The sequence below is a fragment of the Oreochromis aureus genome, linkage group 12 (assembly GCF_013358895.1).
Source record: "Oreochromis aureus strain Israel breed Guangdong linkage group 12, ZZ_aureus, whole genome shotgun sequence".
In the NCBI taxonomy this organism is placed as follows: Eukaryota; Metazoa; Chordata; class Actinopteri; order Cichliformes; family Cichlidae; genus Oreochromis; species Oreochromis aureus.
The window spans coordinates 38753007-38825095 of record NC_052953.1 but is presented as its reverse complement, the minus strand read 5'-3'; the positions used below and the strand labels follow the sequence as shown (position 1 = coordinate 38825095).

General features: G+C 39.6%; 3 protein-coding genes and 1 long non-coding RNA gene across 5 annotated transcripts; 3 read left to right on the top strand and 1 right to left on the bottom strand.

Annotated features, from left to right (window-relative positions):
• Positions 1–3338: 3338 nt before the first annotated feature.
• ccn1l2 (cellular communication network factor 1, like 2) lies at positions 3339–7208 on the top strand. Its single transcript, XM_031749804.2, has 5 exons — positions 3339–3656; positions 3793–4006; positions 5279–5626; positions 5812–6014; positions 6109–7208. Exons 1-5 carry the CDS (start codon positions 3588–3590, stop codon positions 6403–6405), a joined length of 1131 nt encoding a protein of 376 aa, XP_031605664.1. The 5' UTR covers positions 3339–3587; the 3' UTR covers positions 6406–7208.
• Positions 7209–39523: 32315 nt separating this feature from the next.
• LOC120443152 lies at positions 39524–41161 on the top strand. Its single transcript, XR_005615193.1, has 3 exons — positions 39524–39541; positions 39635–39674; positions 39963–41161. It is a non-coding gene; the product is annotated as an uncharacterized LOC120443152 (long non-coding RNA).
• Positions 41162–43493: 2332 nt separating this feature from the next.
• Positions 43494–47379, top strand: si:dkey-90l8.3 (LIM domain transcription factor LMO4-B). 2 transcript variants are annotated; one of them, XM_031746633.2, is made up of 5 exons: positions 43494–43919; positions 44583–44820; positions 44927–45023; positions 45296–45454; positions 46188–47379. In XM_031746633.2, the coding sequence occupies exons 2-5, from the start codon at positions 44606–44608 to the stop codon at positions 46194–46196; spliced, it is 480 nt and encodes a 159-aa protein (XP_031602493.1). In that variant the 5' UTR covers positions 43494–43919; positions 44583–44605; the 3' UTR covers positions 46197–47379. The 2 variants fall into 2 exon arrangements, with proteins under 2 accessions (XP_031602493.1, XP_031602492.1); XM_031746632.2 differs by having other exon boundaries at positions 43495–43919; positions 44532–44820.
• Positions 47380–61176: 13797 nt separating this feature from the next.
• LOC120443190 (E3 SUMO-protein ligase ZBED1-like) lies at positions 61177–62643 on the bottom strand. The gene is made up of 2 exons (XM_039621306.1): positions 62014–62643; positions 61177–61852 (listed from the first exon to the last, which is right to left on the bottom strand). The coding sequence occupies exons 1-2, from the start codon at positions 62568–62570 to the stop codon at positions 61177–61179; spliced, it is 1233 nt and encodes a 410-aa protein (XP_039477240.1). The 5' UTR covers positions 62571–62643.
• Between the last annotated feature and the right edge of the window lie 9446 nt (positions 62644–72089).

The window sequence follows — 72089 nt, the reverse complement described above, 5'->3', positions numbered from 1 at the left end:
CAGACATTGTCTCTAGTCTCCTTCAGCCACTTACTAGTTACCACATGTTGAAGGAAAGTGTAAAATTCATGTGTGCTCTTTTCTTAGCATTTTCATGTTGTAGCACAAAATGTGAACGGTTACGTTCGCCAAGACACCTGAAAAAAAGGAGTGGGAACAACAGTGAAAACCCATTTTCAGGAATCATTGTAAATATTCTATTTAATGGTGAAGTTATGTGGCATAAAAAGGAGAAACTTTAAAAAAAAAAGTGTAAGACAGAGGTCACCACCTGAAGTCCAGCACCCTGAGGCTGAGGCTTTTATGTGTGGGTTTTTTAAAAATATTTTTTGGTTGATATTCTGTCATGCTCAATTAAAATGAAATTATCAGAAAACTGAGACCATATATATATCACCCCTCACCAGGTGAGAGGGGCATAGTTTTCATATATATAAATTCTATCTAATCCACTCACTGCTGTGGGTCCTGTCTGGGTTCCTGTTGTGTCTTTCTTCTTTCTCTGTGGTCGACACAGAAGTAACAGTACCTCCACCCGTATCCTGCAAATACTTCCTGTTTGCTTCGAAATTGTGATCCCGACTCTTTCTGTGCCATTTTTTGGTTGCCAGATTTCCAGGAAGTCTCACATTGAAAGAATCTAAAAATGACAGCTGTCTGAAGGAAACACTGGACATGGATTCATTCGTGCTGCCTTGTTAGAATCATGCGGGAAAACTGACTTGTTGGAGGAGCTGATAGGAAGTTTAGGCTGGTGGTTGGTGTCAGATATTGAACTGAGAAAACAAACAAATCCCTGATGACTCCTGACCTCCATGTGGTCTGGAAAAGTTTGTCTGGCTGACAAACAATGGTTGGCACACAGTCAGGGCAGCAGGCTGCCAAACTGGCAACCTCTCCACCCTCAACTCCTCCTGCTCCTGCATCAGTGTCCGATGCACATTGTGGCCAGTGCACACATCCTGGCTTTGTGGGCCAGGAATGCCAAAAATCCAGACTACTGCTCACCTCCCTGCTGCTGCCCAGCAAGGTGCTTTCCCCCCTCCTCTTTCCCATTGCTGCTCATCGTTCCAGTGGTTTTACAAGCCAGCTGGCCAAGCTGTCTGGGTGGCTGCTTGCATAAGTCGGGACACTGTGTTTGACTTGATGTTGCACACAGTAACATGACTGCTTCAGTCTGAAGCTGCAATGCTTGCTGTTAGGACGAGAGCTGAAGGCCACAGGCTGGCTCACTGCAGCATGCTCAGATTTGATGAAGTTCTCAGGGTAGGCTATGGGAGGCTTGGGTGAGTCTTCAAATCACGTCTGAATGTGAAATCTTTGACACCTTGAAGTGTGGAAATGTCTTGGTCATTTTGGTAAACAGAATTACAAGATAAGTAAAGCAGTAAAATATATTTGCATGTATAAATATAATATAGGAGCTGCAATTGGCTGTGCTCATGGAATTGTTAAGTTTAAGAATGTAAGCATTCTCCAAAGATGACATAAACTTCATAGGAATGTGAGTATTAGCAGATGGATAAGTAATAACTGCCAGCAAGCAACTGCACTGAGAGACAATTCATGGCTGTTTCATGTGGATGTGATCAGGCTGGGTCACAGTTCAGGTGTCTGGCACCAGGGTCAAAACTGGTCCTGAGACACCTGGATCTCCTTCCTGAGAGCAGGAGTGAAAATAGTCCTCTGCAGGAATGAAAAGAGTCTTTGTGGATGTTTCATCAGCCTTTCTTCTCCATGTTAAATATTGCAAGTAGACCGGGTCTAATGATGCTCAGCGAGCTTTACACGCTGGGAGTGATAGATGTGTTATGTCTCATTCACCCATTCATCCATGTTCTATGTCTCAGGACTGAATTAGAGTTCTGTGGGGAACCCTTGTAGAGCCTAGAACGCAACCTACAAAAGTGGCTGATGTTGCTCACATTTATGCTCTTGTGTGGTCAATTACAATGTGGTGCCTACAAATAGAAAAAAATAAAATGCTGGGACATTTTTCTTCTTTCGTTCCCACTGTGGTCATTTTTTTTTTTTTTTTCATTTTGGGAAGCAAACATTATGGTCCTTCGTGTTTTTCCACTTTTTTGTACGTTCCTTCATGCCCATTCTGATCATGTCAGCAATCTCCATCCAGGAATCTGATCATATTGATACTATGATTATTCTTTGTGTTCAGGTAATGATTGTTTTTCTCTCACTGATAAATTAAAAAAACAACAACACTGTAGCTATAAATGCACGACACAAATCAATAAAACAGCCTAATCACAATAGTTGTGGGCTCTTTCAAAGATTTAAAGTTTTTGTTATAGCATTCCTTTTTAGCTGCTTCTTCTTTTGTCCTCCACGTGTCGAGTTTCCTCAAATTTCGTAAGGACACACACTGCACACCCTGCCAAGATATGCATAAGCTATTTGAGAATTGTGTTATCCTTGTCATGTTTTTTGTAGACGTGCTTTTGTCAAAGGCTCCTAGTAACAAAGCATAGATACAATTTTAAAATGTCTGTTATGTGTAGACACAACACCGGTTCATCCCTTGAGTTAAGTGTCTTTGTAAGGCTTGAAAGATTCATAGCTCAGTGTTAAGTGGCTTCACAAACTAAACCGTGAGGTGCAAAATGTAAAGAGTTAAGGGGACGATCATGGACTTTTGCACAGTGCGCTTTTAAGGAACAGGCCAGAGACCTTCAGCAGCCTTATCGAAAGCCAAATTAAGTTTCCCATGTTTCTTGACAGCCTAGGCCAACTTAATGCGAAGACTTTCCTGCTCTCCAGCAAAACACTCTTTACGTGCCACCACGGTGACAATGGGAATGCAGAGTTTTTCCTGCCAATCATGGGAACATGAGGATAAGCCTGTGTTTCCTGGAATGCTGCCCATTAGGAAAGAGACTGAGGGAACACAGGATGTTCTGAGCACATTGTCCTTCAGTGTAGAAGAGAGCTGTTTACAGGGAGTTTCTCCATTCTCACAGTTAATCATTCTGAGCCTCTCCGAGCGGGATTCCCTCCTTAAGTTTTCCATTACACCTGTCCAACCACTGGCTTCTTTTTTTCATGTGCTAAGTATATCCTCTGCTGTTTCCTTTATAGCGTGTTCATGCATAGAAAACTAAAGATTTTTACACACACTGAAAAATACAAGCAGTTTAACCAGGATTTAGTAGCTCTTGTAAACCAGGGTTTTCTTGGTGACACCTTTAATGACACCTTGACTCATCCATAATTACGCTGTGACGTTAACACATCTGTAAGTGTTTCACACCTCCTCCTCCTCTCTCTGGACACTCTGCTGAGAGGTGCGGCAATGATGTCACAGGGCAGGGGCATGTGTGTCTATAAGTGCAGAGAGAAACCTCTGACTGAAGTAGAGCTGAGCCACGCTTAGACCAAGACGCTGCTGGAGAGCAAAGAGGCACAGGCAGATTTACCTCTGGGTGCCCACACTCACCTCTGGATACTTTTCATCCTGGAGCTGCAAAAAATAACTTCTTTCCACTTGGGAATCTGGATGTGAAAGCCTACTTCTCCATTTCTTTGGGGCTGGAATTTTTTGTTTGCTTGCTTTATTTGCTGAGATCAGGATGCTTTGTCCTGTTGCTTTGCAGCAGATCTTCTTCACCCTGTTTATGCTGGGCAGAGCTGCAGTAATGGTGAGTTTCTGTGGCTTTAAATGCTTTTTCTTTCTATGATTTTCCATACGGTTATTTTAGATAACATTTTGATTACCATTTAAAAAAATAAATAAATAAAAATCAGTCTGAGCTGACCCTTGACCCTGGTTTTTAGGTAGACAGTGCATGCCCAGCCGAGTGTTCCTGTCCCCCCTCGCCTCCGCTGTGCCTGCCCGGCGTCAGTCATGTAACTGACGACTGTGGCTGCTGCAAAGTTTGTGCTCGGCAGTTTAATGAGGACTGCAGCGCGACAGAACCTTGTGATCATATCAAGGGGCTGCACTGCCATCTGGGGGCTGGAGGAAACCCAGAGAGAGGACTGTGTCAAGGTGAGCAAGCAGTTTATTGAAAGCTCACAGCTTCAAATCATTAAAGGAATAATTATTCTGATGTTGGAACAACAGCTACAAACAAAAACACAACTCCTGTACCAAGAATTAGATCAATGGTTCCAGTGTATAAATATATGATGTGTGTACTTACAGCAAGGGTAGATGCACACTGTTGAAATTACAGGGCAACTAACCAACAAACACTCTGCAGATGCATTTTAGAGGAACTCTGGACACTCTTATGTAATGACTTTAATTTCTCTGTAGGAGCTGCTTAAGGTCTAGCTTAAAAATAAATAAATTAAAAAGCAGGAATGCAAACATTTATTTATAATAAAAGGTGCTATGAATCTGTTCTGTTGGATGAGTACAAGGGAACATTAAAATGTTTAAAAAGCATGAAATCTCCCTTTTAGGAAATCCATTTGATTTCTTAGTGTATTTTTCTAGAGTATGATGTCTTAGCTGAAGGGCCAATATTAGGCTCACTTACAGGTTAGTCAGGTTAACTTTACTAGATAATGTTTACATGTTTATTTAATATTATTTTTTGCAATACATTGCTTCAGCACCTCTTTTGACCTCCAGTCAGAAACGTTTTGTTTTAGCTCGTCCTCCATAAGAAACCTTTTCGTTGGCTGCTGAGCTGGCCTGGTGTGAAAAAAGTAAAAGAAGGTTGAGCAGATTTGACAGATTTTACGAGTACGGCCATAGTTGTTTGTGTAATTCCAGGGATCTTGACCGTTTATTCTTCACACATGTACATTCAGGGAAACAAAAAGTCAGTTTGGTTCGCACTAAAGCATAAAAAGTGACACAGCAGCACAGTAACCCACAGCCACTGCTTGATTATTGGTTGATTGTTAGCATCAAAGCTGCAGACGTGATAACACTAACAGTTTTCCTGCTGTGAAGCTGCTGCCACTCACAAAGCAACACACTGAGTCTTCAGCTAGAAAAGTGGCTTTAGCATGGAAATGAAAATGGTGCACTGCAAGGTAGCTGACTGTATCTAGATTTAATTTGAGAGGATGGCCTCAACACATGTTACATAGATAAACAACAGAAGGAAAGCCTGGAAAAGCCAAAATGGTAGTTCATCAGCATTATTTTCTGCGAGCTAGACGTGAAAAGCTACATAACATACTATGTGAGAGGTAAAAAAACAAAATCGCAGCATACAGACTCATTATGTTTTTGCTGCATCCGTCCATGAAGTTCAAAAGTGTCAGCTCACAGCTCAGTTTCCTGTTTTCTATGTATTGTCAGCTGAAGCTCATGGCTTACCCTGTGCATTCAATGGGCGAGTGTACCAGCATGGTGAGGACTTCCAGCCCGTTTGCCAGCACCAGTGCACCTGCATGAATGGTGTGGTGGGCTGCATGCCCCTTTGTCCCTACCAAGTGCCCCTGCCTCGGTGGCGATGCTCAAAGCCCCGGCTGGCACAGCCCGAGGGTGGCTGCTGTGAAGAATGGGTGTGTGATGATGACAACAGCATCAGCGAGGAGCTGAGTGAGCCAACAGAGAGCCAGCTCCACCCAAACCACATCAGTCCTTTGCTGCCAATCCAGCAGCAGAATCACCTCCCAGCTGCCAGCGGACCAGATACATTCAGAGGTAACGTTGAAAATACTGTAAATTTGAGAATAGTCCATCATTAGAGCAACACTCTCAAATAATTTAATGACTATATTGATGTAAAATATTCACAAAACCCTCAAGAATTTCAAGAAGTCACTCACAAGGTAACTAATTGTCTGCTGGGATCCATGACTTCATTGGTGTGTTGTGCTCTCACACAGAGATCGCATCGTTCCCCCTCTCTGAGGCATTACGTGAGCCCCAGTGTTTCCCACAGACCACTCAGTGGACCCAGTGCTCTGCCACATGTGGGATGGGCATTTCAAGTCGTGTGACCAATAACAACCCAGACTGTCAGCTAGTCAGAGAAACTAGGCTCTGCCAGATCCAGCACTGTGACCTGCAGCTTCCCAAAACTATGAAGGTAGTGTATATTCAAATGGAGATGGACGTAGAATACAGATAGGAACATCTGAGAATTGTTATTTAACTGTGGCTCTGTCTCTGTCATCCTGAAGTGGAAGAAATGTCAGCGAACCTTCCGCCCACATGAGCCAGTCAGCATCACCTTTGGTGGATGCTCTACAGCTCAGCGATATCGCCCTCGTACCTGTGGGACTTGCACTGACGGCCGCTGCTGCGCCCCGTCTCTCTCTCGCACCGTGCAGCTCCGCTTCCACTGCCCCAGTGGAGACATCCTCTACAATGTACTGTGGATCCAGCGCTGCAGCTGCAGTACAAGCTGTGGTAAACACACCTATCACTCCAGCACTTCCGTCAGCCTCTACAATGACATCCACACTTTCAGAGACTGAGGCTGACATATCAGCAGACTCTGCACCTCCCCCTCGCTAAACTCACTGCCTCAATGTCTGTCCGCTGGGTGGGAAAGCAGTCCACTCGCTAGCACTTTAAGCTTGCTGCCATGATGATGTCAGTTTGTCCACGCTACAGGCGGTGCCTCTCCAGTGTCCTATGCAGTCTCGAGGACGACACAAAACAGTGTGTCTGCTATGCCACAGTGTAGGCCAAGAGCTTTAACTGAAATTTTAATTTATTTTCAACTTTGTGTTCTTTTCCACAGAGGGTGACACAACAATTTGTCAAACATAAAGAAGGCTTTATATCAGGCATATTAACAGGAAGTAATGGTTATCAAAGATATGCATTTTTGTTCTTCACCACATTTTAAATTGTTGAGGAGCAGTGACATTGATTGTTGGTTCGCATGGATTGTGCTTTGTATGTTACAGTCCACCTGTTTCCGGTGCAAGTACTGATGGTGAAATGTGTGAGATGTGTCTGTTTTACAGTGACAGACTTTCAGAAAGGAGTTTGCAGACTGTGCTTATTATGCTACTATGGTATATTGACTAAAATCCTACAGGCTATACAGACTTCACTCTTAGTTGTGGAGTGAGAATATTCGAGGATCACTTCATTTTTCGAGGTGTGATACCATTGTGTTTTTTAACATGTGTCTATCACTGTGTACATATAATAAATACATGTTTGTTTCAGAGGGATTCTTAAAGCTTCATATTTGACACGTGTCACTTGTGTATTGGAAGTTTATGGTTGTAAACTCCCGTATGTCAAATAAAAACTTAACCTGCAATGTGTCTTTTCTGCTAAACAAAAGTTTGAGGTGATGTTATGCTGGGTGAAGGTTCAACAGCATAAAAGAAAGCAATATGCATGAAAATGTTTCTAATTATTCCATTAGTGTTGTGAAAAATGCAATGTGGTCAAGTAAGCAAACATTTCCAAGCTAAGGTTAAAGGTTATTCTGCAAATTTCAACCATTCTTCATCTCTCGTGGCTTTGCGGGATTCCCAGTTGAAAATAATGATAAATATGTATATGTACATTACTTCCCACCTCACCGGAAGTCCTTATACAAGGTTCTAGTTGACTCTTCGGCACAAACATTGCAGTGGACTACCACATTCCTCACCTGGCCTACGCCTTTTTCTGAGAGGAGAGAGGAACATGGTGACTTATTGACTGCTATCATCAGAACTACTGGTGAGCTCGATCTTGGTCACTCACTCAATCTACAAACATTCTGTCTCAGAGTAGCTCTGTAAAACTAGCTTGTGCATTTATTTCTTCTAGGCTGGACTACTGTAATGTTATTTTCACGTTCTTCTAAAAGCTTCCTTCTGTTGATCCAAAGTGCAGCGGTGAGTACTGACACAGACAAGAAAGAGACACCATATGTCTCCCATATCGACGTCTCTTCACTGGCTCCATGTAAAATCCAGAATAGAATTTAAAGTCCTTCTCCTCATTAAAAGGTCTTCAAAAATCAGGCCCCATCTTTTCTTAAAGACCTCATACTATCAGCCAAATAGAGCACTTTAATAAATATTTAAGTAAAGTACAGACACCTGAAGATTCTACTTAAAGTAGAAAGTATTATATACTTATAGTGTATATACCTTGTTATGTCCCACCTCTGCTCATGTCCTCATGCAGTGTTGTAGTTGGCTCTTTAGCACAAACATTACGGTGGACTACTACATTCCTCACCCCAGCCTGTGCCTTATTCTGAGGGGAAGGTGGAACACAGTGATCTATTGGCTATCATCATAACTGCTGGTGAGTTACATGTTGGCCAACTCTGTAGTCCTGACCATGATCAACTGAACTAGAAAATGTTTTATTTTTTATTTTTTGTCTTAACTTAATTCGGCTGCATGTGCTGCACATCAATACCGAGTGTGGGTCTAGTGCAAATTTGTCCTAATGGGAATACCACTGGTCCTAATGCTGTAGGTATTAAAGGCACCATGCTGGTTTGAATCATATCTAATAGATGTAAATCTATAAATATAGATATTCATAAAAATGGGGAGCCCTCTTCACACAGTAAGGTTGATTATGGAGTTCCACAGGGTTCCGTGTTAGCACCAATTCTGTTTACATTATATATGCTTGCCTTAGGCAGTACAATTATTATTACAATTATTAATTATTGTTTAAGTAGGCATATCTGTGTTGTGTAGATATAATAATGTAAAATTACCAATGACAAATAAGAAAAAATTTGAGCTGCAGAAAGAATCATAGGTTACATAAAGGCCTTCTCACCATGGAGACTTCTTTACCATCCACTTCGCTGTTCACTGCCTCTAGATGACGACAATTGTCTAACCGCACTGTTTGTTTGGCGTAAATTCAGGTAAATGATCCGAGTTGTTGTACACTAAAGCTGGTGGCCCCTGACAACAATTGACTGCTACTTTGTTTAAGAGTCATTCTAGTGTTTGAGTGAATTTTACACCCCCAAAAGAAGCAGCCCAGGTAGATATAAGGGAATATTCCCGAGACGGTTTGCCATCAGTGCTGATATGTCTCTGTAATGTAATGTCTCTAATAAGATTATGTTGTTACATTAGTTACAATGCTCAGTATGCTGCCTCTGTGTTTACCTCGGGCCCTGAGAGCATCTTGCAAACAGGAAAGAAGATCTGAGGAAAGGAGGATTACTTACAAGAGCAGTTTGAAATATACAACATTCTTTTTCATAATCACTGTATTATTGTAGGGTCTTTACTTTACCTCTGATTTGGTGCTATATAAATCAAATTGAATTGAATTGAATTGAACTCTATCATTGAGATTGCTTCTTTAAGGGTGAGTGACATCACTGATGTAGTCTGAAGCTTCTCTATTTATGAAACTGGCTCAAGTGTTGGCGTGATTTATGAACATGTATAAAGTGCAACAGAGTACCACAAAATATGCATTTTAGTGGTCATGTTGGAGTTTCACCTGTGACAGAGGAGCTTGATTTTACAAAGCCCGCTGAAAGACGAAGGGGTTTCCCCCATATGGCTACACTTTGAGCTCATCTCTCTCAGTAAAGGATTACACATCATAAGCCTGTAAATAATAAAATGTGTTACTACTAAAATACTCACTATTCTTTTTTTCCATTCCAAGGTATAGTGTTTGTTGTTTGCAAAGCAACTGAAGTATTACACCACCTGATTTATGGGTATCATCTAGAGGTCCATATATCCAAGCCTTTACAGGCCTGCTTGTACACCCCTGCGTTTTTAACACCATGTGATTGGTTTTCTCCAAAGCTGGAGAGGTTAATACCAAAAAGAGAAACTGGTTGAGTCAAGATCAAGAAATGAATAAAGTCATTTTCACCCCAGTATTCATAAGTACAATCACTGTCCAATCATTTGAAAATACAACAAAAGTCTAAACATAAATATTTCATTTCCTGCTGGATTTATTTAAGCGCTCAGCTCATACTGACAAGTTGTTTTTTTGTTTGTTTTTTTAAACAGGCATTTATAAACATTTATTGGCTCCCGTTGCCATTAGCCACACATTCATCAAAAGCAAATTAGATGAACAAATGAATGAACCCCCAAAAAAAAAAAAAAAATGTTTAAGGTGTTTCTACTTCTATTTTTGGTAGTAATAATTCCCACGCTGACACAGTAGTAAGAAAGGGCCATCACAGGTGACCTCTTATGCCCGGCTCACCACCTGTTTGACCCGCTGCCCTCTGGTCAGCGCCTCAGGTCAATCAGGGCCCACACCTCCAGACTCACAGTTTCTTCCCCTGGGCTATTCAGACTGTCAATAAACACTATCCCACACACACCCCACCAATCTGAGCCATGTTGTGAGTAACCCTCATTACTCAGGCCATTCACACAGATTTTATTCTTTGCACCACTTCTAAGTAGGGATGCAACGATACCAATTTTTTCAAACCGATCCGATACCGATACTTGGATCTGAGTACTTGCCGATACCGAGTACAAAAACCGATACTTCTACCACACACAAGTTAAACTTAACCAGTAGTAAAGAAACGACCCCAGACAACTCTTTAACCCAAACGAAACGTTTACTGAACGTAAGGGCAGAGACAAATATTGTACAACACATCCCTTTTTTAAACTCAAATGATATTCCAATTCCTTAACCAAATGAAATACACTGTATAAATGACATAATTCCCTTTCAAATTATATTAAACAACCCAACTTATGTTATCACCTTTTGGTAAGTGACTCACTAATATACACTCCAAAACACGTTATATAAATCCACTAAACACACAATATTCACACATGGGCTCCACACACACATTCACACTTGTTGCAGGCCTGTTTGCTGCTCACGCCGGACGATGGAGAAAAATCCTCTTCTCCCCAGTTAGAGCACAGAAGTCTGACTTACAGTTCCGTTGCCCGGTAGATCGCCGTTCACCAGTCCCACAATAAATCCACTCCTTGCGGACCCGATGCTGTCTCTGCTACAGCACGTTAGCGAGTCACTGTCCAGCTCTCCGACAGTTCATAGCGGCTGCCTCCTTGGCGAAGCCAAGCAGTCCGGGCTAGCCTTTAGCCTCGGCGGTCGTAGCTGGAAACACAGCACGGTGGTGCGACCATTGAAACAAAAAGTCACTTCACCCACACTCTGTTGTGAAGCTCTCACACGGTCAGCTTTCTAGTCACACACTCTTTTGTGCTGGTTAACCTCAGTAAAACTAGCCGGGTCTCTCACTTTGGTTCAGCTAACCTCGTTCATCTCTCCATGCCGTTCTCTTCTCCTCCTCCATTGCAACAGATACACAGGCAGTGTTGCCAACTCCTCAGTAAGGAAAATCGCTATTGGTTGTCCTAAAAGTCGCTAGAAGTCGCTAAATGACGTCATCACCTAATTTGCATAATTTGTCATGCTAATATAATTGTAACCTATGTTGTTGGAGAGAGAAATAACATCGTGGAAGAGACATAAAGTGAGTAAAAAACGTCCTAAATGCATTTAGAGTTTATTTAGAACTACAAATTAAATTTCTTTTAGCAATTATTGTTTTTTTTTTAATGTCACAATTCCAACCCTGCTCCTTCACCCGGGCTTGGACCGCAAAAGTGACCGAAATAGGCACTCTGGCGGAGTTACTTTGTGTGTGTGTGTTTATAAGTAGTTTTAAACCTTGTGATCCACAAAACAGCATAAGAGTAAAAGAGTAAAAGAAGAACTGACTGTGTTACAGCACCCGCTGCTTGTTGAGAGTAAAAGCGATCTGGCGCTTTCACGTCTTTTAGCGACTTTTTAAAGAAAAAAAGTCGCTAGGGGGTCTGAAAACTCGCTAAATATAGCGACAAAGTCGCTAAGTTGGCAACACTGTACACAGGTCCGGTTTTATGCTACCTTCACGGGCCTCCAGAAAATGAGAACTCTGAAAAATATTTTAACTCCCTTCAGAGTTACATACCATAAAATAATACTTTTATGATTAACATAACAGTTTGATTGCTCTAATTACCTGTATTTACCTTGCGACATATTACAGGGCAAATTACATTCAGGGTAGAGTTACATCACATAACATCAACTGTGAACACCTTATGTTACCGTGGCGTTTAAGTCCATGGGAATTATGAGTATCCACTCCCAAATTCCCATCCGGGCTACATTAATATCGGTTCATGGTATCGGTTAACTTTTACGAGTACGAGTACGCACACATTTTACAGTATCGGCCCCGATACCCGATACCAGTATCGGTATTGGTGCATCCCTACTTCTAAGCAAATTGCAACTTGTTTTCCAATATGTGCCTTTCTCTTAATTGTGTATATATTCCTCTTGATTGTTTATATTTCTCCTGCTTGTTATTTATTTCTGTTGTCTCTATTTATATTTTATTCTGGCACAGTTGGCGTGACGCACAATTTGTACGCACACGTACAATGGCAATAGAGGTCACTATTCTAATCTAAAAAAAACTCAGACAAGATAGGAACTAGAAACTAAGGTACTTGGAAACAAACAGAAGACGTGGAAGTCACCTATAGAGGAGGGTGACTTGGGATAGGTTCACACTGCAGGTCTTAATGCTCAATTCCGATTTTTTGATCAAATCCGATTTTTTTGTCTGGTTGTTCACACTATAGAAAAAAGAAGACGTCACACACAACGCACTCTGTTTACGGAAGTAAAAATGGCGGTTACAGAGCTAGTAGGTGTTGTTGCAGCAGTCTATCAATTTCTGCACAGTCGTAACCAACAGAATTTTGACAAATTAATTAGAGAAAGAAGGACACTGAGAAAACAGAGAGCCCGTGCTTTCACAATGGCCTTGTTTGGAGCATTGGCTGCTACCTCCGTGCAGAGGTTTGTCTTCTCCGGGGCTGATAATTGGCGTCTGTCTTGTGTCAGTGACGTAAAAGACGGCTTTAATGCGACATGACCATTCAAACAGCAGTCGCTTTCTTTAAAACATCAGATATGTATCGGATTCAGTACCACATACGAAAGTGACCCAGATCGGATTTGAAAATATCGTATTTGTGCTGTTCAAACTGTCATACCATGATCGGATATGGGCCACATAGGGTAAAAAAAAAGTCGGATTTGATGCGCTTTCGCCTGCAGTGTGAACGTAGCCTAAGAGAAGTTGAGACAGTTGGGAACGCAGCAGGGACAAATCAAGAGAAACAAGGAGGAAACTGGATTAGCTTAGAAGACCATACTGATTAGCAACTATGAAAAGTTTCTGTTCCATCTCAAATGTATTTGGCCTGTATGGAATGTCAAAATACCATAAAACACACTAATCCTCAGAAATGAAGTTAAAATCTTTCAAAATCATAGCTACAATATAAATGTGTAGGGTACATTATCTGGGACAGAATCATGTTTGTGTGTTTGATATTATTCAGAACAAAACTGAACAGTAGGAACAAAATAAAGAAAAAGCAATTTTACCACTAAATAATCCTAATCCTAACCCACAGAACACACTGTGACTCCAGCACATGTGTACTCATGAAACATCAAGGTTTATTTAGAGTGGATAATTTCTGAACAAATACTACAAAACTCACATGACACTGAGGAGCTTACCCTCAAGATAAACAGAAAATAGAGCCTCAGATGGAAGGATGTCTCACAGAGCGTGCTGCATAAATGTGTTTATATTGGCTGGAAACTCAGACTGGAAGCTACAGGTGTTGTCCAGCCTTGCAGCGAGCTGTGACTTTCAGCATGGCCTTGACAGAGGAACAGGAAATATGTCGGAAATAAACAGGGGCCTCAGGGAATATGGAAGTCGGCTCAGGTTGCCACACTTGTCCATAGCAAAAAAACGAATCCCCTAAAAAACCCTCTGCTCCCACCGCTACCATGCACTCTAAAGAAGGATGTATTGAAGTGGAATAATGAGGAATAACATCATATGTCTCTATATAAATTATTGTTAATATTCTTGCTGTGCTGAAAAAGAACGTGTGGAACCTGACTCATTTCCATGAGAGTGTCACAGCAACATTTTTTATGGAACTAAAGTCAACTTTTCCACAGAGCCTTCTGATTAGACCGAGAGGTCACAGTCAAGGAAGCACTGTGACGTCAATCACTGATTTATAGGATATCCTTCTAAAATTGCTACTACAGTGTTTCCAGTAGTACTACTACTGCTGATCCTTTTGATAATAAGGCAACTTTATGTATTACAAGGAACCTAAATAACTACTAGTGCTAGTTCTAGTTTTCTAATATAGTGGGTAAAACAAATGTTGAACACATGACCAATTTTCTAAGTAAATATATTTCCAAAGGTGCTATTGACATGAAATTTTCACCAGGTGCCAGTAAAAACCCATGTAATCCACACATGCAAAGAAATCAAACCATAAATTAAGTTGTGTGTAACAATGACAAATGTTACAGAAAAAAAGAATTGAATACATGAAGGTGGGGTGGGGGGCAAAAAAGCATGAAAACTCATGATGCCAGCTTCTTCTTCTTTTTTATTATTTATTGGCAGTTGGCAAACAGCCAAATGGTACATTAACACCACCAACTGGTGTGGACTGAAATACAAAAAAAAATCCTCCCAAACAAATTAATCTGTCTTAAAAAACAAAATATGGCCTGATAACTTTCACTTCTCGCGTTAAATAAATCAACCAAGTCCAGTTTCACTTTCATATCGCTGAGCTTTTGGATCAGCTGTCTTCTTTCAGCATCATATTTCTGACAGTGCACTAAAACATTTTCTATGGTTTCATCTTCTCTATTGCAGTCAGATTTTCTTGTATGTTTTTTTCCTGTTAAAAATAACGTGCTATTTAAACCAGTGTGCCCAAATCCAAGTCGAGCTATAACTGTCTCCTCTCTCCTGTTCCTTTCCGTGCTTCTCATTTCTCCTGTTTTCCTTTGGATTTTGTAAAACCATCACCCTTTCCAATTTCAATTTCACCCATTGCTTTTGCTACCTTTCTTCAATTTTCTGCCATATTCTACTCTACTGTATACTGATAATCCATCACTGATCCTTTTCCTTACTTTGACACGAAATTCAGGAACAATAAATACTATCCCGCTGTGGTTGGCTGTATTAGTAGATGCATCTATGTAGATTTTGACATAACTGTAATACTGATCCATATATGCCTGCACTGTATGTGAGTTTAAAATTCAACTTTTTGTCCATTAGTGTGAAATCTACTATAGCATGAGGGGACAATGCTGTAGTGGATTTACCACCATATATCCATTATATGGTATTATTTGGCTAATGCTGATCTTGTCCAGATTAAATTCAGCTGCTTTGTGATTAACTGTCCACCCAAGATTCTTCATTATGTGTGCCTATGCCAAGAGGCACACATATTACTATTCGTCGGATTTATTATTCTTATTATTATGTGTGCCTATGCCAAGAGGCACACATATTACTATTCGTCGGATTTATTATGTGTGCCTATGCCAAGAGGCACACATATTACTATTCCTCGGATTTATTATTATTATGTGTGCCTATGCCAAGAGGCACACATATTACTATTCGTCGGATTTATTATTATTATTATTATTATTATTATTATTATTATTATTATTATTCTCCAGTTTCCGCCTCTCGCCCCGCAGTTTTGAGAAAAGCTTCATATATGTTACCTCATTTTGTGCGGCCGGATCTGGAATGGTGTGCTATGACTTTTGGTGTTTATGAATTTTATAGTTTTTTAAATATTAATATTTTAGTGAAAATTTTCCCGCGCTCCTCTGCCGAACAGTTTTGACATTAGGGTTACATATGTTAGATCATTTTGTGCGGCTGGAGCTGGACTATTATGTCATGACTTTTGGTGTTTATAACTTTTATAGTTTTTTAAATATTAATATTTTAGTGCAAATTTAGGCCAATTCATCTTTTGGCGCCAAATAAACAGACTTCATTTGTGGTGTGTTGGCGCCATCTTTTGGTCCCATTGAAACAAATTTCAAACTTCATTTGTGGTGTGTTGGCTCTCTCTAGTGGTATGCCGGGAGTGGTACAGCCTGTCTACCCTTGTTTGGATACCGTAATGACGACAATATCAATGGCGCGCACAGCCTCGCTGCTTTCAGGAACCATTGGAGGTTTTAAGGTTGCGCGAACCATTGAATAGTTACGGTAAACACAATGGCTTCTATGCTTGGTGGAAAACTCCATATCCCACAATTCATAGCACACCTCTGCCGAGTTAAACAATGGCGGCCACCACTTCGTTTTATATGTCTTTTATTAGTGTTTCTAGGTCACAAAATAAACTTTTAAGATATTTTCAGGCGAGAATGTAGGTATGTAAACTTCAAATATCTGCTTGTTTTATCAAGACATCCCATATTAGCGACAATGCTCTGACGACCTCGGTCCTGCCTGACAGCTAGCCGGCTACCTAGCTAGCTGCCGCGCCTTGGCTGCAAATGGACAGCGAGGGACTCTCTCTCCTTTCACCTCCCGGTCTCTCGCAAATGCTCGCACAGAATCGGAGTTACAGCTGGATGTGGAAAAAATAACTGAGTTGTTTGGTGGTGCTATAATGCGGAGCTACAACAGTGGGCAGCTATCCACGGTGTATGACAGAAAGGACATGCCGCGACCGCCGATCGACCGGTGTTTCCTAACGCGGAGGTCAATCGTGGATCAGGGAAAGCGAAGGCAGGAGCGTGAGGTGAACTGAATTTCAGGTAAGAAGTTATGACCTGCACTCTATTTGGGTCAGATATAAACCGAGTTTAGGTGTAGTTTGTTTTCATTGTGCTGACTTTTTACAATCGTACTGCGTGCTAGCTAGCACGACGGGAGTTTGTATACAGCTGTGTGCGCTAAGTTACTGACGTTGAACTTTATTTTATTCATAAGGGTTAGTTCAGAGTTGCCGTACAAACGGAATCGTGCCACATGCAGAGAAAATATTACGATTTATTCTGTCGTTACGAAGCCTCCCCTGTCATTCTCTGCCTGTTGCAACTTCAATCATGAAACTGATCAATGATCGGCTTTTCGCTCTTGTTTGTTTATCGCACTAAACAACAGCTGCACGTTTAAGCTTGATCAGCTGTTGTTAGAATTCATTTGCTTTTAATTTCTAGTATCAGCTGATGTTTGCTGGAGCCACAGCTGTAAAAAACGGCTGTTCCAAACCAGATGTCCTTACTGAATCATCAGAGGTGAACAGGTGATGGAGAAACAGGTTTACCCTTTAGGTGACATGAATGAGTTGAAGGGAAGTTATGAACCGTTTCTGAGAGACAAATACAGGGAGTGCAGAATTATTAGGCAAGTTATATTTTTGAGGAATAATTTTATTATTGAACAACAACCATGTTCTCATTGAACCCAAAAAACTCATTAATATCAAAGCTGAATGTTTTTGGAAGTAGTTTTTAGTTTCAGCTATTTTAGGGGGATATCTGTGTGTGCAGGTGACTATTACTGTGCATAATTATTAGGCAACTTAACAAAAAACAAATATATACCCATTTCAATTATTTATTTTTACCAGTGAAACCAATATAACATCTCCACATTCACAAATATACATTTCTGACATTCAAAAACAAAACAAAAACAAATCAGCGACCAATATAGCCACCTTTCTTTGCAAGGACACTCAAAAGCCTGCCATCCATGGATTCTGTCAGTGTTTTGATCTGTTCACCATCAACATTGCGTGCAGCAGCAACAACCACAGCCTCCCAGACACTGTTCAGAGAGGTGTACTGTTTTCCCTCCTTGTAAATCTCACATTTGATGATGGACCACAGGTTCTCAATGGGGTTCAGATCAGGTGAACAAGGAGGCCATGTCATTAGTTTTTCTTCTTTTATACCCTTTCTTGCCAGCCACGCTGTGGAGTACTTGGACGCTGCGTGTGATGGAGCATTGTCCTGCATGAAAATCATGTTTTTCTTGAAGGATGCAGACTTCTTCCTGTACCACTGCTTGAAGAAGGTGTCTTCCAGAAACTGGCAGTAGGACTGGGAGTTGAGCTTGACTCCATCCTCAACCCGAAAAGGCCCCACAAGCTCATCTTTGATGATACCAGCCCAAACCAGTACTCCACCTCCACCTTGCTGGCGCCTGAGTCGGACTGGAGCTCTCTGCCCTTTACCAATCCAGCCACGGGCCCATCCATCTGGCCCATCAAGACTCACTCTCATTTCATCAGTCCATAAAACCTTAGAAAAATCAGTCTTGAGATATTTCTTGGCCCAGTCTTGACGTTTCAGCTTGTGTGTCTTGTTCAGTGGTGGTCATCTTTCAGCCTTTCTTACCTTGGCCATGTCTCTGAGTATTGCACACCTTGTGCTTTTGGGCACTCCAGTGATGTTGCAGCTCTGAAATATGGCCAAACTGGTGGCAAGTGGCATCTTGGCAGCTGCACGCTTGACTTTTCTCAGTTCATGGGCAGTTATTTTGCGCCTTGGTTTTTCCACACGCTTCTTGCGACCCTGTTGACTATTTGGAATGAAACGCTTGATTGTTCGATGATCACGCTTCAGAAGCTTTGCAATTTTAAGACTGCTGCATCCCTCTGCAAGATATCTCACTATTTTTGACTTTTCTGAGCCTGTCAAGTCCTTCTTTTGACCCATTTTGCCAAAGGAAAGGAGGTTGCCTAATAATTATGCACACCTGATATAGGGTGTTGATGTCATTAGACCACACCCCTTCTCATTACAGAGATGCACATCACCTAATATGCTTAATTGGTAGTAGGCTTTCGAGCCTATACAGCTTGGAGTAAGACAACATGCATGAAGAGGATGATGTGGACAAAATACTCATTTGCCTAATAATTCTGCACTCCTGTAAACACCAAGCTCCTTTTTTTGTGTAGCTGACAGCTGGTAACTGTGCAGGGGCGGATCTAGCAAAGCTTTTGCCAGGGGCCAGGTAGGGCATTAACAGAGAAAGGTGGACATAAAGATATACTTTTCTTTCTTACTCTCATATAAAATATTTAGCTTTTATTAAATGCTTATCCGAATCTTACAACCAAAGTTTGTATAATAATACACAAGATTGGCTGTAGACCATTGTTCATCATTCAGAACACTGTGTAAAAATAACAAAAACAAAAAGTGAATGCAAAAGTGCATATATATTTATTTTATGTGTTTGATGTGTGTGTCGGGCGTGGTCTGCAGTGCCGCTGCAGGGAGGTGGACCCACGGGTGTAAAGTCTGTGCTCTCTTGGCTGTTTTTTGGGTGTGTGTTGGGCTATGAGTTGAAAAGCTACAGCTGCCTGTGTGGGTACACCAACCATGTGTGAAAAGTGGTCCATAACATAATGCTTCAAAGCGTGTTCATGCAAACATTGTTGGGTCTGCCGTGGTACAATGGGACTTCTGCTCATGAACCTGTGTGCACAGCGTCTGCAAATCGGGGCTGTACAAAGTCACTTCATCTTTACCCAAAACTGTAAGCTGTCATCTGTGAGGCGCGAGCGGTGTTTGTTTTTATCATAATTCATGGTGGAGAATGGCTGCTCTGCTGAGTTTTGCTCTCTGTAGCCGTATGAATGGCAAACTACACTGATTACCAGCGGCATAGGCACACATAAAATTTCTTCTGAAATTTTCCCTTTCTAGTTGTGTGGATGCCCTAAAAGGGCTTCCACACTATTGTTTTCCTGTTTCTCTTTATTGTGTGGATGCCCTAAAAGGGCTTCCACACTATTGAGTTCCTGTTTCTCTTTATTGTGTGGATGCCCTAAAGGGCTTCCACACTATTGAGTTCCTGTTTCTCTTTATTGTGTGGATGCCCTCAAAGGGCTTCCACACTATTGAGTTCCTGTTTCTCTTTATTCTTTATTGTGTGGATGCCCTAAAAGGGCTTCCACACTATTGAGTTCCTGTTTCTCTTTATTCTTTATTGTGTGGATGCCCTCAAAGGGCTTCCACACTATTGAGTTCCTGTTTCTCTTTATTCTTTATCTTTCTACTTTATTCTTCTAGTTGCTCCGTATTTCGCCGATTAACTACTCCTTCAGTTTTCAGCCGATTTTCTCCGTTCAAACTCTAAACTGTTCTGCTCTTTCTGCTAACGACTGCTATGACTTTTAGTGTTTATTACTGTTATACTTTTTAAAATATTACACTTTTTTCCTTTAATTTGTCCCATTGAAATGAATGGAAAACTTCCACAATTCTGCTAAAACTTGCTTGTTTTTGAAACTTAACTACTTTGTCATACTTTCACCTAGAAACTCCATTCAAACTTTAAAATGTTCTCAGATTATTGGGCTATTCCTGAGTGATTCAGCTTTTCAGATCTTCTACCGTTTTAATTTTATACCTCTTTAAGTTTTCAGTTGCAAAATTGTGATTTTTCAGAAAATACATGCGTTGCTATGGTTGCTATGCAATTAAGTCAGAGTGAGTGCTGGTCCGTTCTGAATTTTCTCTTCATGTCTAAACAACTTCTTGCTACTCACTCAATTTCCACTCAATCCCCACAAATTATACATCAAAACGTAGGTATTTTTGCTGGCTTTCAGAAAATGTCACTATCTTTCTTGTGGGACTTACAGATTTTTGCAAATCTCCTCAGAGCAACACAAAGTCTCAAAACTCTCCATAGAAACTCAATGGAGAGTTTCTTCAAAATCAGCGCTGGAATTCTCTAATGAGAGGCATTTTCAAATCATCATATCTCCTTAACGAAACAAAGTTGAGACATGAGGCTTGTGCAAATATATCTTCAGACACTCCTGATGCTCACAATTCTAGAAGTTTTTTCTCACCTATTACCGTTCTGAGATGAGTTACACTTGTTTGAGGGTAGGAAATTCGTCATTCGCTCAGATTTCTTCAGATTTCAAACTCTGGAAATGAACCACTTTTTTCTCTCTCGTCATATCTTTTGATGGATTTCCACAGAGACCTGAAAATTTCCATGACTGTTCACCAAAGCCTGCTGTTTCTTCACGGTGAAAGAAGGATTTTGATGCTCCATATAGATTTAGAGTTACAAAACGTTGTTTGAGGGCAAGTCAAGGCAGTTTTGCTTTGCCTCTACTCAGTTACAGTGTATTACAAGTCATATATCTTCAATAATTTATATTTTATCTCTGAATTATGAAGACCTGCAGATTCCCCATCTCTTCTGAACAAAACGGTGTCAGAATGAGCATTCTAGCCCCTACGGTTAGGAAATTATGGCCATTTGTTCGAGGGGAGTCCTGAATGTGAGAAATACACTGAAGAAGACTCATACTTCTCTCTGTGTCTGTGTGTGTGTAGGGCTGATTACAGCAGGTGCAGCCAATTTAACTGACCTAGATATACCAAGCCCAGACTCTTAACAGCCACTGTTCCCTTTAGGCTCTGTGTATGTGTGTGTGTATCAATATTTCTCCCATGTTAAAGTATTACTCCTCCATAATAGTATTTCTGCTAAATCAAAGTACTTCTACTACATCTTAGTACTTCTGCTCAATCATAGTAATTCTGGGTAATCATAGTATTTTTGCCAAATCATGGTATTTGTGCCAAATCATGGTTTTTGTGTCAAATCATGACATTTCTGATATGTTATACTATTACTAGTAGGTGGAGGTATTTCTGTTATGTTATAGTATATGTGCTGAATATAGTACATCTGCCAAATCATAGTATTTATCCCAAATCATAGTATTTGTGCAAAATTACAGTATTTCTGCTAAAAAGCAGAAATAGTACCTTTAGCAGAAATTTCTGTCAAAAGATATTATTTATGTTAAAACATAGTATTTCTGCTAAATCATAGTATTTGTGCCAAATCATAGTATTTCTACTGAGTCATAGTACTTGTGCCAAATCATAGTATTTGTACCCAATCATAGTATTTCTGCCATATCATTGTATTTGTGCCAAATCATGGTATTTTTTTTGCCAAATCATGTTATTTGTGCCCAATTAAAATTTCTGTTATGTTATAGTATTACTACTAAGTCGTAGAATTTCTGTTATGTTATAGTATATCTGCTGATTATAGTATATGTGCCAAATCATAATATTTATAGCAAATCATAGTATTTGTGCCCAAACATAGTATTTCTTGCCAAATTGTAGTATTTGTGCAAAAACATACTATGTCTGCTAAATCACAGTATATCTGTTATGTTATAGTATTACTACTAAGGCCTAGTATTTCTACCAAATCATAGTATTCCTTCAAAATCATAGTATTACTGCAGCTTCATAGTATTTGAGCAAAATCGTAGTATTTGTGCAACAACATACTGTGTCTGCAAAATCAGCATATCTGTTTTGTTATAGTATTACTACTAAGGCATAGTATTTCTACCACATGATAGTATTCCTTCAAAATCATAGTATTACTGCAATTTCATAGTATTTGAGCAAAATCGTAGTATTGGTGCAAAACATACTATGTCTGCAAAATCACAGTATATCTGTTATATTATAGTATTACTACTAAGGCATAGTATTTCTACCAAATCATAGTATTCCTTCAACATCATAGTATTACTGCAGTTTCATAGTATTTGAGCAAAATCGTAGTATTTGTGCAAAAACATACTGTGTCTGCAAAATCAGCATATCTGTTTTGTTATAGTATTACTACTAAGGCATAGTATTCCTACCACATGATAGTATTCCTTCAAAATCATAGTATTACTGCAATTTCATAGTATTTGAGCAAAATCGTAGTATTTGTGCAAAACATACTGTGTCTGAAATCACAGTATATCTGTTATGTTATAGTATTACTATTAAGGCATAGTATTTCTACCAAATCATAGTATTCCTTCAAAATCATAGTATTACTGCAGTTTCATAGTATTTGAGCGAAATCGTACTATTCGTGCAAAAACATAGTATGTCTGCAAAATCACATTTTATCTTCTATGTTATAGTATTACTACTAAGGCATAGTATTTCTGCCAATAACAGTATTTGTACTAAATCATAGTACTTGTGCCAAATCATAGTATTTCTGCCATATTGTGCTAGTTGTTCAAAAACATAGACTGTCTGCAAAATCATAGTATATGTATTATGTTATAGTATTACTACTAAGTCGTAGACATTCTGTTTTGTTATAGTATATCAACAGAAATCTATTTTTTAGCAGAAATTCTGTTGATTTACCTGTTTTCAGTGCAACGTTCTACTTCTTTACCTTTTTTCAGTAGAAATTCTGCTGATTCACCCATTTTAAGCAGAATTTTCAGCCTTTCACCTCTTATCAGTATAAATCTCAGTATGTTCTGCTCATTTCAGAAGGAACCTTTTCACCTCTTTTCAGTACTAATTTGAACTTCTGTACCCCTTTGAAGCAGAATTTTGCCTTTTCACCTCTTTTCAAATTCAAATTCAAATTCAAATTCAAATTTTATTTGTCACACACACACAACCATACACAGTATGACATAGGGGTGAAATGCTTGTAGCTGTACAATGCCCGCCATTAAATGACAGAAAAAAGTTTTACAGTATTTACAATTTACAGGTTACTACAAAATTTACAAATTAACTTAGAAATTTACAGTAAAACATGTGCAAATAGCAGAAAGAGATTATAAAGATTATAAATTATAGGAAATGTGTGGTGGTGCGTGTGTTAATGTGATGTGTGTGAGAGTCCAGTCTTATAGCGATGTGATGTGTGTGGGAGAGTCCAGTCCTACACCTGGTTCAGGGCCCGAATAGCCTGGGGGAAGAAGCTCCTCCTCATTCTCTCTGTTTTGGCCTTAAGGGAGAGGAAGCGCTTCCCAGACCTCAACAGTGAGAAGAGTCCATTGTTGGGATGGGAGAGGTCCATCATAATCTTCCTAGCTTTGGACTTGCACCGCTTGGTGTAGATGGACAGCAGGTCAGGGAGCTCTGATTGAATGATGCGTTCGGCCGAGCGCACCACTCTTTGCAGATCTCGTCTGTCCTGCTTGGTGCTGTTCCCAAACCAGGTGCAGATGTTTCCCGTCAGGATGCTCTCGATGGTGCAGGAGTAAAAGTTCTTGAGCACCTTCAGTGGCAGATGGAAGTCTCTAAGTCTTCTGAGGAAGAAGAGACGCTGACGGGCTTTCTTAACCAGGGTGTTGATGTGACAGGACCATGACAGGTCCTGAGTGATGTGGACACCCAGGTATCGGAAACTGTCCACTCTCTCCACTGGCGTGCCACTGATGATGAGGGGTTTGTAATTCCTCACCTGCTTTGTAGTGAAGTCCACGATCAGCTCCTTAGTCTTGCTGACGTTTAGGAGGAGGTTATTCTCCTGGCACCAGGTCTCCAGGTTCCTAATCTCCTCCAGGTAGGCCGTCTCGATATTGTCGGAGATCAGGCCTACAACAACAGTGTCGTCAGCAAACTTGACAATGGAGGTGGTGTCTGATGTGGCTACACAGTCGTAAGTGTACAGTGAGTACAGCAGGGGGCTTAAAACACAGCCCTGAGGCACTCCAGTACTCAGTGAGATGGAGGGGGAGACTTGTTTTCCCACCCTCACTGATTGGGGTCTGTCTGTGAGGAAGTTGAGGATCCACTGACACAGTGCTGAGCTGAGTCCTAGATCCGTCAACTTGGTGAAAAGCTTAGAGGGAATTATTGTGTTGAATGCTGAACTGTAGTCCACGAACAGCATCCTAACATAATTCCCTCTGCCAGTGTCCAGGTGACTCAGGGATGTGTGGAGCAGGTATTTTCAGCAAAATATTCTGCTTCTTCACTTGTTTTCAGCATAATTTTTCAGTTTCTTTACCGCCATACAATTTTTGCAGCTTTTCATCTTTTTCAGTCATTTTCAGCAGACAGCTTCAGCTTTCCGGCATCCACACAGCATTTTCGCAGGAAATGCAAACTTTTTCTAGTTCTTTATTATTCTTGGGGTTTCCGTACGTTTTTTGCCGCTTAACTACTGCCTCAGTTTTCAGCCGATTTTCTCAGTTCAAACTTTAAAAAATTCTGCTGTTTCTGCTAATGTGTGCTATGACTTTTGGTGCTCATAACTTCTATACTTTTTGAGATATTGAATTTTTTTTGCAATATTTTTTGCCCATTTCTGCCATATTATCAGTGGCCTCACTGATTTTCCTTGCCGGGATGACCTGTGTTTTAGCTCAGTGAGATGAGCTTCCGTTCTCAGACTGGGAGGCCGGGGTTCAAATCCCGCTTATGGCAACATTTCTTTCAGTTAACAGTTAAACTTTTTTAACTCAATTTCAGCTTTTTCACCCCTTTTCAGCAAAATTTTCAGTTTTTTCACCACTTTTCAGCACAAATCCCAGCTTTTTCTGCTGTTTTCAGCAAAAACCTCTTTTCAGCAGAATTTCTGCTCTTTTCAGCAGAAATTCTGCTGATTGAACTCTTTTCAGCAGAATTTTCACCTCTTTTAAGGCCAAATTCTGCTTATTCACCTCTTCTGCAAAATTTTCAGCCTTTTCACCTCTTATTAGCACAAATCTCAGCTGTTTTCAAAAAACACTTTTGAGCAAAAATTCTGCTGATTCATGTCTTTTCAGCGCAACTTTCTGCTTCTTTACCTCTTTTCAGCAGAAATTCTGCTGATTCACCTCTTTTCTGCAAAATTTTCAGCCTTTTCTCCTCTTATCAGCACAATTCTCAGCAGCTTCTGCTCATTTCAGCAGAATTGTCCGTCTCTCCACCTCTTCTTTGTCAGAGTGAGTTTAGCTCAGTGAGATGAGTGGCTGCCTTGAGACCAGGAGGGCCAGGTTCGAATCCTGCTCAGGGCAATTTTTTTTTTTTTTTTTTTTTCACCATACAACTTTTTGCAAGTTTTCATCTTTTTCAGTTTTTGAGCAGACAGCTTCAGCATTAAGGCATCCACACAGCATTTTCCCAGGAAATGCAAATTTTTCTAGTTATTATTATTCTCCATCTTCCGCCTAAATTTCGGCATGTATCACGCCCCGCAGTTTTGAGAAAAGCTTCATATATGTTACCTCATTTTGTGCGGCTGGATCTGGAATGGTGTGCTATGACTTTTGGTGTTTATGAATATTATAGTTTTTTAAATATTAATATTTTAGTGAAAATTTTCCCGCGCTCCTCTGCCAAACAGTTTTGACAATAGGGGTACATATGTTACATCATTTTGTGCGGCTGGAGCTGGGCTAGTATGGTGTGACTTTTGGTGTTTATGACTTTTATAGTTTTTGAAATATTTAGATTTTAGTGCAAATTTAGGCCAATTTCTAGGCTCCTGAGAAAGATTCTGCTTTTGGCACCATAGAAACAGACTTCATTTGTGGTGTGTTGGCTCTCTCTAGTGGTATACTGGGAGTAGTACAGCCTAAAGGGTGCCATGCTTGGTGAAAACTACATATCCCACAATTCATAGCATGCCTCTACCGAGTCAAACAATGGCGGACACCACTTCGTTTTATGTCTTTTATTCGTGTTTCTAGGTCACAAAATACACTTTTAAGATATTTTCAGGTGAGAATGTAGGTGTGTAAACTTCAAATATCTGCTCGTTTTATCAAGACATCCCATATTAGCGACAATTCTCTTAAGTGTTGCTGATAGCCGGCTAGCTAGCTAGCGCCGCTAGCTTAGCTAGCTAGCGCCGCTAGCGACCCTTCGTGAAAAACCACCCAGGCTTGGCTGATAGTGAGGTGGCTAAAATTTGTTTAATCGCCCGATCGCCGGCAAGGGTCTGTGTCTTAGCTGGACTTATTTTTCGCTTATATGGGCCGATGATGCTGGTCGATGTGGAAAAAATAACTGAGTTGTTTGGTGGTGGAGCTACAACAGAGGGCAGCTATCCACCGGTGTGTGACAGAAAGGACATGCCGCGAACGAGACATACAAGGCGGTGAGGCTACCGCCGATCGACCGGTGTTTGATAACGCGGAGGTTAATCGTGGATCAGGGAAAGCGAAGGCAGGAGCGTGAGGTGAACTGAATTTCAGGTAAGAAGTTATGACCTGCACTCTATTTGGGTCAGATATAAACCGAGTTTAGGTGTAGTTTATTTTCGTTTTGCTGACTTTTTCAATCACTTACAATAACTCGTACTGCGTGCTAGCTAGCACGTCAATGATCGGCTTTTCTCTCTTGTTTGTTTATCGCGCTAAACAACAGCAGCACGTTTAAGCTTGATCAGCTGTTGTTAGAATTCTTTTGATTTTAATTTCTAGTATCAGCTGATGTTTGCTGGAGCATGAAGATGAAATCAGGAGATGTCCTTACTGAATCATCAGAGCTGATCTGGTGATGGAGAAACAGGTTTACCCTTAGGTGACATGAATGAGTTGAAGGGAAGTTATGAACTGTTTCTGACAGACAAATATACACCAAGCTCCTTTTTTGTGTAGCTGACAGCTGGTAACTGTGCAGGGGCGGATCTAGCAAAGCTTTTGCCAGGGGCCAGGTAGGGCATTAACAGAGAAAGGTGGACACAAAGATATACTTTTCTTTCTTACTCTCATATAAAATATTTAGCTTTTATTAAATAGTTATCTGAATCTTACAACCAAAGTTTGTATAATAATACACAAGATTGGCTGTAGACCATTGTTCATCATTCAGAACACTGTGTAAAAATAACAAAAAACAAAAAGTGAATGCAAAAGTGCATAAATATTTATTTTATGTGTTTGATGTGTGTGGCGGGCGTGGTCTGCAGTGCCGCTGCAGGGGAGGTGGACCCACCTGAGCGGCACCTGCAATCACGCCCCTCGGGCGTAGTCTGTGCTCTCGGCTGTTTTTGGGTGTGTCGGGCTGTGAGTTGAAAAGCTACAGCCGGCTGTTTGGGTACACCAACCATGTGTGAAAAGTGGTCCATAACGTAATGCTTCAAAGCGTGTTCATGCAAACATTGTCGGATCTGCCGTGGTACAATGGGACTTCTGCTCATGAACCTGTGCACAGCGTCTGCAAATCGGCGCTGTACGAAGTAACTTCATCTTTACACAAAACTGTAAGCTGTTATCTGTGAAGCGTGAGCGGTGTTTGTTTTTACCATAGTTCATGGTGGAGAATGGCTGCTCTTCTGAGTTTTGCTCTCTGTAGCTGTATGAATGGCAAACTACACTGAATAGCAGCGGCATAGGCACACATAAAATTTCTTCTGAAATTTTCGCTTTCTAGTTTCTCTTTACTCTTTTTCCCAGCAGGTTGGAAAATAGTTCTTGTTGGATGATCTTGACCATGTCTTTGTAGACTTGCACAGTAGTTCAGTGTTAGCTGCTCTCTTCTGATTTCTCCCATTTCTACCTGTACTGCTGCTGTTGGGGTTGTTTTAAATGCACCTGTGCAGAGTCTTAGCACCTGATAATGGATACTATCTAACTTATGAAGACTTGCTCTGGCAGCAGAATTATATACTATACACCCAGAATCCAATACTGATCTAATTTACCAAATATATAGGGCTTTCAAAGATTTCCTATCAGCTCCCCAGTCAATTCCCACTGAGCACCTCATTATATTTAACACTTTCTAGCTTTTGTCTATTATTTTTTTTAATATGTACAGTTAGTGCTGGGCGATATAAGACTTTTTCATATCACGATATGTTTTTTTCATTTCAGGCGATAACGATATATATCATGATATAAGCCAAATAACTATATTTGTAAGATTTAAATGTGCCGTTGCTCACAAGTAAAATGTGAAATAATCAGCAGCTTGTTTTGATTTAAATATTTATTTCCCATAATAAGTTCAATAGGGCAGATGTACTTAAGGAACATGAGACTTCAGTTTCAGATAAATAAAGGCAAATATTGCAAACTACACAAAAGGCAGCCGCTAAAGCGTTTAAGTTTCAAAATAGAACAAACAAAACAGACCACTAAATTGTCAATTCCACTTAGAAACAAAATATTAATTCTAAAAATAAATCTTAGGTCGTTTTACAGAAGAACAGACAAAATTGACTAACTTTTGTCAATATCAAATAAACTGAGAACTAAAAGGAAATTCTCAATCTCTCCTTGTCGTATAGCTTAGCTTTTCAAACAGTTTTAACAGTTACTTTAGTCTGACAAAAGCCGAATGACGAATTAGCGCTTTCAGTCAGAGATTGAGCATGCACCGCTTTATTGTATTTCCAGACTTGCTTTCGGCACAATTTACAGTGCGCGCTACTCTGTTTTTGTCAGACTTGAAATAGCGAAATACCTTCACACTACGTAACTTCTGTGGCCCTTCCGTTCGACAATCTCTCCGGCATTGGAACCATCATCTGTTTTTTCTTCGGTAACCTTCGCTCACGCTCTCGGTTGATTTTTCTCTTGTCGGCAAACTCATTTCCTTCATTACCCGGGCTGCACGGCTGCAAAAACAAATACACATGTGCGCCTTGGCGCTTGTGCTGTACGTAACAAGTCATGTGACGTGACGCTGCGGCTGTGATTGGTTCGGCTCTGCGCTACTTAATTTGGATTGGCTGTTCTTTTTTTTTTTTTAAGAGGACACGAGAGATGAGGCCTATCGCAATAGTTTAATTTTTCTATCGAGAAAAAGTTATTTCGCAACACATATCGTTATCGTTTTATCGCCCAGCTCTATGTACAGTCCATGTCACCCTTTCATCAAACCACAACCCCAGAAACGTAATTGTTTTACCCTTTCCAACTCTTGTCCATATAATTTGACCTTGATTTCATCCCCAATTCTTTTCCTTGTAAAAACCATAATTTTAGTCTAATCAACTGAGAATTTAAACCTCGTAGTATAAATTTAAACATTTATACGACCACTCTCTGTGGAAGTGTGGTCGTAAACCTTAACGTTATTCGTCTTCCTACCAAAAAATCCTTAATCCATTAGAACGTTTGATCATTTATACCCATCCATCCATCTTCTTCCGCTTATCCAGGGCCAGGACACGGGAGCAGCAGCCTAATTAGAGAAGCCCAGACCTCCCTCTCCCCTGTGTCCGCCCTGGGGCCTCCTCCTGGTAGGAGCAGCGGCTCTACTCTGAATCCCTCCCAGATGGCCAAACTTCTCACCCTATCTCTAAGGGAGTGGCCAGCCACCCTTCGGAGGAAGTTCATTTGTGCTGTTTGTATCCGCGATCTCGTTCTTTTGGTCACTACCCACAGAACATGACTAAAGGTGAGGGTAGGGACGTAGATCAATCGGTAAAGCTTTGCTTTTACACTCAGCTGATCCAAAACCCCATTTCTGCATTCTATTCTCCGAGTACTCTATACTGAACTACTTGTTTCATAAAACTGAGGTTATTGTACTCGGCCCTGAAAATCTTAGAAATATGGTATCTAAGCAGATTCTTACTCTGGATGGCATTACCTTGGCCTCCAGTAACACTGTGAGAAACCTTGGAGTCATTTTTGACCAGGACTTGTCCTTCAATGCACATATTAAACAAATATGTAAGACTGCTTTCTTCCATTTGCGCAATATCTCTAAAATTAGAAATATCCTGTCTCAGAGTGATGCTGAAAAACTAGTTCATGCATTTATTACTTCCAGGCTGGACTACTGTAATTCACTATTATCAGGAAGTCCTAAAACTCGCTGAGAAGCCTTCAGCTAATCCAAAATGCTGCAGCAAGAGTACTGACAGGGACTAGAAAGAGAGAGCATATTTCTCCTGTTTTGGCTTCCTTCATTGGCTTCCTGTTAAATCCAGAATTGATTTCAAAATCCTGCTCCTCACATACAAGGTCTTAAATAATCAGGCCCCATCTTATCTTAATGACCTTGTAGTACCATATCACCCTATTAGAGCACTTCGCTCTTGCACTGCAGGCCTACTTGTTGTTCCTAGAGTATTTAAAAGTAGAATGGGAGGCAGAGCCTTCAGTTTTCAGGCCCCTCTTCTGTGGAACCAACTTCCAGTTTGGATTCGGGAGACAGACACTATCTCTACTTTCAAGATTAGGCTTAAAACTTTCCTTTTTGCTAAAGCATATAGTTAGGGCTGGACCAGGTGACCCTGAATCCTCCCTTAGTTATGCTGCAATAGACGTAGGCTGCCGGGATTCCCATGATGCATTGAGTTTTTCCTTCCAGTCACCTTTCTCACTCACTATGTGTTAATAGACCTCTCTGCATCGAATCATATCTGTTATTAATCTCTGTCTCTCTTCCACAGCATGTCTTTCATCCTGTTTTCCTTCTTTCACCCCAACCGGTCGCAGCAGATGGCCCCCTCCCTGAGCCTGGTTCTGCCGGAGGTTTCTTCCTGTTAAAGGGAGTTTTTCCTTCCCACTGTCGCCAAAGTGCTTGCTCATAGGGGGTCATATGATTGTTGGGTTTTTCTCTGTATTTATTATTGTGCTATCTACTGTACAATATAAAGCGCCTTGAGGCGACTTTTGTTGTGATTTGGCGCTATATAAATAAAATTGAATTGAATTGAATTGAATTGAATTGAATATAACACACCCTCCCTTGTACCCTCTCTTCTATCTCTACAAACACTCTCATACTCTTTAATAACAAAATCCAAACTTGGTCTAAGTCAGGTTTCCTGAATACAGATAATATCCGGTTTCTTTCTAAGATCCCTAATGAATCCACAATTATTTTAATCTTCTTTGTTTTGTGTTTTACTTGGTCTGTACAGTTTATTGCACACGCAATGAACAAAATCATCTTCTCCACTGTAATTGCTGGATGGGTTTCTTCAGTCTGTCATTAGTCTGCTGTTGAAAATTGTTGAAATTTGGGAATTTTTCTCCTTTTGCCTTTTGCACTTTCCCCTTGCACACTGCAGCGACGTGCCCATACCTCTGACATTTATAACACCTGAGAGGCAGAGGTATATATGGCCTTACTGGAAAACTCATGCATTAACTCTACCTGGAAGAACCAGTTCTTGGAATTCCAGCATTACAGACACACTGTCAACTCTTTCCCCATTGACTGTTCTCGCCAGTCTTTTAATCCTGCTGACTACACTGCAAGATATACTTGCGGTACTGGGATACCTGTGATTACTCCCCGCATCACTTAAAACTCCCCCAATATTTTCCTCTCTCTCACACACCTTTTGCAGATACTTTCCATATTTAACACTTTATTTTTCTGCTCTTCCATTTTAACGGCTATCAACAGACTTCCATCTCTGAGTACTTTAGCTAGTGTTACATCTTCAAACTTCTTTTTCAGCTCTCTTGACTAAATTATCAGGCCTAATTGCACCCCTTCATCCTCAGTATTATTTTGAACTCTTCTCTGATAATCTTATTGTGTGGATGCTGGTTAAGCATCGACACTATTGAGTTCCTCTTGGGACTTCCGTACACTTTTTGGCACTTAACTACTTCCACAATTTTCAGCCGATTTTCACCGTTCAAATTTTAAACTATTCTGCTATTTCTGCTAATGTGTGCTATGTCTTTTGGTATTTTTCACTATTATACTTTTTAAAATATTAAGCTTAATTTGTCCCATTGAAATGAATGGAAAACTTCCAAAATTCTGCTAAAACTTAACTACTTCGTCATATTTTCATGTAGAACAACCATTTAAACTTTAAAATGTTCACAAATTATTGGGCTATTCAGGTATAAATCAGCTTTTTCAAATGTTTTACCATTTTACTTTTATGCCTCTTAAAGCTTTCAGTTGCAAAATTGTGATTTTTCAGAAAATACATGCGTTGTTATGGTTGCTATGCACTTGGCTTCCAGTGTGCCACTGAAGGTTTTGCAGTCTTCTCTTCATGTCCAAACAACTTCTTGCTACTTGCTCAATTTTCACTCAACTTCCACAAATTATATATCAAAACGTAGGTATTTTTGCTGGCTTTCCGAAAATGTCACTATCATTGTTGTGGGATTTATAGAATTTTGGCAAATCTCCTCAGACCAACACAAAGTCGGAAAACTCTCCATAGAAAGTCAATGGAGAGTTTGTTCAAAATCATCGCTTGATTTCTGTAATGAGAGGCATATTCGAATCGTCATATCTCCTTAACGAAGCGAAGTTAAAACATGAGGCTTGTCCCCGTATATCTTCAGACACTCCTGACGCTCACAATTCAAGAATTTTTTTCTCACCTATTACCGTTCTGAAATGAGTTAGACTTGTTTGAGGGTAGGAAATTCGTCCTTCGCTCAGATTTCTTCAGATTTCAAACTCTGGAAATGAACAACTTTTTTCTCTTGTCATATCGTTTTTTTGGATTTCCACAGAGATCTGAAAATTTCCATGATTGTTCACCAAAGCCTGCTGTCTCTTACGGTGAAAGAATGATATTGATACTTCAAATAGATTTAGAGTTAGAAAGCATTGTTTGAGGGCAAGTCAAGGCAGTTTTTGCTTTGCTCTACTCAGTTATGGTGCATTAGAAGTCAAATATCTTTAATAATTCATATTTTCAAGATAAATTGTCAACACCTTAAGATTCCCCCATCTCTTCTGAACAAAACGGTGTAAGAATGACTGTTCTAGCCCCTACGGTTAGGAAATTATAGCCATTTGTTTGAGGGGAATCCTCACTATGAAGAATAGACAGCACAAATCCTGTCTCTGTGCTGCATGTGTGTAAAAACAGGTGCACCTGTTTTGGCGGGAAAAAGTACACAGCCTCTCTGATTGGTGGATTCAAATTCAGCAGCTCCCAGGCTGTTTGGCTGCTGCTGCTGCTAGTGTGTGTGTGTGTGTGTGTGTGTGTGTGTGTGTGTGTGTACAGAGAGAGAAAAAGAGAGGGCGAGAGAGAGTTTTTATGGGAGCATCTTATTGTATGATTTAAATTCAATATATTTAGACTGGTTGACTGAATTTGATCCTGTGTGTCTCTCTGTGCTTGTGTGTTTCCATATGTGTCCATATTTTGATTGTGTGACTGTTATACTTTTTTTTTGCCAATTTTTTTTCATTTAACAATTACATTTGAGGGACCCTTAGAATGTTCAGCATTTTTCAGCTGTTCATTTTGCTTTTCCAATTTTTCTGTTTAAGTTATTACTATTGTGCTAAGTCATAGCATTTCTGCTGCTTTTCAGTATTTGTGCTAAATACAGCATTTCTGCTAAATCATACTATTTCTGCCATTTTATAGTATTTGTGCTAAAACATAATATTTCTACTAAACGCAGTATTTCTGGGTAATCATAGTATTTCTATATATTCCTGCCAGCTCCTCAGGGAGCCAATCCTCTGTGAGGACTGTAATTTTCAAATTGACATATCAAGTCATGCACGACTTCCCAACCAGCCAATCATATCTAAGGGCTGAGACATTCAAATTTGCATATTGAGGCCTTCATGCCTTCCCAGCCAGCCAATCACATCTGAGGGCTTACACATTCAGATTTGCATATTGAGGCCTTCATGCCTTCCCAGCCAGCCAATCATATCTGAGGGCTGAGACATTCAAATTTGCATATTGGGGCTTTCGTGGCTTCTAAGACAACCAATCATCTATGTCATATATCTATAATTATTCATATTTTCTTTTAAAAAGACAACACTTGATGATTCCCCCATGTCTTCTGAACAATAGAATGTTAGACCTGAGACCTGAAAATTTCCATGACTGTTCACCAAAGCCTGCTGTGTCTTACGGTGAAACAATGGTATCGATACTCCATATAGATTTAGAGTTACAAAGCATTGTTTGAGCGCAAGTCAAGGCAGTTTTTGCTTTGCCTCTACTCAGTTATGGTGCATTAGAAGTCAAATATCTTCAATAATTCATATTTTCAAGATAAATTGTCAACACCTTAAGATTCCCCCATCTCTTCTGAACAAAACGGTGTAAGAATGACTGTTCTAGCCCCTACGGTTAGGAAATTATAGCCATTTGTTTGAGGGGAATCCTCACTATGAAGAATAGACAGCACAAATCCTGTCTCTGTGCTGCATGTGTGTAAAAACAGGTGCACCTGTTTTGGCGGAAAAAAAAAGTACACAGCCTCTCTGATTGGTGGATTCAAATTCAGCAGCTCCCAGGCTGTTTGGCTGCTGCTGCTGCTAGTGTGTGTGTGTGTGTGTGTGTGTGTGTGTGTGTGTGTGTGTGTGTGTTACAGAGAGAGAGAAAAAGAGAGGGCGAGAGAGAGTTTTTATGGGAGCATCTTATTGTATGATTTAAATTCAACATATTTAGACTGGTTGACTGAATTTGATCCTGTGTGTCTCTCTGTGCTTGTGTGTTTCCATATGTGTCCATATTTTTGATTGTGTGACTGTTATACTTTTTTTTGCCAATTTTTTTTTCATTTAACAATTATATTTGAGGGACCCTTAGAATGTTCAGCATTTTTTCAGCTGTTCATTTTGCTTTTCCAATTTTTCTGTTTAAGTTATTACTATTGTGCTAAGTCATAGCATTTCTGCTGCTTTTCAGTATTTGTGCTAAATACAGCATTTCTGCTAAATCATACTATTTCTGCCATTTTATAGTATTTGTGCTAAAACATAATATTTCTACTAAACGCAGTATTTCTGGGTAATCATAGTATTTCTATATATTCCTGCCAGCTCCTCAGGGAGCCAATCCTCTGTGAGGACTGTAATTTTCAAATTGACATATCAAGTCATGCACGACTTCCCAACCAGCCAATCATATCTAAGGGCTGAGACATTCAAATTTGCATATTGAGGCCTTCATGCCTTCCCAGCCAGCCAATCACATCTGAGGGCTTACACATTCAGATTTGCATATTGAGGCCTTCATGCCTTCCCAGCCAGCCAATCATATCTGAGGGCTGAGACATTCAAATTTGCATATTGGGGCTTTCGTGGCTTCTAAGACAACCAATCATCTATGTCATATATCTATAATTATTCATATTTTCTTTTAAAAAGACAACACTTGATGATTCCCCCATGTCTTCTGAACAATAGAATGTTAGACCTGAGACCTGAAAATTTCCATGACTGTTCACCAAAGCCTGCTGTGTCTTACGGTGAAACAATGGTATCGATACTCCATATAGATTTAGAGTTACAAAGCATTGTTTGAGCGCAAGTCAAGGCAGTTTTTGCTTTGCCTCTACTCAGTTATGGTGCATTAGAAGTCAAATATCTTCAATAATTCATATTTTAATGATAAATTGTCAACACTTTAAGATTCCCCCATCTCTTCTGAACAAAACGGTGTGAGAATGAGTAGACAGCACAAATCCTGTCTCTGTGGTGCATGTATGTAAAAACAGGTGCACCTGTTTTGGCGGGAAAAAGTACACAGTCTCTCTGATTGGTGGATTCAAATTTAGCAGCTCCCAGGCTGCTTGACTGACCTAGAAACTTGCTTGTCTCTCCCTATATGTGTGTGTGTGTGTGTGTGTGTGTGTGTGTGTGAGACAGAGAGAGAGAGAAAGAGAGGGCGAGAGAGAGTTTTTATGGGAGCATCTTATTGTATGATTTAAATTCAATATATTTAGACTGGTTGACTGAATTTGATCCTGTGTGTGTCTCTCTGTGCTTGTGTGTTTCAATATGTGTCCATATTTGTGATTGTGTGACTGTTATACTTTTTTTTTCTGATTTTTTTTTTCATTTAACAATTACATTTGAGGGAACCTTAGCATGTTCAGCATTTTTTCAGCTGTCCATTTTGCTTTTCCAATTTTTCTATTTAAGTTATTACTATTGTGCTAAGTCATAGCATTTCTGCTGCTTTTCAGTATTTGTGCTAAATACAGCATTTCTGCTAAATCATACTATTTCTGCTATTTTATGAGATTTGTGCTAAATACAGCATTTGTGCTAAACCAGCCAATCATATCTGGGGGCTGGCACATTCAAATTTGCATATTGTTGCCTTCATGGCTTCCCAGCCAGCCAATCATATGTGAGGGCTGTTACATTCAAATTTGCATATTGTTGCCTTCATGGCTTCCCAGCCAGCCAACCATCTATGTCATATATCTATAATATTTCATATTTTTATTTTAAATGGTCAACATTTCAAGATTCCCCCATGTCTTCTGAACAAAACGGCCTTAGAATGACCGTTTTAGCCCCTACGGTTAGGAATTTATGGCTGTTTGTTTGAGGGGAGTCCTGACTATGAGAAATAGACTACAAAAATCCTGTCTCACTCTGTGCTGCGTGTGTAAGAGCCTGCACTTGGTGCACAAGTTTTATGCGGAAAAAGCACACAGCCTCTCTGATTGGTGGATCCAAATTGAGAAGCTCACAGCTGTTTGACTTACCTAGAAACATGCTGTTAACAGCCCCTGTTCACTTGCTGCTGCTGCTGCTTTGTGTGTGTGTGTGTGTGTGTGTGTGTGTGTGTGTGTGTGAGAGAGAGAGAGAGAGAGAGAGAGAGAGAGTGAATTTTTCGGGCAGCATGTCATTGTTGGATAAAAATATAATATATTCAGACTGGCTGACTGGCATAGACCCTGTTTGTGTCTCTCTCTCTGTACATTTGTGTATCCATATTTGATTTTGTGTGTATCTGTTGATTTGTGTATCCATATTTGATTTTTTGTAACTACTTAATAACTTAAGTTATTACTATTCTGCTCAATCATAGTATCTCTTCTAAATCATTTTTATTAAGCTATATTGTAGGATTTCTGCTAAATCATAGTATTTCTACTATATTATATTTTTCTTTCTAAATATAGCATTTCTGCTATAGAATAGTATTTCTGCTATGTTATAATACTTGTGCTAAACTGGAGTATTTTTGCTAAAACAGTATTTATATAAAATTACAATATTCATAGTATATTACAGTGTCTGTGGTAAATCACAGCTTTTCTGCTATGTTGTACTGTTTTTCTAAATCATAGTATTTCTGTAATGTTTAAGAATGTTTGGCTAAATATATTCTTTCTGTTATCTTATACTATTTCTCCTAAATTCTTGTATTTTTGAGAGGTTATCGTGTTCTGGTAAGTTACAATGTTTCTGCTAAGTTCTGCTATGCTATTATATTTCTGACAAGTATTATGTTTCCTCTAAGATATTGCAGTTCTGCTAAGTTACTACATTTTAGCAAAGTTCCTTTGCTTCTGCAAATTTTTAAAATTTCTGCAACTTTTCAGCTTTTTCAGCTATTTTTAGCAGACAGCTTCAGCATTACAGCATCCACACTGCATTTTCGCAGGAAATGCAAATTTTTCTAGTTTTCAAACTACATTACCGTTATCCAAACTATTCCCCTCTAAACTTCTTTTGCTCCTCCAAGTTCCTAACATACTTCCATCCTCTCTTCTTCTTCTTCTTCTCCCTCTCCCCAACCCACGGTATAAATAAAATTGAATTGAACTGAATGCCAACCTCCAAAGTCTGTGATCCAAATCCATATTCCACAGCCAAAACCGAACAATCCACTCAGAAAGTCTCCCGATCATCCCCCTACCATGACACCAGCTGAAAAATACCATTAATTAGAAAGCAATCCTGCCACTTAGTGCAAATCAATATTAGCTGGTTCAGTCCCAACGGATGCCCTATAAAAAGCTTTCCCTGAAGAGCTGAAGCTGTTATAGCTGCAAAGGGTCGGCTGATATATTAAATCCTATGTATTAAGAATGTGATGTCACTTAGGTTCATATGGATGAGAAAACAGATGAGAAAATACTTTTGGCAATATAGTGTATCTCTATATAAAAGTAAAAAAAATGAATTCATTATCCTTTATAGATGTGAGCATGTTGTTTCAAGTTCCCGTTCACAGAAAAAGAAAATCAGAGCCAGAAATTGTCGTTATCCAGCCTAGAGGCTTCTCAGCTGAGGAAACAACAGGAAACAAACTCCATTCCAAATGGCACACCAGGTCTTTTAGACTATATATTTTTAGATAGATGGAAAAGAATTTAAATGCATTGTCATTAAGTCTAGTCTAAATTTAAATACTGAGTTTGAAAAAACAAAGAAACAAACATATTGCACATATTGCACTCATATGATTAGCCACTGCTAAAGGAATTGTTGCATTGCATTAGCTAAATGTTTTCCACAGAGAACTCAGGAGTTTCAACCAGAAATGCAGGGGTAGTACTATGGATCACAGAGGAAGTATATGTGTCTGCACTCCTCCGGTCAACAGTAAAGCTGACCTGAACATTTGAACAAGTCAAGTGGCTTTTATTGTCATTTCAACCATGTACAGTGGTACAGTACAGATTGAAATGAGACAGCGTTCCTCCGAGACCCTGGTGCTACATATGACATATAACCGACAAACACAGGACTACGTAAAGTGCAATGTGCAAAAAATTTGCAAAAATAAACAAGACACGACAGTGCACTGGAAATGTACAAAATGCTGAGTATTGTAAACGGCACCATTTGGTCCGGAGTGGCTGCTGCGTGCTGCTCCGCGAATTACTAAATGGCTTGAACATAAGTGGCTTTAACTATTCAAAGGTTACACCCACAATAAAAATAAATCATGGCTTGGATTTTGAGCAGTATGTTACAAAAAACATAACAAAATAGACACAAACAACAAAAAAACTTCACAATTACAATTTGGCAAATATTCTTCACATTGCTCCTCTAACTCCCATTGGTTACAAACATTTGCATCATCCCATAATCATCCATAATCGTACAAGAAAAAAAAGAGCTGCATCTATAACTAAACCGAAATCTTAAATTCTAATCGGAGCGTGTCCGTGAAGGCATCGCGATGCGTCATGACGCACGCCACGCCGCGAGTCTGCACGTGCCTGTCGTGACCAATCACATTCGCGAGGCACTAATATATGCCTTCCGGGTTGTCGCCTCGAAAAGATGCGGGGGAGAGGCATTAGCGGATGGAAGCAACAGGTACGTGGGGCGAGCGCTCTTCGCTGTTTACTATCTTGGCTTTGAATTAATTGTGGATTGCGTTCAACAGTACTCTGATACCGCCGCGGGTAGATGCGTGGGGGCTCGTATGTGACATCGCACGTAGTGAATGGTGAGTTGAGTCTGAATATTTGTTTGTATTTGTAACCTGTATCAGTATGCCAGTGCTATTAGCTGATGGGATAGCTAAGGCTGAGGCCTACTACAGTACTACTACTCTCACTTTATGTGGTTGTAGTTTTGTTATTAGAGATTGTCATTTATTTTGATTTATTATAATGGTTGGATATGTATTTGTTGTATAGTGGTATTTTCTCATGAACCTTATTGTGTACACTGGAACTAAAGTTAGCTTGGGAAATTTAGATGAATTTTGCTAATAGTGGTCCTGTGATTATAGTGCAGGCTAGTGGTGCCTTGGGGAGACCACAGCGACACCACTACTTTGGATGGCGAGCTAGGCCCAACGAGCCAGAACCCCAGCTACAACTTCCTGCGGTCTGGTAGGAGGCTGCTGTGGCCTACACTCTCCCCCCCCTGGTTTTCAGTCCTCTGAATCTCACTTCTGGGATCTCAGTCTTGGAATCTCAGTTCTGATCATCACACTTCCAAGTTCAATCTGTTGCAGACTGTCATGCGCATTGGATTTATATCAATCATGAAATAGCAATTTTATGGACATTGTCTGCCGGGGGTTGGAGGAGGTTGCTGCACCATTGTGCAGCTGATATTTTACAAGCTTGAATTATGTTTTATCTTTTCCTGTCTGCAGACTTTGTAAATATTGGTATTTGGTAATTGCACTTTATTTTCACTGTAAATAATAACCGTAATCACAATACCTGTTGTGGTTGTACGTTTATTATACTTCACTCACCTCCCAGAGCCGAATCTGATATCTTCTAAATTAGGTCAACTACTCATAACTAACTCAATTTATCTTAGCTTATGTACTTGTTACAATAAACTATAGCAGTTTTTTTTTATTATGATTATTTATTATGGCATTTAAATAATTGACAGATACTAAAACAACTTAAAGAAGGAACTCACTGCTTGTTTCTATCTGAAAGTGTTGATGCTGATGGATTTGAATAGTGAGTGTTCACTGCCCTCTAGTGGATACAATGAGAAAGTGTATTGCCCCATTGAAACAACTTGGACAGCGTTTTGGGACTGTCACCAGAGCAGTCTAACCTGTTCATTGCTGGTTCATCACAGCACAGGAATGGTGTATGTCTGAAAGCAGCTTTAGATTAAATGTAATAGTCTAAATTCAGAAAAGCAAAAAAGGAACCAACTGGTATCATTATCAGTGACTACACTCAACCATTTGCAAAACTGGTTCAGTGTAGCATATTAAATATGTATTATATTGACATATTATTGTAAAAAGCAACCAACCAAACAAACAAAGCTTTAAATGTAAATCTGAAAAAAAAAAACTGATTCCATTATTTCTCTAAGCTCACCTCCAAATTCAGAACATTGTAGGACACTATCCTCTACTGGAACTCAGCTGGAAGCACACTCCCATGAATGAAAATCTCTGACCTACTGAGATTGCTCTGCTGAAGTGCTGCTGATCACCGACAAATAAAACAGGGTGGGTAGCACACACTTCCTTTCATCACTGTATGCAAGTATGCTTAAACTGGCTCACTTTCACTATTGAACCATGCCATACCATGTTCCAAAAATAAACAAACAACAGGATGAGAGAGATTTTGGTCCTTAGTGACATGATATCATCATGCAGTTGCTTTCTGACATCCAGCGTTAACTTGCTGGAAGTAGCCATTAGAGGATGGCACACTGTGGTCATAAAGGACTGGATATGCTCAGCAACAATATTCAGGTTCGGCTGTGGCATTTAAACCATGCACAGGTTGTACTAAAGTGCCCAGAGTGTGCCAAGAAAACATCCCTACATCATTACACCACCCTTAATTGTTGTTTCTGTTGCCCCATTTTGATGAGCGCAGTTGGTGTGGTCTTCTGCTGCTTTGGCCCATCTGCTTCACAGTTCCATGTGTTGTGCATTCAGAGGTGTTCTTCTGCATACCTTGGTTTTAATGCGCAACATCTCTAAAATTAGAAATATCCTGTCTCAGCGTGATGCTGAAAAACTAGTTCATGCATTTATTACTTCCAGGCTGGACTACTGTAATTCTTTATTATCAGGATGTCCTAAAAACTCGCTGAAAAGTCTTCAGCTAATCCAAAATGCTGCAGCAAGAGTACTGACAGGGACTAGGAAGAGAGAACATATTTCTCCTGTTTTGGCTTCCCTTCATTGGCTTCCTGTTAAATCCAGAATTGAATTCAAAATCCTGCTCCTCACATACAAGGTCTTAAATAATCAGGCCCCATCTTATCTTAATGACCTTGTAGTACCATATCACCCTATTAGAGCACTTCGCTCTCGCTCTGCAGGCCTACTTGTTGTTCCTAGAGTATTTAAAAGTAGAATGGGAGGGAGAGCCTTCAGTTTTCAGGCCCCTCTTCTGTGGAACCAGCTTCCAGTTTGGATTCGGGAGACAGACACTATCTCTACTTTCAAGATTAGGCTTAAAACTTTCCTTTTTGCTAAAGCATATAGTTAGGGCTGGACCATGTGACCCTGAATCCTCCCTTAGTTATGCTGCAATATACGTAGGCTGCCGGGGATTCCCATGATGCATTGAGTTTTTCCTTTCCAGCCACTCACTATGTGTTAATAGACCTCTCTGCATCGAATCATATCTGTTATTAATCTCTGTCTCTCTTCCACAGCATGTCTTTCATCCTGTTTTCCTTCTTCACCCCAACCGGTCGCAGCAGATGGCCGCCCCTCCATGAGCCTGGTTCTGCCGGAGGTTTCTTCCTGTTAAAGGGAGTTTTCCTTCCCACTGTCGCCAAAGTGCTTGCTCATAGGGGTCATATGATATGATTGTTGGGGTTTTCTCTGTATTTATTATTGTGCGATCTATTGTACAATATAAAGCGCCTTGAGGCGACTTTTGTTGTGATTTGGCGCTATATAAATAAAATTGAATTGAAAATTGAATTGAATTGAATAATGAGTGATTACTTGATGTACTGTTACCTTCCTGCCAATTCGAAGCAGTCTGGCCATTCTCCTGTGACCTCTAGCATGAACAAGATATTTTCACTGAGGGAGCTGCCACACACTTGGCTTTGCAGGGGAATCTCAGTGGATGAGCATTTTCTGAAACATTCAACCAAACCTGTCTGGCACCCACAGCCATGCCATTTAAATAAGTTCTTTCTATTCTTGGGTAAGGGTCAAACTTCAGCAGATTATCTAATCCCTAAATGCACTGAGTAGTTAACATGTGATTGATAAGATATTTGTGTTAACAAGCCTTTGAACTGGTGAACCCAATAAACTGACTGGTGAGTGCACATAATAAAGTCTGGATTCTGGCTTGTAAAATATAGTCAATCAAATACTTAAGTGTATTATTACTTACCTAGCATGGTACTCTTAAATCATAACAATACACACCATATAGATAATAGATAATTATATAGAAAATTTCTGAAAATTATGATTATTTAATCAAATCTGAATTAAGACTTGTGTGAAAACGATTAAAGTGTGGATTCAGAGTTGCAAACGCATTTACACGATCATCTAGACATGAAGTTTTAACTAAGTTTTCATAATTTCTTGCGTAGAATCTGCAGTTCAAACGACAGTTTTCTGTGACGTATGAGATATATATTTAAACTCAGCTATTCACTGCCTTTAAAGAAATGCCCGCACAATGATATTTAATATTCCAAAGCACTGTAAAATATCCTTCCATAATTATAGAGTATACACACTCCCAGCGAAGCCCTGTAAGGAGCTAAAGGAATGCAAATATGCATATTAATAAGGCCCTATAAACTCATAAATCATTTTGACTGTGGACACGCCCTCTGCTCTTCTACTGGCTGCTACGTACCTCTCGTCGGCTGCGTCCCCTCTTGGTAATTTAAATAGCCCCCTTACGGAATTTGATGAATAGAGTCGCTGTCAAAAGCGTTAGACGGAGAGGAGAGCTGGCTGACAGACAGACAGCTGTGACAGAGAGCGGAGGAGCACGAGCTGCGTCATGTCTCGTTCTCACGCGTACATCTAGTTATTTATCCGCGGAGTTGGACGTCGGGGAGAGTTTGCTCAACTGTTACCGTCCCGGGCTTAATGTTCCGTGGCTAATCCTGTTTTGTTCTTTTCTGGAGAGATATGGATCCCGGAGCATGTCGAGCTTAAGTGTGGGTTCACAGCTTTGAGCGTGCGGAGGCTGAATATTTCCCCAGGTTCAAAAAGTTCTCTCGTCAGGAGGAAAAGCTTTGTCTCCGCAAGGTAACGCATCTTTTTTTCTCCTGTTGTTTTACGTCCGCGCGCGCATTTCTGAGCACAGCTCCGCTTTCAAAGCTAGCAGCTCGTGTAATTAAGTAGCATTTAGGCTACGCTATAAAAATATATACCTAAAGGACCGCGAACAGAAATAGTTTTAGAAAGGTTTCTAGTTACCGGAACTCTACCAAAAGTAACATTTGGTGACTTTCCCCACCCCTCCAGCGCGCGCGCACTCACACACACCTTTGACATACCGTTAATGCGTGTAATTCCTTTCCCCGTCCCGGTATTTCTGTCATAAAAAGCTTTCTTTTGAAACTACACAGCTCTCGAATGCAAATCTACACTGTATATTTGACCTTTTCTGCTTTACTCGCTGTGCACAAAGAATTCTGGGTAAAAATATCACAGTAATTCTGTCATGTATCGTTGAGTATGTTCCGTTGAGGTCAGCCTGTTAGAGCATGTTGCAGTCATGCTGAAGCCTTGCAGACGTTTAGCGTGTGTAACCATAAATGTGAACCTTTGCTTCAGATTGGAACTAACTCCATTCTCTTAAGACATCTATTACAGATATTTAATAGTAAATTAATGTTGTTTTTGAAATCTTCAAAGGGTGAGTGAACCTTGATTGGTTACACCCGTCTCACCCATCCTGTGTATTAGGAGCCTCAGAGGGCCACATCATCATGGTGAACAGCCAAGTGCCAGGTGTACCGTCAGACCCCAGGTCTTGTGCAGGATGTGGGGGGAAGATTGCCGACCGCTTTCTGCTCTTCTCCATGGAGCGCTACTGGCACACGCGCTGCCTCAAGTGCTCTTGTTGCCAAGCCCAGCTGGGGGACATTGGTACCACCTGCTACAGCAAAGGGGGCATGATTCTTTGTCGGAGCGACTACATCAGGTGAGAGGCAGAGGAAGGAGGTAAAGGAAGCTGATGATTTTTAGATTTCCGAGGCCATGCAGATCTTACAAAAACAAAAACCAAATCTTTGTTTTTTTGTTTGCAGACTGTTTGGGCACAGCGGGGCGTGCAGTGCCTGCAGCCAGTCAATTCCAGCCAACGAAATGGTGATGAGGGCACAAGGAAATGTTTACCACCTCAAGGTAAATCCCCAGCTCTCACGTTACTGTGCTTCATCTCCCGCAGCTTGTTTGACGGAAGCATCTGGGAGATGTGAAGGGGAGATGTGTCAGGAGAAAAAGGAATTATACGCACATATAATCACTCTTCGAGACTTCTTTTAAGATGTTTTTAGGTGCTTTTACAACAGAATTTCAGCATTGTAGTGTTTCATTTTTCAATATCTTCCATCCAGCATCAACTGAAAATCTTTCAATTTTGACATGAGATTTTTTTCTTCTCCGCTCCTCTGCAGTGTTTCAGCTGTGCCACTTGCAGGAACAGACTAATGCCTGGCGATCGCTTCCATTACATCAACGGTACAATTTTCTGTGAGCACGACAGACCGGGTGCTGCCTTGCTCAACAGCCACCTGCCGGCACTCCAGAGCAGCTCTGTGCTGACAAACCAGAAGGTGAATAAGACTGAGTGTAAATTCACAGTCAGTTAACATCACTGTGCTGGTATGAAACTTCTGTTAACTCCCTCTTTGAGAGGGTAATTGCAGGGGGAATATTAAAATGAAGAAAAATAGGTGGTAAACTGACTACAGTGTAAATGCAGAAAGTCTTACATTCATACAATACAGCCAGTAAAGTTAATAACTGTAATGCAGTCAGATCGAACCACCAACCTTCAAATTGGTAGATGAACTGCTCCTGAACTACAGCCGCCGTGTTATGTAGAAAAACTTTCATTTTGTCCCCTGATTTCAAATAACTGAACAAAAATGTTTCAAAAGTCAGAAATCACATATTTTGATATCTGTTATTTGGGTTACTTGGACATCAGCACTAGTCTCCAAAGAACATTAGAAACTCTTGTTCAGTCAAATATGACTGAATTGTTACTTGTAATGACATTTTTTCTTAATGTAGTGTGGTATCGCTACATGGAATTAAAAAATGTGCACTTCTAACAGTGAAAAAATGAATATGATCTCAAACTGATTTTTGTAAAGAACTGAAATGCAACATGTAAACAATCCTATAAGCTCCTTGCTTTTCTAAGCTGCTGATGTCACACTGCTGTTTAGAACTGTAATAATACCAGGTATTATGCATTATTATGCATTAATTTGAAGATGAAGAGAGCACTCGATAAGTGATGCAGGACTCTGTGGTCACTCTGCTTTTGTTTGTTTCCAGGTATGCTGAGTGGCAAATGTGCCATGCGCTGCCCTCGCCTTCCTCTCCAAAGCTTCACTCCTTCCTTCTCTTGTGCTACTGTTGCTGTTGTCGTGGATTCCCATCACGACCCACCTGCTTCTCATCCCCTCCCAGAGTGGACACAGTTTCTCAGTTTCTCACTCAAGATATCCCACGGCTTGTCATACCAGAGAGACCCTCTGTACTACATGCAAAGTCCCATCTATGTTGTGGTCAATGGTAAAGTGGTTTGTGCATTATGCAAAGACTCAGGAGTTGCACTAGCAAAAGGCCCTTAAAGGACAAAAGGCTGGATGCCAAGTGGAAGAGAGCAAAAGCTGCTTGAGTGAACATCTAATGGACTGCTGTAAAATGACTGAAGTTTTGCTTGATGCCTTGTGGCATTTTTTTCCCCCTGAGCATCACTGTTTTTATTTTTTAATTTAATTTTATTTTATTACTAAACTCCTGATTTCGCTCTTACGTACATGTTCACTTGGAGATCTGACACAAAGGAGATAAAATTGATGGATGACAAAAATCTGAAAATATTCAGTCATTGGAAATCCTTCAACCCACACCAGAAACTTTTAAAGCCTGTCGCTGCTTCGTCATGTATCGATTTCTCTTGTGCCCTGCACATCGACAAAATAAAACAAACCCGTGAAACTTTTTATTTTTCTGCTGTATAGTTTTGTTTCTTCACCAGATGCGTGTTTGGTGTTGGTGTTGGGATGGTGGTGGTATGTGGCATTGAAAGAAAAATTCTATTAAAGCGATTCTCTTGTGTCACAAAGTGAGCTGAGGTTAAGCCCGTTAGTGGCATTAGAGTGGCAACGTGTTGCATGGTACCTAGCGTGGTGGATGTTACTGGCTCTCTCACTCTCTTTCACCCTGTATGGTGAAAACATGCCTGATTACCCCGAGGAATGGAATTGGGGGGCTTGAGCTCTGACCATTTACAGAAGCAATTAAACATGATCCCTGTATCTGTGCCGCTGGAGCTCCTGGGAGGCTGAACTCGGGGCATATCCCAAGGTTGACTGGCTCGGTGGCTGCTTGCTTCTTATAAAGCTTAATCTGAAAGCAGGCTAATTAAAGGGGATGTAGCCCCCTCTACATCCAGGGCGTTTGAAACAATCTGATGTATTTACTGTTTACCGTGTTCCAATTAAAGCTCCCACACAGCCTGGTTTGTTTCCTGTCGCTGCTCTTTGTTCTCTGCCACTTTGCAATGCTTCTGCAATGCATTTCCTTGAGCTGCATCTAATTCACTCTAACTCGGTATGCCTTTTTAATGCTATATAAAAAGTTTAAAGTCTTAGCGTACTGTCGGTAGTTTGGAGCTAATCTTGGTGCGATAGTGGCAACAGAGTGTGCAATGTGCAGGAAGCACAAGATAGCATCTGCTCTACTTTCACACCTTGCCTGGGAGCATGGCAGCCATCAAACTTGCACCTTAATGCGCTTAGTTATTTCAAAGCGTCCCACTTGTCATGCTAGGTGCTGATACCGCATCAATTATTTATTCCACGTCTGATCAAGAAGCGTCACGCAAATTCATTAACGTATGCAAATGATCACAATTACAATTATCTTTGTATCGTGATGGTGAAGAAATAAAACCTTGGCACATTCCCGAGTCCCACCACACCACAAGTTACACTTTGCATTCAAACTAATCAAGCCTCATCTGCCTTTTCCTAATTAGCCGGAACGTTTTCAGATGCCAATTAGCGGGTCTCATGAAAAGGCACTTTGCCATGAGGCGTTGTCTTTTATCAGAGCTTCTGCAGGTGTGTGGCTCACTGTGTAGCTCGTGTCATAGGAAAGTGTTTATTCCTGCTAATTAATCATATTAACAGATGCAGATGAGTGTAATTGCCTGAGCTCCTCCACCTCACACTGTGTGAAGACACGAGAAGATGCCAAGATATTTTTACATGCTTATGATGAGAAGGACAGGAGATGCCTCCTCCTTGCCCAGATACTCCTGTGACAGATCCAAAATGGCCACCCCCCTTGATGCTGATTTGTCAGTCTGTCAGCCAGAAGCACTTTCTAACGAGCGTGCCTGTGTATGTGGAGTATTTGGAACCAGACAATATGCTGGAGTTGTTTTTCAACTCTCTAATGTGTCACCAGATGTGACTAAAGTGTGAGCACCAGAGCCAACCCCCCAAACAAACAACCAAAAAAAGCTTTGAGTATACATTTCAATAATAAATCTAAGTGCTCATTGCTTTTGTGCTTTTATGTTGAATATTCCTGGTTACATTTGCAGTGTCACCACCCCAAACTACAGAACTGGCAGCAGTTCTGTAGCATCATGTTCAGGTGATGCATTATAAACTGGAATCTGTAATGTTTCTCATGAGATTTAGTAAGTTTAAAGACAAATAAATGCTTTGGTAACATGACATGATTTCATTATTCTCCAGCCACCCCTAACAACGTTGCTTCGAACCTGCAATATTCGTTAATGTAAGTTTAAAACTAAGAACACCAACTGCATCTTCTTTATTAGATATTACTCGAGTAGGTAAGAAAATATTTTCAGCCTGGTTCTAATAGAGATTTCTTCCTGTTAAAAGGCAGTTTTTCTTCCCACTGTTGCCAAGTGCTTGCTCATTCAGGCAACTGTTGTTGTGAATTGATGTATGAAAATACAAAACTGATTTAAATCACATTAAAGTGAAATTTTTACATTTTAAACTGCTACTTTAAGTGACAGTGCTGCTTTTCTTATAACAGTGCAGCATGAGCAGTTTGTCTTTGTGTCATTTTTTGACTAAATTTGAGTTTCTGTCTGTTCAGCTGTGCATAACATCTCTCAGAAAAGCTCTGGTTATTAATTTAAGTTATACTTTATGCATTCTTTACATTTTTATACTAAATCAATTTTTTCATATTTTACTTGTATGAAAAAAAAGGTAATTATTCTGTGTATTAAGTGGTATTATACTGTTCTAAAATAAGATTATGGATGCACAGTGAATGCCTCTACATTACCGTAAAAATATGAGAGGTTACAACAGCACCCCGTAGTGTTAACAGTTATCTCGAGGTGCTTTATAGTGAAAGGTAAAACCTTAGAAATATTAGCAAGACAACTCTCCAGCAATTACCTATGAACAAACACTAGGATGAGCAGCTATGTGATGCAACTAGTTGGAGAGTAAGTAAAAATAAAGAAAGGGAAAAAAAAAAGAGTATAGAAAAGAATTATCATCATTGTTCAATGTGAACAGTAGAGTGCAAGTACTTATGCTGTAAAAGCATCTAACTGCTGGGGAAGTCTAGGTGTACTTCAAAGCCTTTTGAAATAGCAGGAGAGTATCCATGTTGCTACTGTAGACCTTTAAACACGAGTATAATTTGGTGACTTGTAGCATAACTGTCAGCAATGCAAAGTGGGCTGGTCATAAATGAATCTTTCTCAACTTAGAGGTGAAGCAAATGGAGCAACTACCAATGGTATTAAAGGATACTGCAGACAGACACATGAAGGAGTGCTAAATACATTAGAGGGTTAATGTGCAACTTTGTTCAGAAATATTTACTATTTATTTTTGATTCAATTTTATTTATATTGTAAAAACAAGTGAAGAAGCGCTCAATGCATCATGGGAAATTCCCCAGCAACCCTCAGTCTACAGCAGCATAACTAAGGAATAATTCAAGGTGAGTTCATCCCAAAGGAAAATTTTAATGTATATCTGAAAAGCAGAGAAAGTGTCTGTCACACCTTAAAGGCCGGTCCGTGAAAATGCAAAGTGGGAGCTGGTCGCGCAGAACAGGGGCCTGATAGGTTAACAAACAGCAACACATTTACTGATTATTTCTTGCTAACAGAAATCTTGGGTTTACTTTTCTGATGAGTAGTTTACTTATTCTGGTTTGATAAGATTGTCATTTTAGTTTTCAGATGTCCTTTTGTACAGCGGTCCCCAACTTCTTTTGCGCCACAGATCAGTTTATGTCCAACAATATTTTCACGGACCGGCCTTTAAGGTGTCATGGATAAATACAACAAAATAAAACCAGTACTGGTACCAAAAAAATAAAAGTATATTATTAATAAAACTGACCTCCATTATCTTGATTAACAGCCTATTTCAGAATATAAATTCCATCAGTCTCCTATGCTTGTTAAAAATGATGGCAACAGGGAGCCTAGTATTTTAAAATGCAGCAAGGGATTCAGACCAAGTACATGATGAGTTGGAAATCAGATCCTCAATATGAATGATTCAAGTGAGGCTCAGTGTGTGCGGAGTGTGCTCGATGAATGCTGATACACAGGTCTTGTCCACCCTGAGGCACTGAGCTCAACATATGTATGTCTGCTGTAAACAACCTATCTGGTTTCACCGTTTTCAGAACCCAACCATGTAAAACGTTGAATGCTGGTGCGCTTCAATTCAATTCAATTCAATTCAATTTTATTTATATAGCGCCAAATCACAACAGAAGTCGCCTCAAGGCGCTTTATATTGTACAGTAGATCGCACAATAATACATAAAGCATTTAGCTTTGCTCGCAATCCTACCGAAAGCTCGCCGGCCTGCCAAAGCTATTTATGGTAGCTTTCAAATCCCGAAGAGCTAGACGACTGTTTAGAGCCAGCTACAACAATTTCCAACACACACCTAATTTATCATAACCATAGTGTGCTAAATGTGATTTCTGAATCCTTTTTTGAACTCACTAAGGGCTTCAGTGCTGCAAACATTGCCATTGTACAAGAGCAAAACACGAGACAGAGCTGAAACATGTAGGAAGCGAGGCATGTTGCAGTCATAACTCACTGCCTACAGCAGGGGAGTAGAGGGGCAAAATGACAGAGAGGGACTTTACAACTCTGAGCCTCATTCAGGAATGTCAGGAAGGGGAGAGGGAGAAAAGTTCTCCTGGCCAATCGGAACGCTTTGAATAATTAAAGTGATTGGCTTAATTAGCTCAATTACGTTAATTTGACCACGGAACACGGCCATATGGTGAAAGGAAACAAAAGAGGGGGGAACTAATTAAAAGTAAAATAATGAGGATTTTAATTAACTGGCTCCCTAGAAAGCAGAGCGCAGGGATCAGGAGCCTGCTACCATAATTAAAGTGCTGTAACGCTGGCAACATCTCTCCTCTCTTTCTTATATCTGTGAGGGCTCTATCCATCTAATTAAATCTGTAAATAAATTAGCAACATTGAGGGTTCCTGCTTGACTTAACACCGCCTGTAATCCACCCCCACCACCTTCCCAATAACACGCTCATCTTAATTTCAGCACACTGCACACTGTAAAATATAACTTGTTGTTTCAACTTAAAAATATGAGGTAAAGGGCTGCCTTAAAATTTTAAGTTAAGTCAAGAAATAGAGTTTGTTCTTATAACACAACCAATTGTTATCTTAATGAAAAATCACATGTTGTCTAAACTTTCGTCTTAGTTTAGTTGACTGAGATTTGTTAGTCAGTTCAACTCCTTTAATTGTCATTTTTACTTGGGAAAACCCTTTCAGCTAAATTAAAATAATCTATTGTTTAAACTCTTGTCCTAGTTCAGTTGACTTGGGTTTTTTAGTTAATTCAAATGCTTTAGTAGTTCTTTTAACTTAGGAATCTATTTTAGCTTAACTAACATAATCTGTTAGCTAAGTTGATTTAAGTTTATTAATTAACTGAGCTCCTTAAGGTAGCTGAGTGAACTTGTAAATCAGTTTCATTTTAATTATCAGAGTTGATTGACTGGATGTAAAGAAAATGTGTATTAAACATCTTAAGTTTTGTTTTGTTTTTTAGCTTTCTAACATCCATTTCAGCAAAACTACCTGTTAGGTTTATCTTAGATCTCAGGTTTAAATACCTACATTCCTTTAAATTAATTTTCTGTTGTTTACAGAAAAAAAAAAAAACCCACAGATTCCATTAAAGTCTATCTGATCATTTCATACAGAAAGTTTGTTTTAAGAACATGACAAGACAATTACTCATGAGCACCCAACATTCACCATTTATTGTGCCATCTTAGTCATCTGAGAAACAGAAAAATCAGTGACGTAGCTCATCAGGCTCACAATCCATCAAAACTCAAAGGCTGCTCCCTGTGAAACAATAAATTTGAACTTGGTCTTGAGCCCAGTTTGGGTGAAGATTAAATTCTGACCAATACTCTAGGAGCAGTAGTGATTCTTGTGAAGTAACAACATAAAGTCTGCATTAATGTAATGTATCAACGGGACACTTGCTATTTTAGAAAAGTTATTCTTTACATTTACAAAATTTTTAAACTTCATTGTGCTCAGTCACACCTGTTAGCATAAAACTTGAAATATTAAAATAGTACAAAACCTTTGATAAGTGACAGTAAAGATCAGTTTATAACAAGTAAGACATCAAACTCTTGTATTTGTCTTCGTTTACAACTGCAACAAATTCCACAGAACCAATATCTCTGAAAATGAGTGCATGCTTCTGAAACATTTGATAATATGAATATTTCAGAAACATCAGTTTGAGTCTGCTCAATTGCAAAACAAAGGAAAAACTACTGACTTGCATGAGATAAGCATCTGCAAAGTCCAGCATATTGTTGTTCACATAAGTTTCTTAAACCATGAACAAATGAGCAATTGTCTAATCTGGAATGTAAAGTGTAGTCATTTAGTGACATACAAAAGTGAGAATGAGAACTTGCAAGAATAAAAAAACAAACAGTAAAATAAAACTGTCCTTAACACTAAGGAGCATACAATTACAGTTCTGCATGGCTTTCTGCAAGAGTCTGTTTCTTAGACCATGCACTAGTGAGATGCACTGCCTTCCACCAATGTTCATTAGGATGTTCTGAATGACTTCAAAGATGTCCTTAAGTTCCTTTGGATAGTCTATGTTGAGGGCAAAAGAAGGCCCATCAGCATGGAAATGGCACTTGAGACATCCTCAGATTAGACAGGATTACTGCCGCCTCAAGGACAACCAACACATCGATGATGTCTTCTTCTTTCACCATCGCAATGCCAACTTTCGTCCTCTTAGAAAACGTGTCTTCAATACCTGTCGGCTATAAAAGGGTTCAAAGACAAAAGATAAAATAAAATTACACAATTACAATTACACAATATCCCTTGTGCTTAACAATTCATGTCTTTCCAAAGAAGAGCCATACTGATGCTTTGGATGATGGTGATTGGCTTTGGGTAACACTTATTAGTTGTTAAAGTTTTTTCAGAATGAGATATGCACCCCATGTTACAAATCCATTTCTTGCTTTAAACAAAGACCATGTTCATAAATAACTGAGCATGTCTTCAATTGCAGAATTCAAACAAAATTTTCAATTTAAATGGTAAATGGCCTGTATTTGTATAGCGCTTTACTAGTCCCCTAAGGACTCCAAAGCGCTTTTACATTCAGTCATTCACACACATGGGTGGATGACTGAATCGTGGCTGAAGAGTTGACAGTTCGTCTTATAATTGGAAGGTTGCTGGTTCGAGCCCGGCTCTGACAGTTTCAGTCGTTGTGTCCTTGGGCAAGACACTTCACCTGTTGCCTACTGGTGGTGGTCAGAGGGCCCGGTGGTGCCAGTGTCCGCAGCCTCGCCTCTGTCAGTGCGCCCCAGGGCGGCTGTGGCTACAATGTAGCTTGCCATCACCAGTGTGTGAATTTAAATCTACTTATGCTAAATATTGGCTGTGCTCTAAACCAAATCTGGCTGAGAATACATGAAATGTGCAAACTGCAGCTACACTACAGGATCAGATTGTGGCTCCATAGACAATGCTTCTTTAATCAGTTTATTGATTAAAGTTTATTTTTCCCCCTATATTAACAGCATGAAAAAAGAGCATATAGACATGGCTGAACAGGTTGCATAATTGGCACTGAATATCAACATCCACCTTTACCCAGCTGCCCAATGACTCTCGGCCAGTAACCTTTAATTGCTTACCCAGTCTACACAGTCTCTTTTCCAGGGTCCAGGACATTTCACCAAAGTATTGCCCCCCATAGCTGTAGCAGCCACTGCAGCCCCTTAAATATCCTAATATCTCTGCCATTACAATATACAATGTGAGAAATCAAACGTAAAGCTGAAGTGAACAGTACAGCAGCGAAATGTCAAAGACCCTGGTGAAGACATGAATAAACACAAGACACTAATAATATCAATGCTAGCTTGCCAGTTAGTTTCTCTGAAACCCAGGCCAAATCCAGTGTCAAAGATCTTGTAATAATACATTTGGTGAGGAAAAAGTACACATGTACTTTTTAATTTAAAATCCACTGTGGTGCTGTCATTATTAAATTTACTAAAAGAAACAATGCTAACCTTCACAGTCTTGAAAGTGTGTGAGGGATCTTCCTTTAGAAAATGAGGTCCTCTGTCCTCTTCCTTTGTGTAGGGCTCTGGTCAAAGAAGTCAAAAAGAAAACAAAAACACTTTTTAAACAGTGTTTATGAAGCATGTAGACAGCTCCAAATTCACAGCTTTTTGATACATAATTCCATCAATATATGATTATCATTGGAGATTTTGAATCAGGCTTATCAGGATGTTCAAGTAGAATATGATATCCAACCTACCACCAATATACATAGATTCTGTAAAAGTTACCACACTAAATGTCCAGTTGTGAAATATGATGACAGACTTTACTTATCAGCTTTCTTTCAATGAGTTCATCAGTTGAACTGGATAACCTAAAACTTAAACAAAGGATTAGATTTCGCAGTTGAACACTTACATCATCATTGAAGCATCTTATGAGCCTAGTTAGCCCTCCTATGCCGCTCTTGATTTTGTACAGCTCCACAAACCTCTCCACAATGGTCAAGCACAGCAAAAAGGAACCCTTTCAGGTCAACAGATGTAAGACGGGCAAATTCTGCTTCAACCTGAGCAATAGAAGAAGAGGGGTGGAGAGTACAGACAGAATAAAAAAAGATTCTTTGAGACCCAAATTTAAGCAAACAGTCATCTGAGGCCCATTAGAGAAAACACAAACACACAAAAGCAAACAAACAAAAGATGCACTTTACCTGCCGTTCAGCAAACAAGGAAGTTCAGAGAACAATAAGCTCTGTCTTGAAATCTTTTAAAGTAGAATGATTGTGAAAATGACTTATGTGATGTAAAACTTTAATAAACATGCGATTAAAAGAACACTAAAAGGACAAGTAACAGTTTCCTTATTCCTCAGATGTTTACCTTGATGAGCAATACTGTTTTAGTCCAACTGCCTCATTAAAGTTACACAACAGGCTTTTTACATTAAAGCCAGCAAGTCCATTACATACTCCCTTTTTAGATCTGAAATACTGTGCAGATTCTGTGTATATGTAGTGGACAGCAATTTACCCAAAAGAGTGCAAAGTTTGCAAGTCCACCTCATTTAAATGACAAAGTCAGATGTGATCATCTAGACCTGTGAAAATAAATTAATGACAAACTTGCAGTTATGGATGTTATTACAACCACAAGAACCTAAACAGTCTGCTCCATTGCTTTTGTTAATGAATCATTTGTTGGTAACACGTCTGAATATTTAGTTTATGCCACCTGCATGTGATCATCAATAGTGCCATATTACTTCTTAAGAAGTACCCTGACACTACAATCTTTATATCATTTGTTCTACAGAGCTATTAAGTTACAATATAATCTGAGGTGTTTCCAGTATGACAAAATGCACAAATTGTAACTTACCATTTGACTCCACTGACAAAAATAAATCCCCAGCATCAAGTTTGGCTTCACAGACCTAAAATAAGTAAAATAAAAATATATGTTATAATTATATTGTTTTCGCCATTTATTCATGTTTGCTAATTTTCTGACATATAAACAATGTTAGTTTTGTTACAATACAGAGAATGCAGTTTAATTAAAAGGTAAATTATGCAAAAAAAAAAAAAACTTCTGCAGTATACCATGCCAAAAATCAGTGTCTCTGATGCCAATTATTTTATCACTACAGCTCTTTTAGTATGGAAACTCACACAATCTAGTCATACTGATCACAAGAGTTCAAAAATAAGTCAAAATGGTGAGCTGTTGTTAAGCATAAAGCATTTCAGGGTAACAAATAACTGCACAATAGAATTAAAGCAAAAAATAAACACACTGGAGAACTATCTGATAAAAACTAATATAATGCTGGTTTGTAGACCATATTTTGTCTCAGTCCTCAGTGCACTCTTGCAGCTTAGCATGCAGCAGTTAATAACAACTTAAGTGATTACATAGGGGTAAACAGATGACAACAAGCATCGGAGTCCTGCCAAAAGTTCTTTTTGAACCCAGTCAGTTATTGGAAATATTGCCAAAATGAACTTCCACCAAAATACAACAGCCTGTGAACTTGAAAGAAATTTACAAGTACAGAGACAATATGAAATAAGCTTTATTAATTAGCTGAGTTAGCTTGCTAATATCGCAACAGTGGTTGAGTGCACAACCTTAAAGCTAGCGGCACAATACTTGTGATTTGGTCAGTGCCACATTAAACCCATAAAAAGGCCATATGTCAGTTTATTAGGTCAAGTTTGGTCATGACATACAAGCTGGACCTTGTCGGCTAAAGTTACATTAGCTAAAGCAAACATTTCGGTAAAGAAAAAACACACATCATGCCATAGATTCAAAACATGTTCCAACTTTTGTAGCTCTCTTTCCTTACAGTTATAACCAATGTTACTCACCTTGAAAGCATATTCCAAAGAAGACGATTAGAAAACGTCCAAGTAAAGTGAGCATGTCGTTAACCGCCAATTCCCCATGATGCACCTCGGTAGCAGTCACGTGAGGCAGTTTTGAATCCTGCTGTGCTCAACTTACCCACATTGTCAAGTTCACATAAGTTTCTGATTTAGCTGGACATGAGTTTTCAAGTTAGCTTTTTTGGTGTAATTGGGACGTTTTAACTTGTAATTCTATGTTATAACAACAACTTCAGTCATCTATCGTCAAACTGATATAGAATAATATGTTGAAATAACAAACATCTAGAATTACATTTTACAGTGCACCAACCATATGTAGGCAAAGGTTAAGCTAAGTTCTGTGATAAACAGAGAGATGTGTTTAGAGGGTGGCATGCATTTCATCCTATTGTGATTGTGCTGATGCTGCTTGATGAAGAGTTTGCTCCTTTCAAAACCCAGGATTCTGTTTTGAAGCTCTGGATAACACAGTTCTCAGAGGGCCACTGCTGAGGTGACGTCTGCATCGCCTGTATGTGTTGCAGCCAGCCGTCAGTGCATGTGAAGTGTCATCTGGCCATCAATGTGTCGTCTGGGCTCTCCCCTTAAAACACTAGCTACCTCTGTCTCTTTCTACTGTCCTTCAGTTATACCTCCCCTGTACTCTCTGCTCAACCTGCCCTTGGCCATTTGACGTCCTCCACTGCACGTACACAGCAACAGTCAACCAGAAACAGCCGCCGCCCATGGAAGCAGAAGCTGTTTCATTAAAATGCATTCAGATTGACAAGAGCCTTATTTGCATATTAAATTAACAAGCACTTAAGAGTTCTGAGCGAACTGTTACACTACCAGCTCGGAGTAAATGAGGAGCAAGCAAGCGTTCGACTGTCATTACCCATGGCTGTCACCGTTGGACACGGTTGAGGAATGGTGTTTGCAGAGCTAGACTCACAAAGACAGATAAATATGATGGAGTCAACAAATGTAACCCGCCTTTCAACCTCTGGTATCCCAGCTATATTGTTCTACAAAGACACTGAAAGTGAAAAAAAGCTCAACAACCGCAGAGACTCACAGACAGCTGCAGGGCAAGAGGAGAAGGGTGTTTGCAAAGTGGTTGAAGCACCAGCTTACTTCTCCTCTCCCCCAGTGTTCTGCTGATAGATAAAAAAACACAACATCAGCTCACACGGGCTGCACATATAATAATGGTAGATTTACTTTATCTGCTGTTTGATTTTACAGCAATGATACTGAGCAGTTTTCCTGATATTCTAAGGATTGCTGTAAAGTTAACAAATAATAATGAACTAAAGCAGACTGTACTCACTTAAACAGACAAGTGGCCTCCAAGAAGTTGCCAAAAATCTTACTGCAAAATCACGTTTAAACGTGCCTCTGCTTTGTTTTTGTGCTTGATTGATTGCTATAATCGCTCTGAATATAATGTGTTCATTTTATTACTGTTCTCTGTGATTTATAACCTGTTCATTACAGTTTTATTGCTTTAATTGTGTGACACATTGTAACATTTCTCTAAAAGTGCTTAATAAACAAAGTCATTTCTTCACTATGTGATATTACGCAGACCCATTGGACTTTTCTGGTCTACAGAGTACATGTGCAGTGTTATATATCACTGTTTGAATGTCGGCTCTTATTTTGCATAATGAATTTTAAGGCACCCTCACTCATATGTAAGACTACAGAAATAAATGCAGTCTATTTCCCATCATACATTATTTGGTTCCAGTGGAATGAACCACCATAATTATCTGAAAACTAAAATACAACAAAAGAAGAAGTAATTTGAAATTCTTAGTTTAACTCCCCATTACTCTTCAGGAGAAATAAAAAGCAAATTCTCTGCATATAAAATGAGTTTTTAAATGCTTTCATCTTTTTTTTTAATTGTTATCGTTAAAGGAAAATCTCACTCCCGTACAGAAACAACCATTGGTAACACGACAGTGTTACCTAGAGTGACGTAGAAGCTGAGTGTATGACAGTGAGCCAAGAAGCCAGAGCCTGATCTTCAGCAGAACAAGTGATTAGCAGTCTGGACCGCAAAATTCTAACCTTCATATCTCCTTTAACTTTGCTGTCTAGTGTTTATATTTAAATGTACATTAGTGGGTGGCTTTAGCTCAGGAGGTAGAGCTGGTCATCTCCTAACCAGAAGGTTGGTGGTTTGATCCTTGGCTGCACCAGTCTCCAAGATTCTGAACCCCAAGTTGTATCTCAATCATTGGAGATGTGAAATAAAAAGCACCTAGAAGTAGAAAAATGCTTGTATGAATTGGGGAATGAGGCACTTTGAGTGCATAGAGAGAGAGAAGAAAAACACTATATAAGAAGCTGTAAATTTATCATACATTTTAAAGAAAGCTCCTGTGTGTGTCCTCAAAGGGATGTGTTTGGGACTGGGGCCCGAGGTTTGCCAAATGTTAAACTGCATCTCAGTCCAAGTCATAGAGTAACAAAAAAATTATGCATTGAGTAATGTAATAAACTACTTATCCCAGAAGTATTAAGTAACACAAAGTATTATTTTTTTTTTTAGCAAGTAACAAGTAATGTATGCATTAATGCTGGTACAAGTAAATCAGGCATATCAAGACCAGCAGCTTCACTCCCTGTTGGGGGTGGCTGTAGCTCAGGAGGTAGAGCGGGTCATCTACTGATCGGAAGGTTAGTGGCTCGATCCCAAGTATCCTTGGGCAAGATACTAACCCCAAGTTGCTCTCTGATGCATCCATTGGAGTATGAATGTAGTTAGGAAGCACTAAGATGTTTAGAAGAAAGTGCTTGTGTTATTGGGTGAATGTGGCATGTTGTATAGAGTGCTTTGAGTACTCCAGGAGAGTAGCAAAGGGCTATATAAGATTCAGTCCATTTACCATTGCAATAAACACATTTGTTTCAGGCAGCATATTAACACAAAGCTACCAAAAGAACCCCAAACCCAGAGTGATGTTAAAGCTGTGTGCATGGAGACCCTAGCCAAGCAACCAAACATGTATATTCAACAGCAGGTGCACACAGTGATATTTACAGGAAGGTAAGTAAAGAGAAAAAGAAATCCTCCACTATTTAACAAGACAAACTGGATAAAAACAAAACATTTTGGGCTGCCTGTCTTTTATTCTTTCATATAAGCTGACGTCCTCCTGTACTCTTCTGGACATCTTTCTGCAATTGTGGACCAGTTGGCTGAAGAATTGTAAAATATTGTGACTTCTCTAGTTATCATCAAAATATTTACTGTTAGTTGATAATGAAGAGTTGTGGAGAAGGAAAAATCAGAGAAGCTACTTGTCAAAGTCAGATGTGATTAAATGCAAAGCAGGGCTTGTATCTGATCTCAGAGCAGTGAAATCAGAGCCAGCAGCAGATTGTCTTGCATGCCAGTCTCACATCAAGTTCATGTCAATGCTTCTGTGAAAACACGCAGAAGAAGCTGGTGGGCTGAACTTGAAAAGCTCAAGCCATAGTTAATGGGACACACACAGTGAAGCCAAGTTAATCCTGCTTCCAGCGATAACAGCCAATTGCTGCTACAAGATGTCGGCAAGTTTAAAGGCTAGATTCAGACAGACATGAAACTTTATGAGATAACAAAGATGAAAGAAGAACGATTGTGCTCACTTTGGTACAATTTAATTGATTTTGATTGACCAGTTTTCAGATTTCACTGGACAAGTACTGCTTACCTTACCCGTTCAATAAGTAACAAAAGCGGTCAGGCTGGTAGCCCCTTAGCCTTGATGTCTACCTGTACGTGTACTAGAGTAGAATCAAGAAAGCCACCACATTTGCTTGTGAAGTGCTGTTTGGACTGGTATGTTATATTGCTTATATATATATTAGTGCTGTCAATAGATTAAAAAAAATTAACTAACTAATCTCACAATTTTCTGTTATTAATTGCGATTAATCGCAATTACTTGATTAAAAGCCTGGCTCCAATTACATTTTTTCAACTTTATATTTTAAGATTGTAACAGACATTTATGCAACACAATGAAGTAAATGCAGAATAAACACAAAGAATGTATGCTGAAATTCAAAGAGAATTTTAATAGTTTTCATCAATCTTTAACACAGTGAAAACTTACAAAACACCTTTAAGGCCATCAACAGTGACCGAACCCAGGCCTACAGGTTAAAGTGAATATCATAACAATAAAGGGTGCACAAAACTCAGTATTTAAAACACAAAAAGACAGCTGAAAACCCGGAATGTTGAACATTTTTCACTTTAAAAGAGCAATCTGGCTTAGTCCTTCTTTGCACTCAGCCAGTTACTGAGGCAGACTATTCTGTTTACATTGTCTGATGACAAAGAAGCACACTTCTTTTGAATGATGTGACCTGAGAGTGAGAATAATCTCTCACAAGGCACTGTGGTTGCAGGGGTTGACAGGTACTTGCGTGCAATAGGTGCCAGCCTGGCATGTGCTCCTTCTCTCTTTAACCACCACTGTAGTGGACACTCTCCTATGTCAATTTTGGACTCTGCTTTGTACAGATTCAGACAGCAGTCTATAGCATCTTCCTCTTCCTCTGTATCTGAATCAGGAGAACCCAGCAAGGAGATGGACATCTTGCTCTTCTTTGGTGAGGGTTCCTGAGTTGTCTGAACAGATGGTTGGTGTGCATCCGTCTCTGCCATCAGAAGGTCATGTACTGATGCCCACACCTCTCTTCTTTCATCTTTGGAAAGGCACTTAAGGTCTTTAAACCTGGGATCAAGGGCAGTAGCGATCTTCAGCCATGTGAGATTGCTGCTGTCCCTCCGCTGAGCTAGGTCTGTGGTAAAAACCTTCTTAAACCTCAAAACGTAGACTGGGTCATCATCTGAGGGCTCCATAATCCTGAACAAATGACACAAGGCTGGCAACACCATGGAACAGGAGACATACCGCTCTCCCCCCAGCAGTTCGGTAACATATCTGTAATAGAAATCAAGTCTGTATTTTTCTATTAATCACACAGAGACAAACATAAATACCACATATGAAAATACACAGAGAGGTGGAGGTGGAGAACATACTTGAAAACAAAGCTAGAACACAAAGATAGACACACAATCATGAGAAACAAAATGATTTACCTGCAAGGTTCAAGTAGTTCCTCCAGCTTTTGCAGTCTGTCAAGCTCCTGGTCAGTCAACATGGTCACCTTGCTGTTTTGTTGAGTCAGGATGGTGGTCAGCCCAGATTTGTTTCTCTGGATCCGCTTGATCATCTCTAGGGTGGAGTTCCATCTTGTTGGAACGTCCTGAACAAGCGGTTCTGTTTGATGTCCATGTGCAGCTTGCTGTGCCTTTAATTCCTGAGCGTTTGCTGGACTATGCTTAAAATGTCCAACAATCTTGCGACATTTGGCCAGAGCCCTTTCAAATGCGCTGTCATTAAGAGAAACTGTGACCGTTCTTTGCAGAATGTGGGCCATGCAGGGCATGTGTTCAAATGGAAGTAGTCTGGCGGCTGCAACCATGTTACGAGCACTGTCGGTGCCAAGCGTGGTTACCTTGTTCTTGATTTCCCATTCGTTTGCAACATTCAGAAAATGGTCAGCACACGCCTCAGCATAGTGTCTCTCTTCAGTTTTACTCACTGTTAGTGCAAACGATTGCATAGTCCAGTCGTTATCAATAAAATGCGCCATGACCCCCAAGTAATTATCATTGTTCACCGAAGTCCAGTGGTCTCCGGTGAGAGCGACGTTCCTTACTTGCACAAGCTTGCTGCACTGCTGAGCCCTCTGGTCCCCATACAAAGTGTGCAGTCTCGACACAATGGTTCCTCTCGAGGGCAGATTGTAACACTCATCTCCTGATGCAGTGCGAATGACTTCTCTCAGTCCATCATCTTCTACTATGCTAACTGGTCGGCAGTTTTTAGCTATCCAAACAACCAAGGAATTGGTTAATTTTTCCCTCACATTTTTTGTTATTCGTCCACAAGCACCATACTCCTGAAGCATAGACTGGCGAGGTCCCGTAGAGGTGGATTCATTTGGGTGTTTTGCTCTCAGGTGATACGCCAGTGATGAACTGCTTCTGTGGTACTTGAATTCAGCTTTGCAAATTGTGCATCTTACTCTCGTTTTGTCCAACAAGCCATCAGGCAATTTCTTAAAGAGAAACTTTCCACCCAAAAGTCCTCGTCCATGCTTACGTGTGTTAGCTAGTGTTAGCTAGATAGTAGCATGGTGTCACTTCTTCTTCTTCTAATCATTTCTGTCAGGCCAAATGCCAGCATAGCACACTGTCCCCCCCCCCCAGAGGTGCTCATGCGAAAAAAATTGATAAAACAAAATCAGCGTTACATTTTTTTAACGCGTTAAACATTTCCCATTGATCTTAACAATTAACACGATAATTTTGACAGCACTAATATATATATATATATATATATATATATATGTTATATATTGCTACAGCCCCACACACCAACACAAATCCCTAATGAGGACACTCATCTCTAAGATCTTTCTCTTAGTAGAGTACAAGCTGACCGCACAAAGCAAAGATGATGGATTGGATTTGTCCTGTCTCCCTCCCCTCACCCCCAACCGGTTGCAGCAGATGGCCCCGCCCCTCCCTAAAGCTGCTTCTGCTGGAGGTTTCTTCCTGTTAAAAAGGAGTTTTTCCTTCCCACTGCTGCAAAAGTGCTTCCTCATAGGGGGGTCATATGATTGGGTTTCTCTGTAAGGTCTTTGGAAGGACTACCTGTGCAACCTCTGTACGGTCCAGGTATCACCCTATCCAAATGCAACACTAGTGAAAAAATGAGGAGCCCAGGGTTTGTAGGGTTCGTACTGTCAACTGTTAGTTATGTAATGGTATTTCTCAAGCCACATTTTTGCAGGAGTAATGCAACAAATCATGTAATTTATTACCTTCTTCATAGAAGATATATTTAACATAATGAAGTACTTGTTAATTTTTTAAAATGCAAAATACATTACTTTTCTAAAGTAACAACTGCAAAACTTAATTTTTGCAGTTGATCCTCACACATTTACTTGTACACAAGTACATGAACTAAAAGACAAATAACAATAATATTGAAAAAGGCACAAAATGACTCTAGGAAATAAGTGAATTTGTGTTATTCAAAAGCTCTTACATATAAATATAAATACTGTACTATCTCAGGTACTCTGTGTAATATGACTTATTTTTGTTTCCAGGTATGGTCACAGTTGTGCCTGCCACTGGGCATCACCCTCATCATTAAAGAAGGAACCGCCAAGCTGCTGTCAGATGAATGTCTAGGGATCGAGCTCCCCTGTTTGTCTTGAGACAAACCAGAGAGCTGGGAAAGGGCTGGCCCTCATCAACCCCCCCCACTCCACCAGGAGGAACACACGTTCATTAGCGCCCTTTAATGAGAAGCAGATGCAACAATGCTCCTTCTCACTCTCTCGCTCTTTCGTGCAGAGCATGAGATGAACAAACACACATCTTGTAAAAAAAATTAAAAAAAGACACTTCAACAAATGCTATGGAGGGTCATGGAACAGAGTCATCGTGTGTTTATATTCATCCACACACACAGACATAGTGCCATAAAATAAATAGATCCTTATACATAAAAACACACCCCCATCCTCCCGAGATACACACACAGACACTCTCTCACACACACACACACACACACACACACACACACACACACACACACACACACACACACACACACACACACACACACACACACATTGGTCCTATCATGGAAGAGATGGGTGGGGGCTTTTAACAGCTGAGACCTGTGGGCCTCATTTGTCCAATTTAGATGAATGACTGAGATCATATATCATTGCCTTTATGTCAGACTATTTTTATCATGAAGGAAGTTAATATGGTAGAGCTGTAGGAGACAGAAAAATGCCCTGTCTGTGGATCTGAGTTGAGCTTTTGCTGGTGTGAGTAGCTGAACTTCTCATGATTGACAACAAAAGTGAAAGTGAGCTTCGGTGTCTTACTGGAGGAAATATACAGTGTATCTGAAAGTATTCACGGCACTTCGCTGGTTACAACCTTATTCGAAAGTGGATTACATTCAGTTTTCACCTTAAAATTGTACACATAATACCCTGTAATGACAAAATGAAAAAAGTCTGCTTGAGGCACCTTGAGGCGACTTTTGTTGTGATTTGGCGCTATATAAATAAAATTGAATTGAATTGAATTGAAATTCTTGGAAAATGTGTAAAAATGATAATAATAATAATATGTATATATATATATATATATATATAAATTTCATGAAGTATTCATAGCCTTTTTTGCTCAATACTTTGTTGAAGCACATTTGACAGCAGTTGCAGTCTCAAGTCTTTTTGAATATGACAAGCTTTTCACCTTTTCACAACACCTGTTGACACCAAGAAGTCATATAATAAATAAAAGGTAACCACTAATAACATAATAAATAAAAGGTAACCACTAATAACACTTCAGATAATAGCTTTGATAACAAGCCCACTGAGAGGGAAGAGCTGGTTAAATAGCTCAGTAATTAGGTGACACTTGACTCTATGCAATATGACTGGTCACTGAGATTCAGTGTCAAGCTGGAGTTGTAGTTGCTGTTTATTACCAAGCCAATGCTACTGAGTTTAATTTTGGTATGCTTTCCTTGCACATGTATTGTGTACTGCTGTATCTGTCACTCTAATTATAATTGATCCTTGAATTCAGAGGCGTCAAGAAAAAAATGAACCCTTTATTTGATAAATATTTCCTTTGCAGTTTACAAAACTTAGTTTAAAAAATCCAACTCTATATCTGGAACCTGAAAAAGTCGATTTTGAAAGAAAATCTTTAATGACTGTAAAGGTAAAGATAGTCACCCTAACAATGAATACTCATTTAATTTCAGATAAGATTGAATTTGATTAAATCATTTCATTACATTATTAAACCCTTGTGAGCTAAGAAAAAGGTTAATGATTTTTTCACTAAAATGATATGGTAACTGGGTAAAATTAGACTGACGTGGTTGCACAAGTTAACGTGGTTGAATGGATATATTACTGTTAGTTTAGGTTATGACATACATGTTACTAATACATACTCAGAACCACAAACATTTTTCATAATTATATATAGGATTTTAAGATATATTTGTAAAGTTGTATATGTAGGTAACAGGGTTGCAAATCAGAGCTAGTATTGGTGTTTTCAGAAGAAGATGATAGCAGTGGAATGTAATCTACTGTAAAGGTCAAGGATATATGTTGTTAGACAAATAAAGGTAGGAGACTTGAAATGAATGTGTCTTCTTTTAGCAAAATGGGTAACAGGGTTGCTTTGGTTACAGTGAAACATTGCCTGACCCAATCATGCCACTTCTTCTTTGTCATGTCATTGTTTTTTCTCTTCCTTTTCCAGGCTAAATAAGTTTGGTAACATGGTTGCACATGTTTTTTTGGGACACAACTTACAATGCAATTACTGTTCTTTAAAATATGTTGATGTTAAAATTTATTTAATAATTATAATTATTAAGGTTAGCTGTAGTTCAGGAGGTGGAGGAGGTGGTCATCGACTAATCGGAAGGTTGGTGGCTCTACCCCAGGCTGCTCCAGTCTCCAGTCTGCATGCCTAATTATCCTCCTTGCTTGTGTAAATGGGTCAGTGAGGTATGTTGTCTAAGTGCTTTGAGTGCTCAAGTAGAGTAGAAAAGCTCTATTAAAGAACCAGTCCATCTACCATGTATCGAGTCCATCACTGAAGAAAATGAATAGATGGATGGACATGCAATTTGGCTATGAAGAAGTTGTGAAAGAGAAAAAATATATTTTTGGAGTTTCTGAGGAGCTAAATAATATTTGCGGAGCAGTTCTTTTTAAGAATGCACTTAGATTCTGCCTTCCCAGTAAACACCAGTATGTGGGCCCCACATGGGCTATGGGGGTTCCAAGTGGGGATGGGCTTACAATGGGCATCCAATCTGGGACCCACCTAGGTTAGCCATGTAGGACCCACCTGAGCCAGCCCAGATGGGGTATGTTCTATGGGCACCATATGGGTAATATATGGGAAGTTGCATGAACAAGCAACTGAGTTTAACGACCTTAGTTAAGTATAATTATTAGTCATGTGTAAGTATAAACATGAATTAAGATGAAATAACTGATAATAAATTATGCCCGAGGCAGCATATGTATATTTAATTAATAACAAAATATACATGTAAAATATATTAATATAAGTGAAACACAAAGAACAGATGTGACTTCAAATTGTAAGACGCTTAATAAAATAAAATAAATGGTTTTACATTTGAGTGGGAAAAAAATTTCACTCCATGTAGGAGTGATTTTCGAAATCTCGCGTTATTTCATGAAATATCACGAGGTTTTCTCAAACCCGTCCCCCCCCCCTCCATTCTGGAACATTTTTCATTTCGTGCCTTTGGACAAAGCTGACCGTTAAGCTGGCAATTTTTGGATTAAGTGCATCTTTGAGCTACAGACTTATTTTCTGCAATAAAGGTAAGAACTTTTGGACATAATTTGAATCCCTAAGTATAAATGAAATGTTTACAAAGTTATGATGCTGCAAAGTAAAGTATGGCACAACTGCTGGCGAACTTTTTGCTAGCACTCAAGCAAAGGCTAAGCTAGTTGAAATTTTTACGTAATGTTGGATTTAGCCAATTTTCACAGTTTGAAAGCATCGTCTGGTGTCCTGTATACTGCTTAACTAGCACCAAAATTAATTACTGCGTATACTTAACATCAAGTTGTACTTAAACATTATCTTGGTTTCTCTCTATGATTAGTATTAATAAAGGACTGTATTAGACCAATTTAACGAAGTTCTAATTTTTTAAGAGGAATATGGGAGGGTATTTTCACTATCAGAGCAACCAAAATTGCTTTGGTGTTGTCTTTATTAGCTTCATTCCTCACGGCTAAGTGAGGAGGGTAGGCCATGGCCATGAGCAACTAGTCCCCAGCTTTTGCCCCTGTGTCAGTAGCATGCACAGCAGTCAGAGAGGCAGATCAGTGAGCACTCTATTTCTGTAGAAGATATCATCATTTTTCTTGCCATTGTTCTCATTTTTCCAGAAAAGGCAAATAAAACATAGGTGATCTTGATTTGTTTGGGTTTTTTTTTAATACACACTTTAGTATGCAACTTTATATGTGTAGTTGTTTTAGTGAGAACTTAATCAGAAATAGTGTACTGACTCTAGAATCTGCCTCTTACTGTTGTGCAAGCTCTGTACATGAGGGAAACTGATTATCCGGTTGTTCAGTGATGACGCGACGAATCCTACTTCCGGGCCTAAAGTAGTCTGCGTTTAATATGGCTTTTGTGTTGTTAACATGTTTAATGCTTTGTATTTTCTTCTATTTAATCTCAAAAAGCTCCTAAAAACATTCAGTGATCACCGTTGACCTCCCTCGGCTTTTATTACCGCTAATCATTTATTTAAGCTCAGTTTTTAAAATCTTACGATGTAACTACAGCACAGCCCATGCAGCAGTATATGAATAACGAACCTCGTATTGTGGATGGATTATCTCAGTTGTTCTCCTGGTTGAAGTCTGGTCCGTTTACAGCATCCTGCCATGCGATTACATTTGTTCCTGACCACCGAGAACACTCACGTTAACTTTTATCGAGTGGAAAAAAAGTTAGCTTGTTTATATTATGCTAACATAGCTGTGTCGCTAGCGGTCACGTAGCACATCGTTATATACCAGCTAGCCAAACTTCAGTAACCCTACAAACGTCACTGCTGTTTAGTTTTCTGTCTTCATTTATGTTGGAAGTGATAGCAGAGCTGTACGTTTGAATTTGTTTCTAAACCCCTGCAGTCAGGACATGCTATATTGTATTTAGATGGAAGCTAGCGAGCTAACTTCCTGCTAACTTCTAACTCTGTTAAATGTCATAAATTCCGTTTTCATGGATGCCTGGATGTTAAACTCAATTGTTACACCTGGTAGAGAAGAACGCTGATCATTTTATTAAAGATGAAAGACTTTAGACAGTGTTTTAACTCTCAGTAATGCCACAGTGATCATTTGATATATGGACCTCCAGCAGAGTTTAGGCCCAGACACGGCCAGTGACGTCAGACTGAACAACCGGATTTAAGCAGAACTGATCGGTCTTGTTAGGGCCACAGTGCCAACTCCTTTTACTATGATTGCCGTGGCCTCCTTTTTCCTTTTTGTAATGTATATTTAGCTAGAATCTACAGATTTATTTATTTATAAAAAGAAAAGCAATTGCTCTTTGGATGTGGTTCTAAAGATCTGTGATCTTTAAGTGTTTGTCTGCTGCCTGATTTGTGCATGCACACTGTTATTTTAATTTGTTTGATGTACTAGAGCTTATTATATAGAAGTAGATCTTTGCCCACATTGACTTCTAAATATCTAAAGCTAAACTGAAGGACCAACAGCACAAATCCCCACCAGAAGATGATTGTTCCTATATTTCTGATACACAAGTGACAGCCAAATGCTAAAGTGAATGAAATTTAAGAAAATGGCCTTATTAACCACGATTAATAACATGTAAATGTGCTTTGGATAGTTGTCAGGCCCCAATAATATTTCTGAGTAAGGACCTGTTGAAGTAGTTAGTGTAACCCATCCAAGCTCTTACCCAGGTGACTGAAAAATACTACATTTTATCCTTTTTATACGTTTTATCTTTCAGAAAGCAATGGAGCAATCTGAGAGGACAAAGAGAAGAAAAATAGCTGCGAAAGTTGTTGAACATTTGCGTCTCGTTTCACAGCAGAATGAGTCAGATCATCATCAGGACTTAATTTTTTGCTCGGATTCTTTTGAGAATAAACCCCTTGTGGAAGAGTACCATGATTGCGATGAACATGCTGGAGTCAGTTCACAAAATGAACAATCTGCAGACATTTTTTATGATGCTTTGGACTTTGACGTGTTTCCTGAAGACTCTGAAAGTGGGGTGTCTGAGTTTAATGAATTTGATCTGGACGATGACTGTTTCGATTCTGATGCTTTTTCAGACACATCAGATGATACAAAAGGACTTGCAGAGTGGGCTGCAGAATACAATGTGTCACATAATGCTATGTCTGCCCTTCTTAAAATTCTTAGACAGAAAGGTCTTGATGTACCACTAGATGCTCGAACGTTGATGTCAACTGCCCGCAAATGTAATGTGATAAATGTGGCTGGGGGATCATACTACCATTTTGGTTTAAAGAATTCAATTGTTGCAGCATTGGAGCTTTTAGATTTTGATTTAAAGAAACTAACAAACAATCTAACACTTAGAATTAATGTTGATGGTCTACCTTTATTCCGCAGGTGTATCCATAATTCCTTGCAAGTGGTTTACAGGACCAGCGGAAGATTCTTGTTTCTGGCCACCAGGGAGAGTCAATATCAATAAGGCTGTAAAGGATGGAGTTACTCCAGATGCAAACTGGTCACAGTACAGAGTTCGCATCTTGGGGAAAGCTGGTAAGAAGCATTTTTGTTTATTGCTACCAAATATTCTGTCATTAAAGACAGAACAAAAGATTTCCCTGTAATTTCACTAACAACATTTTGTTGATGTATGTCAAAAATTTACAGAAAAATACGAAAATGCCAGGGTGAAACTGCGGAGGTCTGAAGCAACCTCTGATCTGCAGACTGAGTCGGATTCTGGAAGCAGATTGGGAAAAGGGAAGCGGAAAAGGAGGTAATTATGTTTCTTAAAAACGCCTTAAAAGCAACAATTTATTGTGGTGATTATAAGAAAAACAAAAACAAACACACAGCATCATTAGTAGACCATTGCTGCTCACCAGATTTAGATATGATCTTAAAATAGCACTTTGTAACTTTTTGACTTTTGATGCCGGACTATACATTAATTATTTTTTTTTAGTTTGTAGGACTAACCAGTAACTAAATTGTTTGTGGCGTTTTTTAATATTTTTTTAAAATTCATTTTAAGGCCAGTGATCCAGTCAAGCTCAGATGAGGATTGGGACAACGCTGCGGAACAGCCAGAGAACTCATCACCATCAGCAATGGAGAATAGACATTCAAGTGAAACTCCCCACCAGAACATCACTCATCCATTTGTTCGGCTACCACCACCCTCAACTCCTTCACAAGCAGTTCCAAGACAACTTGTACAAGCCACCAATACCAGCATGTTTGTACGTGTTCTAACCCTCCTGGAAGACATTAAGGAGACTCAGAGGATCCACAGTCGAATGCTACAGTCTCTCCTCAAACAACGTGATGGACCAGTTGCTGCAGTATTACCCGAGGGTGCTGTTTTTCCTCTCCGGACAGTCGCAGACGTGGAAGCACTGGAGCAAAACTGATAGACCCTGTCTTCCTGAAAGAAGTGGTAAATAATAATGATGTAATAATAGCTCTTTGCATTCACATCAGTGTTTGACTTTGATACTTAACTCTTTCTCAGTCAAACAGCATCAAAATTATTAAGCCTAATTACTGTGTAGCTGTGCAGGTTTTCTTTTAGGTGTGACTGATGGTACTACTGTCAGTAAAATTATTGTCCTTGTGTGTCCTAAGGTTGCTGTTGTGTCAGAGATCGGAGGGAGCACTGTTGATGAAGCCACCAGAAGAATGATGGCCTTCATTATGGACAATGCTCTTTCCAGGCAATATAACTTCGTTGGGCGCCATGGAAAGCGGGAATTTCGAGGGCTTAAAATTTTTGAAGTGCTATATGGTAAGTGCATTAGTTATAAGATATTTTGTTGATGTTTGACGCTCACTTCAGCTGTTGTCAGTCTTCCAATTAATTTAATCACTGACTTAAGGTTTTTATACTTTGGTTCTACATTTATGTGAGATTTTAATATAATATATATTTTAAATATAAGTATGTAACAAAAAAAGAGAATTACAGCTGTGTCTTTAGATTCAGTAATATAGTCTCACTTTCTTGTGGTCAATATCTGTGCTTTACAGGCAGCTTGAAAAAAAATGCTCTTACAAGCCAGATTACCAGAAAAGAGGCAGAAAAGGCAGCATCCAAGTGGTTTATTGGTGCAAGAGATAGAGGAGGAAATCGCATGGCAAGGGCACAGTGTCGTGTGCAGGAGAGGTATACCTTAGTGACTCTGTTTAGATAGACTGTGGAGATGAAATTAATTACAAATACTTTATTATTAAGGAAATTATGTTTGGGTTTTT

Coding starts and splice junctions, on each gene's coding strand:
- LOC120443190 (XM_039621306.1), bottom strand. CDS start 62,570: ATGGCGCATTTTATTGATAACGACTGGACTATGCAATCGTTTGCACTA. Junction 61,853..62,013: donor GAACTACTTGAACCTTGCAG/GTAAATCATTTT, acceptor TTTCTATTACAG/ATATGTTACCGAACTGCTGG.
- ccn1l2 (XM_031749804.2), top strand. CDS start 3,588: ATGCTTTGTCCTGTTGCTTTGCAGCAGATCTTCTTCACCCTGTTTATG. Junction 4,007..5,278: donor AGAGAGAGGACTGTGTCAAG/GTGAGCAAGCAG, acceptor ATGTATTGTCAG/CTGAAGCTCATGGCTTACCC. Junction 6,015..6,108: donor AGCTTCCCAAAACTATGAAG/GTAGTGTATATT, acceptor GTCATCCTGAAG/TGGAAGAAATGTCAGCGAAC.
- si:dkey-90l8.3 (XM_031746633.2), top strand. CDS start 44,606: ATGGTGAACAGCCAAGTGCCAGGTGTACCGTCAGACCCCAGGTCTTGT. Junction 44,821..44,926: donor TGTCGGAGCGACTACATCAG/GTGAGAGGCAGA, acceptor TTTTGTTTGCAG/ACTGTTTGGGCACAGCGGGG. Junction 45,024..45,295: donor GAAATGTTTACCACCTCAAG/GTAAATCCCCAG, acceptor GCTCCTCTGCAG/TGTTTCAGCTGTGCCACTTG.